This window comes from Oncorhynchus mykiss, chromosome 5, assembly GCF_013265735.2.
Source record: "Oncorhynchus mykiss isolate Arlee chromosome 5, USDA_OmykA_1.1, whole genome shotgun sequence".
Taxonomy (NCBI): Eukaryota; Metazoa; Chordata; class Actinopteri; order Salmoniformes; family Salmonidae; genus Oncorhynchus; species Oncorhynchus mykiss.
The window spans coordinates 31,348,536-31,420,624 of NC_048569.1; positions in this window are offsets into that span (position 1 = coordinate 31,348,536).

A 72,089-nucleotide genomic window follows, 5' to 3' on the forward strand; every position below is an offset into this window, starting at 1 on the left:
AGTATCCACAATGAAAAGCACCAAACACATTTGGACTGACAACAATGTGAGGAGATAATTACCTGAGTGCCCATAGCAGATCATTCTGAGAAGATAGCTGCTTAATAAGATGGTTAATGATGGTAATGAGTATTGGGTGAAGTTCATCATTGTTTTTTGGAGGGGAACTCTGCTGATGAGACACCTGTTTCTTCTCTAATAGTGACGGCGGGTCGAACTCCTCGGGGATAGGGTTCTTATTAACACCATGACCATGGACCATGCACCGTCGAATAAGGGCCTATCGAGAGGCTGTACCACTAATATCCCACTGGACCTGTCCCAAAGCAGCTCCCAAATTCAATTATATTTTTTCCCCCCAGAACTTCACAATATGTAGAGGATTTGTAGAGGTTTTCCTACGCTGCTTTGGACGTTAGGAGGAGATTCCCCGTCAACAAAAGAAGGGTATGTTAGCCATCGATTGGATGTTTTCCATTGACCTGCATGGTTTTGGAGATTTCCTTCAGATTAGAGAGCTGGATGATGGGGTACTAGAGAAAATCAAGGGTTAGAGGGAAGCTATTGAGGAGTGGTTTTGGAGTAATTCCAGGAGAATAGATTGAATAGTGATAGATTGAATAGTGATGGTGAAGGCCTTCAGTGTTACTATAAAACACCAAATAAGGTAGGAAGGAATGAACACGCTTGATGTAGTAGACCTTAGTGCAGCAGGTAGCCTAGCGGTTAAGAGCATTGGGCCAGTAACTTAAAGGTTGCTTGTCAAATCCCCGAGCTGACCAGATGACGAATATGTCGGTGCCCTTGAGCAAGCCACTTAACCCTACATGTAAGTCTTTCTGGACAAGAGCATCTGCTAAATGACTAAAATGTAAATGTAGACCTTGGATGTTTTCATGATTTATTCCAATTTAGCTTTGACAGATTTTTCTGAAGATATTTATATACAATACAGTGTACTACAAATAGGTACAATCAAAATGAGGTCTTAGACATAATGCTGCAAACATATTGCACAACCATCTGGGTCAGACCATTGTATGGTTGTATATAATCACCATAGGAAAGGTGACCTTAAGACCCTTGCATTGTGAATAGTGAAAGCTACAAAAATATCAAATAGAAAGGAACCACACTACATGGAGAAATAATATAGACAACATTGTACTATAACATAGAAGGCAATTGCTTTTACAGGGGTGACCCAATTTCTATGTGTGTCTGTAAGGTACTGCTGATGCACCTAGACATCCCCGGCAGTGGCATAACGGTAGCATGTTGCATGTGTATTGAGCCATCTGATCACGTCTGTAAGTCAATTAGATAGTCATGTCCACAGTGCCTGAAGGTCATTAATGCCTGAATGTCCTTAGGTACTTAATGAGTCTTGGTGCTGCATACCTAATAATGTCCTTATTCCACAACAACCCATAATAAACAAGCCCCTGACTGCTCTGATCAATGTAATATTGTGTTCGGAAAGGAGAATGCTTCGGAAAGGAGAATGCTTGGGCACTGCTTTGCTTTATCTCGGCCAGGTCGCAGTTGTAAATGAGAACTTGTTCTCAACTGGCCTACCTGGTTAAATAAAGGTCAAATAAAACATTTAAAAAATGTGAAATCACTTCTTACAAGGCAGTACAGTCGGGTTTGTATCCTTCAGTTAGGGTCTGGTCACTGCCATACTCTCTTCTGTGCTGTCTCTGCCCCTCTCTCTTTGCATCTGAGGGACAATTTTCTTGATGTCAGGCAAGTCCAGAACTGACTGGTGTTGGCAACGCAGCAATTGATCAGAGCACCCATGCAAGGAAAAGGAAAATCTCCACATGCTGTAACAGGGCAAGGTTTTTTGCAGTAGTGAAGTAGTATGAATGCTGATATGAATGCTGATATGTTGTTTGTATTTGCTAAATCGTTTGCTATGCAATAGATCCTGTGGGACAGCTTGTCATAAGCACAGCATGTAGTAAGCATTTGTACGTACACTGTCCGTTTCGGTTGCATAGCATTCTACAGTATAAAGAAAGGTCAAAGAGCAAAACTAGTATGTTCAATCCAATAATAGTACTTACAAGGATATGATACTTTGTTTCAGTTTGTTTCAAGTGGAAGTATTTCCATTTGATGAATGTGTGAGGAGTGCAGATCCATGTCATATTTATATGTTATACTGAATGCCATAGATAAGACTATTTAGATTTGAGGGGCATATTACCTCCATCTACTGGATAATATAAATAATTCAGAATTCGTTTTTTTTACTTTGTCAAACCCAAATATCCCACTGGGCACAGACGTCAATTAAACGTCTATTCCATGTTGGTTCAATGTAATTTCATTGAAATGACGTGGAAACAACGTTGGTTCAAACAATGCGTGCCCAGTGGGATGTCTGGTTCCCCAAATGTCTTGCTTATACATTTGACTTATCGCTATAGACTGCATATTTACTGAAGGCATAACGACAGTCCTTCAGGGTCTTTTACTATACAATGTGGGCCTATACTCATTATAGGCTATCCTGAAAGGTTTCCTTTACAAAGGTATTTTTAATTGCATTATTTTAACTCCGCAGCAGTGGCTGAAAAGAGAGACTGACAAGAACCTTGACATACCTCCGATCAGCTACATTGAAAGGGACCTGTGAACAGAAACATTTACAGAGCAGGGTGATTGCAGCCGATTCATGAGTTGTTGAGGAAATTCCTGAAATATCATGAATAGAGAAAAGTCCTATGTCAGGTTGCTCTTACAGATGCAGGGAAGGCTACTGGATAGTTTCACATCTTCCCCAGTAACTCTTTATGTATGTGAATCTGATTAAAAAGGCCCATGTAAGACATAGACCTAATGTATTACATAGCTCAATATTATTCTAGTTTCTAGTTTGTATTCCTTATGCAGCGTTACAATGGATCTTCAGTTCAAGTACAAGTATGTGTATTTCATCATAAAAGCACTATAGCAGTCAGCAAGGCGGGATGGAGTGAGCCGATAGAACCGAATAGTCTGGGTGACGGTAAATGTTAAATGCAGCCAGAAAAGACTTGAGGCCAATGTGTTGTCCACACTTGAGGGATTAAGAAAACTAAGCAGACGTGACCCAAAGTGAAGTGAAATCTCCCAATAGGTCAATGGCTATTTACTGTGCCACTGGAGAAGGTATCGATTTGAAATCTGTCCGACTGAGATTTGTGATGGCCGTTGCCTCTTATGTGTCTGAATGAATAAAAGTTATCCAATCAGATCTGTACAGCTACTGGGTGACTGAGCATTGGTAGAACCGATCCGGGTCACGTGAGGTTGTTTAATGTAGTCAGGTGAAGAGGCAGTGTATTAATAGTGAAGGAGTAGCCTAATTAGGTGGCTATGCATTTTCGTACTGTGTATGAATTAGCCCCATTCATAAAAGTCTGTCAGAATGTTAATTGGTTGAATACTCTGATTTGTTTGTGTGGAGTCATCAATCTGCTGTTTTCCTTCTAGGCTTTTCCTACAATGTTGATATTGCTCATCAATCAATTAATGTGGTACAGGTAGAGTGAAGTCATGGTCATGCTCACCGGTTGCCTGTGAGGATTCCAATCACATACTTTTACTACAAAAAGCTCATCTGTGTTTACCTAATAGTCAAACTAATTGATGAGGATGATCTGAATAAATTAATATGTCTGAAATGCTATCAGCCATGTTTCCTCTTGAGGAATAAGCAAGTGCTTCAGTGTTTCAGTCAACGTAATCATATAGCTGTATAGCTGTGCAGTCTGTATGCAAGCTAACAGCTGTTTGTCAAAATAACAATTTCCTTTGAAATAGGACAGCCATTGAGAGCGTCCTGTCAGGCTGTTTCACCGCCTGGTATGGAAACTGCACCATCCGCAACCACAAGGCTCTCCAGAGGGTGGTGCGCTCAACCCAACGCATCACTGGGGGCACACTGCCTGCCCTTCAGGACATCTACAGCACCCAGTGTCACAGGAAGGCCAAGAAGATCATCAAGACCTCAGTCAACAAAGCCACGGCCTATTCACTGCACTATCATCTAGAAGGCAGAGACAGTACAGGTGCATCAAAGCTGAGACTGAGAGACTGATAAACAGCTTCTCTCTCCAGGCCATCAGACTGTTAAATAGTCACCATTAGCCGGCCTCCGCCCAGTACCCTGCCCTGAACTTCACAAGCCGGCCACTGTTACTAGCCGGCTACCACCCAGTACTTAACCCTGCACCTTAGAGACTGCTGCACTATGTACATAGTCATTGAGCACTGGTCACTTTAATAATGTTTACGTACAGTTTTACCCACTTCATATTTACATACAGCACCAGTCAAAAGTTTGGACAAAACTACTCATTCAAAGGTTTTTCTTTAGTGTGACTATTTTCTACATTGTAGAATATTAGTGAAGACATCAAAACTATGAAATAACACATATAGAATCATGTAGTAACCAAAAAAGTGTGTAAAGCTGTCATCAAGGCAAAGGGTGGCTACTTTGAAGAATCTAAAATATATTGGGATTTACATGATTCCATATGTGTTATTTCATAGTGTTGATGTCTTCACTATTATTCTACAATGTATAAAATAGTAAAAATAAAGAAAAACCATTGAATGAGTATGTGTGTCCAAACTTTTGACTGGTACTGTACTGTATTCTAGTCAAGGCTCATCCTATATAACTACCGCTGTACACACCTTTTCTATTCACATACTGTCCATACTGTCAATACACACCATTATATACTTATACACGTATATTCCGGACTCTGACGTTGCTCATTCTAATATTGACATATTTCTTAATTCCTTTATTTTGTGGATTTGCATGCATTGTTAAGTATTACTGCACTGTTCGAGCTAGGATCATAAGCATTTAGGTACACCTGCGATAACAGAAAAATATGTGTACGAGACCAATACAATTTGATTTGATTTCAGCTTTTACTCATAACATGATAAAATGGCATCTATCCGTATAGTCAGTGTGGACTGAGAGGAAATATTTGTTGTCACCTACAGGGGACAGTGTGGTTCCATGTTTAAACTTCTCAGCACCATGCTGTTTCCCCTGTAGTGTGGTGTTACTGCACACACAGTGAGAGGGTTAACAACAGGACAAAGTACTAAAACAAAATGAATGAAACTGCAGAAGAGAGAAATCTCTGTTCTACAGCTGGAACCAACCAAAATGCTTTATGGCAGCTTCATTTGAACCATTAAATCAGGTTTCATGCTGAAACTGTTCAATAATTGGGGAATAAGGTGAGGCTAGCACAAAATGTCAGAGTACATATATCAGCACAGGGCATTAGATGCAGGTATACTGTAGCATGACAAAATACAGAGCCAGCCATTCTCATTCCCATCTGCCCTTTATTATGTTTGGCTTGACCCTGCGGATGTAGAAGCTCCAACCAAAGTAAATCTGTTTACTGGGTTCCAATGTTCTCTGTGCTTTGCTTTTGAGAACATCAACCCAGTCGAAGGCTGCCACTTACAAAATCTTTTGATTCTCGTTATTGAGAGATTTCATTAAAAAAATATATTAAAAAATGTAAGTGGTATGTTGGTGTCTCTCACACAAAGACATGCATTTACACTCTTAAGATCAAAGAATAAGGCTTTTAGTGAACACTGACGGTGAAAGCTATTTATAAAATATCGCTGCCAAGTGTAGGAAGTTTGTTCTGGTGGCATGCATTGAAACGCGTGGCTTTCTTTTGCAAAATAACTATGAATTAACAGACTTAGTTTCTAATAATTGTCAACATATAACACATCACATTAAGGTGTGGGACATTCACTGTATCACAAGGAACAGAAGAAAGTATTTCGCTCCAGCAGCTGGCATATTATGTCTGTTCACAAGTCATCTGTGGGAACATGGCGGCTCTCAACACCCGACATCAGAAAGAGTTGGCCACAACCATCCGAGAGATTGTTCGTGAGGAAATTACCTGAAGTGGATACCTACTCGACTAAAGTTGAATGTTTGGAGACCGTGGCAAATGTGACAGAGGGGCGACTCTATGACCTGGAAACAGTGCAAATTAAGCTAGAAGGAGAAATTAATCTCCTTAAAAAAAGAAAACAGAATCATACAAGTCATTCCTCTAAATTCAACGTTTGGGTCCCAGGACTTGAAACTAGTGTGGAAGTGGGCAACCCAACTTCTTTCAAGAGCAATCTTTTCTATGAACCGCTTGGGAAGAAGAAGCTTGATCCCATGCTGCTGATAAACATTGCACACAGCATGGGTCTTCTTCGAAATGGATCTCGGTGTATAAATGTACAAATCCACAGTTTTTAAGTCAGGGGCTCTGACCTATGCGGTGAAGAGGATCAGCATCTACCCAGATCTGAGTGCCGAACTGCTGAAACAGAAGGTGATCTACAACGAGGTGAGATCACAGCTATGCAAGCTAAACCTGAGATTCGGCTTCATCCACAAAAGCGAATCTTGACCTTCCAGAATACAACACATTTTCCACTGCCGAGGCTAAAGACTTATTCGAGAAGCACATCAAGCCAAACATACAAGGGGAAAAGCCGACAGATCTAGGCTAACCCCAATTTGACTGGCTCAATAGACAGCATTTCATGCACATACCTTTTTATTGAAAAAAACATTGAGGGTACTATGATTTTAGCGTAACTTAGACCATATTGCTACAAAATAATGGATCAGGAGCTATTGCTCATACAGCCATCCTGTTTAACTGTTAAGGCTTGCATTTCTGTTACATTTTTTCCTTTTCTCTTATTTTTTCTTCATTACCCACCCTAATCCATCAAGTCTGCAAACATAAAGACCTCCCAAAAACATTATTCTTGAGAGATAAGTATGGCTGCCACTTGTCATTATGCTGCCACCCTTTAATGATAGTGCAGGACGGGGGAACCGGGGAGGGGCCAGCGAGGGGGGACTAGGGAAGGGGGTGGTGGCTGGGGGGGCTAGGGTAGAGGGGTCGGGGAGAGGGAGGGAAGTGGGGAATGGTTCACAGGGGAAGGGGGTGGGGAGTGTTTCTGCGTGGGGAACGACCAATGAGTGGGTTTCCCTGTGGTCTTGCTTTTTGTTTCACATCCATGGGTTTATTAAAACCAAAGATAACAATGACATAATTCATAATACATTATTTTAAACAATGGCAATGCTAGCTATTATCTTGGAATTTGAAAGGGCTAAACTGTCCTAGTAAATGTTCCAGCTGTCTGGATATGCTAGCAAGAAACCATGCTGATATAGCAATCTTCCAAGAACCACACCTGCTTCAAAATGACACACATAGAAAATATAACCATTTGCACCAACTGGCTGCTTTTTCATCAACCCCAAACAAAACTAAATGTGTATTTTTTTAAAATGTTTTTTTTGTTTGTTGTTCACCTTTATTTAACCAGGTAGGCTAGTTGAGAACACCTTCTCATTTACAACTGCGACCTGGCCAATATAAAGCAAAGCAGTGCGACACAAACAACAACACAGAGTTACACATGGAATAAACAAGCGTACAGCCAATAACACAATAGAAAAAAAAGAAAATCTATATACAGTGTGTGCAAATGACGTGAGGAAGTAAGGCAATAAATAGGCCATAGTAGCGAAGTAATTACAATTTAGCAAATTAACACTGGAGTGATAGATGTGCAGATGATCATGTGCAAGCAGAAATACTGGTGTGCAAAAGAGCAAAAAAGTAAATCAAAACAATATGGGGATTGAATAAGGTAGATTGAATGGGCTATTTACAGATGGGCTATGTACAGCTGCAGCGAAAATGTTAGCTGCTTAGATAGTTGATGTTTAAAGTCAGTAAGGAAAATATAGGTCTCCAGCTTCAGCGATCTTTGCAATTTGTTCCAGTCATTGGCAGCAGAGAACTGGAAGGAAAGGCGGTAAAAGGAGGTGTTGGCTTTGGGGATGACCAGTGAGATAAGGTGGAGCTTTACCTAGCAAAGACTTCTAGATGACCTGGAGCCTGGTGACAAATATGTAGCGAGGGCCAGCTGACAAGAGCATACAGGTCGCATTGGTGGGTGGTGTACGGGGCTTTGGTGACAAAACAGATGGCACTGTGATAGACTGCATCCAGTTTGCTGAGTAGAGTGTTGGAGGTTATTTTGTAAATGACATCGCCGAAGTCGAGGATCGGTAGGATAGTCAGTTTTACGAGGGTATGTTTGTCGGCCTGAGTGAAGGAGGCTTTGTTGCAAAATAGAAAGCCGATTCTAGATTTAATTTTGGATTGGAGATGTTTAATATGAGTCTGAGTAGTGATGCTAGTTGGGCAGGCGGGTGCGGGCAGCGAACGGTTGAAAAGCATGCATTTAGTTTTACTAGCGTTTAAGAGCAGTTGGAGGCCACAGAAGGAGTGTTGTATGGCATTGAAGCTGGTTTGGAGGTTTTTTAACACAGTGTCCAAAGAAGGGCCAGATGTATAAAGAATGGTATCGTCTGCATAGAGGTGGATCAGGGAATCACCCGCAGCAAAAGCGACATCGTTGATATATACAGAGAAAAGAGTCGGCCCGAGGATTGAACCCTGTGGTACCCCCATAGAGACTGCCAGAGGTTCAGACAACAGGCCCTTTGATTTGACACACTGAATTCTGTCTGAGAAGTAGTTGGTGAACCAGGCGAGGCAGTAATTTGAGAAGGCGAGGCAGTCATTTGAGAAACCAAGGCTGTTGAGTCTGCCAATAAGAATACGGTGATTGACAGAGTCGAAAGCCTTGGCCAGGTCGATGAAGATGGCTGCACAGTACTGTCTTTTATCAATGGCGGTAATGATGTCGTTTAGTACCTTAAGTGTGTCCGAGGTGCACCCGTGACCAGCTCGGAAACCGGATTGCACAGCGGAGAAGGTATGGTGGGATTCGAAATGGTCAGTGATCTGTTTGTTAACTTGGCTTTTGAAGATAATAGGGGTTGCAACAATGGTGGTGGATCATTTTAGAAAGAGAGGGTTCAGATTGTCTAGTCCAGCTGATTTGTACGGGTCCAGGTTTTGCAGCTCTTTCAGAACAACTGCTATCTGGATTTGGGTGAAGGAGAAGCTGAGGAGGCTTGGGCAAGTAGCTGCGGGGGGTTCGGAGCTGTTGGCCGGGGTTGGGGTAGCCTAGCCAGGAGGAAAGCATGGCCAGCCGTAGAGAAATGCTTATTGAAATTCTAGGGTATTGTGGATTCATCTTTGGTGACAGTGTTACCTAGCCTCAGTGCAGTGGGCAGCTGGGAGGAGGTGATCTTATTCTCCATGGACTTTACAGTGTCCCCAAACCTTTTGGAGTTAGAGCTACAGGATGCAAAATTCTGTTTGAAAAATCTTGCCTTTGCTTTCCTGTCTGCCTGCGTGTATTGGTTCCTGACTTCCCTGAAAAGTTGCGTATCTCGGGAACTATTCGATGCTTGTGCAGTCCGCCACAGGATGTTTTTGTGCTGGTCGAGGGCAGTCAGGTCTGGAGAGAACCAAGGGCTATATCTGTTCTTAGTTCTACATTTTTTGAAAGGGGTATGCTTATTTAAGATGGTGATGAAATTACGTTTAAAGAACAATCAGGCATCCTCGACTGAAGGGATGAGGTCAATATCCTTCCAGGATACCCGGGCCAGGTCGATTAGAAAGACCTGCTCGCAGAAGTATTTTAGGGAGCGTTTGACAGTGATGAGGGGTTGTGGTTTGACCGCAGACCCATAGCAGATGCAGGCAATGAGGCAGTGATCGCTGAGATCCTGATTGAAAACAGCAGAGTAATCATAAGGATAAGAAACTCAAAATTACCAAAACTCAAAATCTTAGGTAAAGTTGAAGACCAAGAAGGCAGAATCCCCCCCCCCCCCCCCCCCCCCCGTCTCTGTGTTTTCATAATTGTCCTTCAATTCACAAGTTGTTGAGTGTATCTCCCCGGAAAAAGCATCTGAGTAAGCGAAACAGAGCTCATCTGTTTCTGTACATCATCCATTCCTGCCATTATTGAAAGAAATTGTGATACCTCACATCTCAAAATAGGGCTACTTAATGTTAGATCTCTGATTATGATCTCATTGATCATAATCTTGATGTGATTGGCCTGACTGAAACATGGCTTAAGCCACAATCAGCTCCTTTGTCTTGCTCACATTGAGGGAGAGGTTGTTGTCCTGGCACCGCACTGCCAGATCTCTGACCTCCTCCCTATAGGTTGTCTCATCATTGTCGGTGATCAGGCCTACCTACCACTGTTGTGTCAATGGTCTAAGACACTGCATAGCAGTGCAAGGTGTGTTGCTACAGATGCTGGTTCAATAACTGTGGCAGCCTCGCCTGAGATGACTGTAGGTTTTTGGTTTCACTCCCTCTAAAAACAGAAATAAAGCATTCCAAATAACAAACTGGTTTTATTTACAAATTAGTAACAATGTCTCACCCCATGTTCAAGAATGGCCTTTTTCTCGCTCATTTTACGTTATTTGAAAACAAAATCATTTCCCAAATATTATTTTTTAAACAAAGCAATTATTATAATAATAATTATTAATTTAATTTAAAAGCCCATTGGATATTCTCACATTTATATTATTAACCCTGTTATTAGCAGGACAATATACTATATTGGTCATGGCTCCAGAGTGGCACACAATGGGACTGCTTTGCAGTTCTCCAGCTGTATCCACAGAAACTGCTCGAGGTTCAATACACAAGGGCAGCATGGGATGGGCCGCAGAGCCGCACACAGAAGACCAACCTAGCCAATGGGGAAGGGAGAAGGAAAAAGGGGGACGGGGTGGATCTCCGCTGACTAGGGAAATGTTCTGTTCTTAGTGCCAGTCTGCAGGTTCAAACTAAAACAATGTAATGGCATCTTTATGCTTTCATTAATAAAATAATTTGTATTTTCACTGAATCACCGTTTGGGTATTAGTTAGACTAGAATTAGAAAATTAGGGTGTAGAAATGTTATGCAGTTAAGAACAAATTCTTGTTTACAAGGACAGCCTACTCCTTCCTCCCAGGAATTAAACCCCGGTCTCCGCGTGCCTGCAGGACACTGCACTCTTTAGTTAATTAGTCCAGTACTGTGCTCTGTCACGTTGTACAGCTAACATAAACCCAGAGTTTTTGTTTTGTTTGTTTTTTTGGAATAGAAACACCATAATATTAATCAAATGAATCCCAAACTCTAAAAGTAATTGGAAAGGTAGATACAAATTATTTGTGACATTGTGGTTACAATTAAAGAATGTAAACAAGATGTAAACAAGATGCTGTGTTTATATTTACAGTAGTGATGGACAGCTGGTGGTGTTTTGAAAACAGATTTTCAATCACTTGTAGCCCGATTAGCAGGACAATAGACTATTTTTAGCCCGGCTACTGTAGGTGTGAACATCCCCCTACCTGCAATGTATTTGATGCTTAAGTACTCTGAAGTGTTACATTTCTAACTCAAAACAGCAGTACAGTATTTCTTCATCAGCATTCTTTATGCTTTTGTTCATAAAATAATGATACAAATACTATTTCAAAATGCTGATGTTTATTTAGTTATGGCTCCATAATGAATTACTATGGAAATACATATCACTGAATTACAGAAATATTGGAACAAAGTTGTCTACTGAAGGTAAACAAATGATTGCTTCCTGGAAAATACTCTTTCAAACACACGGTCATGTTGTGCAGTGCCATTATGGCTATTAGCAGGGCTATATTTTGGCCTTTATTGGCGGTGCACAATTGGCCCAGCATATCTCTCCTTCTAAAAACATAAATAAATGTTTTGGCCGTTACAAATATTATTTTGGCCTTTATTCAGATTACAATCGCTCTCTTGTTTTTTTGAAAACAAAATAACCTCCAAAATATCTTTATATATTGTCAAGTTGATTACACAGTCATATTGCGGCACCTACATAAAGCTGAGTGACTCACTTATTCATGGCTTTGGATCAAAATAAATAAGTACCAACATTATTTCTGATGGTCTTTAATGAATAAATGTTTTGGTTATCCTGACCTGGACACCATGTACCGTATTATAATAGCTCATAATTGGATATTAGCATGACAATATACCTTTACCAAAACCTCTCTATATTTTGATACTTTGTGGATGGGGGCTCCGGAGTGGATGGGGGCTCCCGCAGTGCAAAATGCTTTACACTTGCCGGCCGCCACCTGGAAACCCATGAGGTGGCTTTTGGTTTTAATTTAGAATCCTCCAATCCTGGCAGAGAGTCACGTCATGTTTTTCGATATACTGTAGGCCTACCATAGGCGACATGAGTCTTACTAGTGTTGAGTAATGTGCTGATAAAAGTGGTGTAGGTCTTATTTATTTAACTTCTTAGGGCTAGGCCCCTTTTTTCTCCACTTCCTGCCTGAATGACGTGCCCATAGTAAACTGCCTGTAGCTCAGGCCCTGAAGCTAGGATATGAATACAATTGGTTTCATTGGGAAAAAAACACGTTGAAGTTTGTAGAATGTTAAAATAATGTAGGAGAATATATTACAATAGATATGGTAGGAGAAAATCCAAAGAAAACCAACCTGACATTTTTTTTGGAGAGACCATCCTCTTAGAAAGGCAAGAGAAAGGTCATATTGAAAATTTGCTCCATGGATGCAATTCCTATGACTTCCCCAGCGTGTAAGCAGTCTAACTTCAAAAACCAATAAGAAATAAAAGTTTTAGTCGAGGGACACAGTCTTGGAAATTCATGTTTGCGTGCGCCATGAAGACATTACACACCTGCTAAAATCGGTTTCATATTGAACATACTTCTTTCCGAAATACATATTATAGTTTGATTACATTTTAGGGTATCTGAGGAGTAAATAGAAATGTATTTTGGCTTGTTGAAACAAAGTTTAGGGGTAGATTTTCAGATTACGAATTCCTTCCTCTGCAAGTTGAACGAGTGGAATACTAAAATCGATGGCGCCAACTAAACAGACTTTTTGGGATATAAAGAAGGATTTTATCTAACAAAACAACACTACATGTTATAGCTGGGACCCTTTGGATGACAAATCAGAGGAAGATTTTCAAAAAGTAAGTGAATATTTTATCGTTATATGTAATTGTATGAAACCTGTGCCGGTGGAAAAATATTTTGATGTGGGGCGTCGTCCTCAAACAATCGCATGGCATGTATTCGCTGTAAAAGCTACTGTAAATCAGACAGTGCAGTTAAATTTCAGCCGATATAAGACACTTACTGTTTGAGTCGGAAGTTTACCTACACCTCAGCCAAATACATTTAAACTCAGTTTTTCACAATTCCTGACATTTAATCCAAGTAAAAATGCCCTCTCTTAGGTCAGTTAGGATCACCACTTTATTTTAAGAATGTGAAATGTCAGAATAATAGTAGAGAGAATGATTTATTTCAAGTTCAAGTTGGGTGAATTTTGGTCCATTCCTCCTGACAGAGCTGGTGTAACTGAGTCAGGTTTGTAGGCCTCCTTGCTCGCACACGCTTTTTCAGTTGTGTCCACACATTTTTTATAGGATGAGGTCAGGGCTTTGTGATGGCCACTCCAATAAATGGACTTTGTTATCCTTAAGCTATTTTGCCAAAACTTTGGAAGTATACATGGGGTCATTGTCCATTTGGAAGACCCATTTGCGACCAAGCTTTAACTTCCTGACTGATGTCTTGAGATGCTGCTTCAATATATCCACCTAATTTATCTTCCTCATGATGATATTTCTTTTGTGAAGTGCACCAGTCCCTCCTGCAGCAAAGCACCCCCACAACATGATGCTGACATCCCCGTGCTTCACTGTTGGGATGGTGTTCTTTGACTTGCAAGCCTCCCCCTTTTTCCTCCAAACATAAAGATGATCATTATTGCCAAAAGGTTCTATTTTTGTTTCATCAGACCAGAGGACATTTCTCCAAAAAGTATGATCTTTGTCCCCATGTGGATTTGCAAACCATAGTCTGTCTTTTTTTATGGCGGTTTTGGAGCAGTGGCATCTTCCTTGCTTTGCGGCCATTCAGGTTATGTCGATATAGGACTCGTTTTAATGTGGATATAGATAATTTTGAACCCGTTTCCTCCAGAATCTTCACACGGTCCTTTGCTGTTGTTCTGGGATAGATTTACACTTTTAGCACCAAAGTTTGTTCATCTCTAGGAGACGGAACGTGTCTACTTCATGAGCGGTATGCGTGGTCCCATGGTGTTTATACTTGTGTACTATTGTTTGTACAGATGAACGTGGTACCTTCAGGTGTTTGGAAATTGCTGGATGAACCAGACTTCTACAATTTTTTTTCTGAGGTCTTGGCTAATTTCTTTTGCTTTTCCCATGATGTCAAGCAAAGAGGCACTGAGTTTGAAGGTAGGCCCTGAGATACATGCACAGGTACACCTCCAATTGACTCAAATGATGTCAATTAGTCTATCAGAAACTTCTAAAGCCATGACATCATTTTCTGGAATTTTCCAAGCTGTTTAAAGGCACAGTCAATTTAGTGTATGTAAACATCTGACCCACTGCAATTGTGATACAATGAATTTAACGTGAAATCATCTGTCTGTAAACAAAAATGACTTATGTTATTGCCAAAGTAGATGTCCTAACCAATATGCCAAAACTATAGTTTGTTAACAAGAAATTTGTGGAGTGGTTAAAAAAATAGTTTTAATGACTTCAACTGTATATGTACATAAATGTTTAAAATCCATAATATTTATGATTATTTATTTGACTTGCGCGCCCTCCAGTTTCACCGCAAGTTGTCCCGCAAAAGGGACTCCCCAAGACGTTTATTTAAAGAGCATATTGAAGTTAGAAGCAATAGGATTTGAAGCAATAGCCTACAACTATTTTAGCACCATTTTGCTCTGCTCTGAGACAAGCATGGGGACTGGTCTTGATAAATCAATGAGTTTTTATTTTCACTAAATCTCCGTTTGGCTATTAGTTAGACTAAAATAAAAAAATTGTAATTAATGGTACTAGTGGTTCATACTTAAATGACGTGCCATAGAATTCTGCTGCACCATGCAAGCTGCACCACAGTACGCTGCAACTTTTAAAGGAGGAACCACTGATGGGGCCCCAGTGTTGATGATCTGCATGGCAGACATGTTGTTGCCTACCCTTACCATCTGGGGGCGGCCCATCAGGAAGTCCAGGATTCAGTTGCAGAGCGAGGTGTTTAGTCCCAGGGTCCTTAGCTTAGTGATGAGCTTCGTGGGCACTATGGTGTTGAACTATGGTGTTGAGCTGTAGTCAATGAACAGCATTCTCACGTAGGTGTTTCCTTTTGTCCAGGTGGGAAAGGGCAGTGTGGAGTGTGATTAGGTCATCTGTGGATCTGTTGGGCGGTTTGCGAATTGGAGTGGGTCTAGGGTATCCGGGAGGATGCTGTTGATGTGAGCCAAAACCAGCCTTTCAAAGTACTTCATGGTTACCGACGTGAGTGTTATGGGACGGTAATCATTTAGGCAGGTTACCTTCACTTCCTTGGTCACAGGGACTATGGTGGTCTGCTTGAAACATGTCGGTATTACAGACTCAGTCAGGGAGAGGTTGAAAATGTCAGTGAAGACATTTGCCAGTTGGTCCGCGCTTGCTTTAACTACACGTCCTGGCAATCCATCTGGCCCACGGCTTTGGGAATGTTGACCTGTTTAACCTCTCTAGGGGGTGTGGGACGGTATCGTCCCACCTGGCCAACATCCAGTGAAACTGTAGAGCGCAAAATTAAAAGACAGAAATACTAATTATACAAATGTATTAAACATACAAGTGTTGTACATCGGTTTAAAGATGAACTTCTTGTTAATCCAACCACGGTGTCAGATTTCAAAAAGGCTTTACGACGAAAGCATACCATGCGATTTATCTGAGAACAGCGCCCAGCAGACAAATCATTACAAACAGTTAACAGGCAGAATCTGGAGAAAGAAGGGAGAATTATTTAGCAGAAGGTAGAGATGATGGGATAGAAGAGGAGAGAATTGTGGGAGAGAGAGAGAGCGAAGATTGCGATGGCACATGACCATCTGGAGGGGGTTAGCAGTGAGATTAGTAGGCGAGCGACCTCTAGTAAAGATGAGGTACTGCCTGCCTTGTGTACTGCCTGCCTTGTGAGTTGGAGGGGATTGGGAAAGAGTGAGATCAAAAGAGGCAAGGAGGGGAAAGAGAGAGTTGGAAATAAATTCATTGAAGGCAGATATAGGGAGGTGGAAGTCGCCAAGTACGAAGAGCGGTGAGCCATCATCAGGAAATTAGCTTATCAAGGTGTCAAGCTTATTAAGAAACTCTTCAAGGGCACCTGGAGGGCGATCTATGACAACAATGTTTAGCTTGAGTAGACAAGTGACAGTGACAGCATGGAATTCAAGTGAGGAGGTGGACAGGTGAGAGAGGGAGAAAAGAGAACATCTCCACTTAAGAGAAATGAGTAGACCTGTGCCACCACTGCGACGACCAGATGCTCTCTGACTGTTAGAGAAAACCTAGTCAGATGAAGAAAGAACAGCTGGACTAATGTTCTCTGGGGTTATCCATGTCTCTGTCAGGGCCAAAAAGGGTAGCATAGGCTGAGATAAACTCAGCGTGTCTCTGCCAGAGACACAGACTTCCACATGGGTTGTGCGTGCAGGATACACTAAATTAGAAGGGTTGCAGCCAAGAGGTGGGTAGCGTCTGTAAAGCCTACAGGGACAGGTGCTAACAGGTATAAATAACACACACATAGTTGACAAAGCTACAAAAAAGCAAAATGAGAATCTTTAAATAACTAGGTACGGTACTCAAGTGAGAGAGTGGTGTGAAGCCCTCCTCTTTCCTTGAATAACTTGGCAGAACAACTCTGCAGAAACATCTTTGTTTCAGCGATGGTATTAGTTTTGTGACAAAACCGCTACTGACACGACCGCCGCTTACAGCTGCCACTGAGAAACCAGGGAAAACTGAAGAACTAGGGCCTTGGTCAGGGAGGTGATGAACTCACAGGTTATAGAGCAAAATATGCATCGTCTTTCCGGAGATGTTTGATCAGGTTCAAGTCCGGGCTCTGGCTGGGCCACTCAAGACTTGTCCCAAAACCACTCCTGCGTTGTCTTGGTTGTGTGCTTCCATCTGGCCACTCCACCATAAAGGCCTGATTGGTGGAGTGCTGCAGATATGGTTGTCGTTCTTGAAGGTTCTCCCATCTCCACAGAGGAACTCTGGCGCTCTGTCAGAGTGAAGATTGGGTTCTTGGTCACCTCCCTGACCAAGGCCCTTCTACCCCGATTGCTCAGTTTGGCCAGGCGCCCTGCTCTAGTAAGAGTCTTGGTGTTTCAAAACTTCTTCCATGTAAGAATGATGGAGGCCACTGTGTTCCTGGGGACCTTCGATGCTGTAGAAATGTTTTGGTACCCTTCCCCAGAGCTGTGTCTCGACACAATCCTGTCTTGGAATTCTACTGACAATTCCTTCGACTTCATGGATTGGTTTTTACTCTGACAGGCACTGTCAACTGTGGGACCTTATATAGGCGTGCGCGCCTTTCCAAATCATGTTCAATCAATTGAATTTACCACAGGTAAAGTTATCAAGTTGTAGAGACATCTCAAGGATGATCAATGGAAACAGGATGCATCTGAGCTCAATTTCGAGTCTCATTCACAGGGTCTGAATACGTTTGTTTTTGTTTTTGCTAAAATGTCTAAAATGCTTTTTCAGTTTGGGGTATTGTGTGTAGATTGATGAGGGAAAAAAATATTGTATCTATTTTAGAATAATGCTGTAACGTAACAAAATGTGAAAAAAGTGATGGGGTCTGAATACTTTCCTAATGCACTGCACATGCACTTTTCATTTGGGAAACTATCATTTTCTAATTTATTCTATTTTATTCCATGATATTGTTGTTACAAAATAAATTAGTGTTGACTGTGATTAGGGCATGGGAATATAGGAGCATCTGCTAGGCTAAATTAGCATGCAGAGCTCACCGCATGATCCTCAAACCAAAGACGGGCCAAACTGTTGATTCTTAAAGTGAATTCAAAGGCACTGTGGAATGACTACATAGCTTAATAAGGCATTTTTCATTTCATTATTAATTAATTCTGAGTCATCATTTTTTTAAATGTATACAGCCTAAATGCAGAATGCATAGGCATGTTGTTGAAGTGCGGTTATTGTGTTGTTGAAATGCTGACCACCTCTGCCAGCCTCTAGGGTGTCACAAATGCTTCACAATTGATTTCTTAAATGGCAGGCCATAGCCTTGTAATAATAGTAATACAGCCTAAATAATTCAGTTTCATTCTTTGTTAGGCTACCTGGCTTGCGCCTGACTGATTTAAAGTTAGTATGTTGTTTAATAGCTTGTTGAAATGTTATTGATAATGACAAAATCATAAATTACTTCTATCACTATCAAACGTCATTGATAGGGACAAAATCACACATTACTTCTCAAGCAAAGTACATTTTTGGTCTCCACGGCTACAGAAGGTTGTTAAGCAGTCTCTGAATTGCTGTATATAATCAAGTTAAATCTTAAACTAACAAGGGGTAGGCCTATGCTTGTAGCCACCTTCACATACCCCTCAATTCAAGCCCTGGTTTTAACTTTTTTAAATTTTTTATTTAACCTTTATTTATCTAGGCAAGTCAGTTATGAACAAATTCTTATTTACAATGCCGGCCTACCCCGACCAAACCCGGACAATGCTAGGCCAATTGTGCGCTGCATTGTGGGACTCCCGATCACGGCCGGATGTGATGCATCCCTTCACTGATATATATTGAAGTAGTGCATGGTGACTGAAGTAATTGGCTGACAAAATGGATAGTGGACTATAATTTAGTCTGTCAAACAGGTAGGTCTACCTCTTATTTCTTGAATAGTAGGAAATTAGCTCCAACACAAAGCCTACTTACTATGAAGACTGTTTAAATGAATTAGGCCTTCTCAAAGTAGCCTACTTTCAACACCCATGCGCTGTCCGTCTCTGTGGCTTCAGCTTCATAGTAATGTAAGTTATGTAAATTACTTAAATATGGCTTATTGTGAGGGCAATAACTCTGATTAATAGCTTCATTATTGGCAACGAAACATCCTGTTTTTATTCAAATAATTTATAGCAGTAACAAGCTTACCTCTGGTCCTCTTAATCTTCACGCTCTCCTTCTCAACTGAACTGGACACCAGTAGGCCTAGTCTGCGTGCATAGATAAGCCTTTGACTTGCCTCCTGAAGTGCCACTGTAAACAGAACAGCTGTGGTTAGGCAGCACAAAAGGGTTTACATCAGCAAGAGCAGGTCAGGCCAGGGCTCATGATTGTGAACGCCTATCCATTGCAGTGTACAATGCAGTGTAGCTTAGTTTTATAAACACCATCCCAGCAGTGAAAACACTCAGGAAGAAATATAAATATAACTTTGCCTTGTGCTTCTCCCAGCATGCTCTTCATATAGGCTGGTCCTGTAGCCTATAGTATAGGTTATGCATCATTTGATTGAGACCACACTAAGCGCACTTGATATTGCACGCCCAGCAGAGAATCAAGGGCAGCATCGTACACACATCGAGATATAATATGCAACTAATTCCACAACACTAAGCAATATGATATTTAATCGATTACAAATTACATTAACCTCCTCTGGACTAAATAAAAAAAATACTAACCCCCCTCTGACTGAAATGGAAAAAGCATGACCCTCCCCCGTTTTCCCCCGGGTAACCATTGTTAATATCTTGACCGCTCCATAAGTCCTTTCTAAAAGAATTAGGAACTCAACTTCTCTCAACAGGGGAAGCCACCTCGCTGGGATCCTAAATCTCTCTCAATGAACTCAAAAGGGCATTGGATAGCATGAATAAAAGTAAATCACCTGGATGTGAAAGTATTCCTTCTGAGGTCTATTTAAAAAAAAAAAATTAGCTGCACCATTGCTCGAAATGATTAATACACCCGTTCGTTCACAAAGGTTAATTTAGCAGAGATGTGAATACAGCACTATTAATAAAAAAAAAAAAATCTAAGATAGGCGGGGGACAGTGAGAACTATTTTTGATAAACACAGATATTAAACTGTTTTTCTCCCGTCTTGAGATTTACTTAGTCAAATTGCTCCACTGGACCAAAGCGTGTTTGTTAAAAAGCGTTTATCCTCTGATAACGTCTGTCGACTATTACATATCCTAGATGCATCATCAGAAACAACAGCTCCTTGGGCTGTATTGTCTCTCGATGCAGAAAGACTAGAATGGTCATATCTCTGGTCTTGGAACATATGGGAATTGGCTCCAATTTCATTAATATGATTAAAATACTATATGCCAATCCCTCAGCCAATATCTGCTCTGCTGAGTTCAGATTCGCTAGAGGCAGCAGACAAGGCGATCCAATATCCAATATCCCTGGCCCAAGCAATTCGTCAATCTAAGGAAAAAATCTAAAATCTACTGATCACTTCATCTCATTATACGCAGACAATATTTTACTATATCTAGACAATATATCAGCTCTACTGCCTCTCAAGACTCCGATGGAGGACTCCATCTCTACCTATGGAATCCCAATAATTTCCCATTTTAAATATTTGGGAGTAGATATATTTCCTTACTTACATGAAACATTGCCAGAAACTTTAACAGAACGCTCCAAACAATTTAATCTGACCTCCGTAGATCGAATAATATCCCAGTTGCTTTAATATCTATTGTCAAAATTAATACATGGCCACGGCTGAATTTCTGCACTTCAATACTTGCCCTTCTGGCTATTGTGATAAAATTCATAGTGCGGTTTCAAAAAGTGTATGGCAAGGTTAACAATTTTCAACACTTTTTCTGCCCTCTGGCTGAGTATAGAGAGAAATATGGTGTCTCCAATTGCCCTGGAAGAGGCGGTCTTCACTGATATATCCCTTAAACAATATAAACTACGCTTTGGACCTATAATTGCTCACACAATTTCTATTCAGCGTTAAATTTAAAAACATTTGTAACTGGGAATCAAAATGGCATGCCGATACTCCAATATTTCACAATAATGCCTTGTAATCTGGAGGGTGTCCTTTTGCATCCCGCAATGTTCCAAATGTGGAATCGGTACACTTACCAATATCATGGACAGTAATGGTTTGAAAATATTCCATACACATCAGCAGGCAACTACATTTTAGTCGACGGATCTAATTGAATCTGAACAACCCTTTAACTGGTACAGCATGTGGAAAAATATGACCTTGGCATCCCGTAATCCCAACCATCAATTTATACATTTTAAGTTTATTCACAGACTGTATTTAACACCAAGGAAACAATTTAGGATGAATTGGCCCCAACTCCCAACTGTTCACTGTGTCCCCTAAATCAGGTAGGCACATTCCTTCATATGATGTGGGATTGCCCTGCAGTTAAATGCTTCTGGGGCAAAGTTACAAAATAACTTTTGAAGTGCATGAATTTAAATATTTAATGCTTTGCATATATTATGTTACTTAACTGTGACAGCCCCTTGAATATCTCAATCAATCAGAGAAGATTACTGCTGGCAGGCAGCACTGCTGCGAAAGATACAGTATGTTGGCTCTAAGATGATTACCTCACTCTCTCATATTTAACCAGTGGATACAGTTACTATTAGAAGTTATAACATTAGAATTATCGACAGAGAGAATGAATGGTGCTAGGCAAGGAACAATTGAGGTCTGGACAAATATACTTGACCCTGCAAAGAACAATCTCAGCTAAAGCCCCACACATACAAACCAATTATGGTGCCTTCAGAAATTATTCACACCCCTTGACCTTTTCCATATTTTGTTGTGTTACAGCCTGCATTTAAAATGTATTAAATTGAGATTTTGTGTCACTGGCCTACACACAATACCCCATCATGTCAAAGGGGAATTATGTTTTTAGACATTTTTACAAATGAATAAAAAATACAAAAGCTGAAATGTCATTAGTCAATAAGTATTCAACCTTTTTATGGAAAGCCTAAATAAGTTCAAGAGTAAAAATGTCACATAATATGTTGCATGGACCCTGTGTGCAATTTTTTTATGACTACCTCATCTCTGTACCCCACACATTCAGAACAATTATCTGTAAGGTCCATCAGTCGAACAGTGAATTCCAAACAGATATTCAACCACAAAGACCAGGAGAGTTTCCCAATGGCTCACAAAGAATGGCACCTATTGGTAGATAGGTAAAAATAAAAGAGAATCCCTTTGAGCATGGTGAAGATATGAATTACTCTTTGGATGGTGAATCAATACACCCAGTTACTACAAAGATACAGGCATCCTTAACTCAGTTGCAGGAGAGGAAGGACATTTCTCAGGGATTTCACCATGAGGCCAATGGTGACTAAAACAGTTACAGAGTTTAAAGGTTGTGATAGGGGAAAACTGGATGGATAAACAACATTTTAGTTACTCCACAATACTAACCTAAATGACAGAGTGCAAAGAAAGCCTGTACAGAATAAAAATATTCCAACACATACATCCTATTTGCAATAAAGTACAACAGCAACAAATGTGTCAAAGAAATTAACTTCATGTCCTGAATACAAAGTGTTATGTTTGGGGCAAATACAACACATCACTGAGTACCACTCTTCATATTTTCAAGCATGGTGGTGGCTGCATCATGTTATGGTTATGCTTGTCGGCAAGTACTAGGGAGTTTTCTTTAGGATAAAAATAAACGGAATAGAGCTAAGCACAGGCAAAATCCTTGAGAAAAACCTGGTTCAGTCTGCTTTCCAACAGACACTGGGAGACAAATTCACCTTTCAGCAGGACAATAACCTAAAACACAAGGCCAAATATACACTGGAGTTGCATACACTGGAGACACTGAATGTTGACCTAGTTACAGTTTTGACTTAAGTCGACTTAAATCCAGGGCAAGACTTGAAAATGGCTGTCTAGCAATGATCAACAACTAACTTGACAGATCTTGAAGAATTAAAAAAATAATAAGGTGCAAATATTGTACAATCCATGTGTGCAAAGCTCTTTTTTTAACATTTATTTTTGTACCTGTAACCCCCACCTCAAATAAATTATAATGACAAAACAAAATAAAAACTACCTCCACCAACTTTTGCCGGGCACAATAACAATGACACCCCTTATCTATGAAAGTAAGTGCCGACTATGAATAAAACATTGAGCGATGTTAACAGTGACTCTTGCTTTGGTTTGTACTTTAGGCTTTGTAGCTACCTCTCAGGACCTGGCATGAAAAACTAACATCCAAGAGAGTCAGGAGAGCAGTTCAGTGGAGAGTGGCTGTTCTTTTGAAGCCAAGTCTCCCTGGCCCATTGTAAAACACTTTGAAAGGAATAAGGGACATATTGGACCATAACATCTTAGTCCCTCGATGGAAGCTCTCTCCAAATTCATCCGCGTTATATATTTATTTAGCAATTTATTTAATAGAAAGCAGACTCCCAATGCATTCAAGCAAAGGGAAGTTGGAAGGGATGATTTGCACATCAATGCCCGCTGAGTGACTATGGCACAACACTCTCCTTCTTCTGTGAAAGCCTGTCTATGCAGATGATTAAATGGACTTTTGTTCCAAACTGCCTTGTTCCATAGATGTAACAGTGGTACTGAAACATATTTGACTGTGTTTAACAGACATATGATGTGTCCCAGGAGAGTTAAATTGCCTTTCCTCATCTTTTTTCCTCCATAATAACAGATCGTAAGGTACTTGACAGATGAATGTGCAAAGGCTATTATGGAGCAGGATCAAGATCTTCAAGTTTCTTTGTGTCCACATCAATAAGGATCTATCATGGTCCAGACACACCAACACAGTCGTGTAAAGAGGGAACGACAATGCCTCTTGCCCCTGCTGTTATTGTGATGTGGAAACATCTACGAGCAACAACGGCTCAGGCGTAAAGTGGTAGGCCACACATGCTCACAGAACAGGACCACAGAGTGCTGTAGAGCATAACCCGTAACAATCATCTGTCCTCGGTTGTAACATTCACTACCAAGTTCCAAACTGCCTCTGGAAGCAACGTCAGCAGAATAATTGTTAGTCCGGAGCTTCATGAAATGGGTTTCCATGGCCGAGGAGCTGCACACAAGCCTAAGATCACCATATGCAATGCCAAGCGTCAGCTGGAGTGGTGTAAAGCTCGCCGCCATTGGACTCTGAAGCAGTGGAAACGCGTTCTCTGGAGTGATGAATCACGCTTCACCATCTGGCAGTCCAACGGACAAATCTGGAGTTGGCAGATGCCAGGACAATGCTACCTGCCCCAATGCATAGTGCCAACTGCTTAGTTTGGTGGAGGAATACTGGTCTGGGGCTGTTTTCATGGTTAAGGCTAGGCCCCTTAGTTCCAGTGAAGGGAAATCTTAATGCTACGGCCAGGCGGTCTTTGAAAACAAAGACTCTGCAGTCCTAATAGTTTAGTGTCAGGGGCATGCAGAAATATTGTTGCCCCTGTTTTTTGGGGGGCTTAAAATGCACCACCACGTGCTAACTTTGTTACTAAACCTAGGAGCTCTGGATTAGCCACTCAATTTGCAATTCAAATGTAATTATGCCCTATTCCTTTCTCTATGGCGACTCCATCAGCAACTTTATATTTTATTGGTTTGGCTTGAAAAGAGGAGAGGAATGGTCATAGTTTTCACCGATTGACCTTGTAATTTCCACGTTATAACCAGTCATTAAGTACACAAAAGTGTAATTTTGCAATAGAGCTCTGTTTAGGAAAAAAACACGGTGTGAGGCCCTTTAATAATACCTGACGCATTAAGCTTTCAGATCCAAGTTAGCGCGTAAATACTGTACATCTCAGTAGTGACCACTCTTCTACCTTTCTGCCATATTAACACAGCCATAAAGTATGATGTGCTACCTCCTGTCTGTGTTGACCGCAACAGCTCACCACATATCTCTGTATGTACAGTGGGGCAAAAAAGTATTTAGTCAGCCACCAATTGTGCAAGTTCTCCCACTTAAAAAGATGAGAGAGGCCTGTAACTTTCATCATAGGTACACTTCAACTATGACAGACAAAATGAGAAAAAAAATCCAGAAAATCACATTGTAGGATGTTTAATGCATTTATTTGCAAATTATGGTGGAAAATAAGTATTTGGTCACCTACAAACAAGCAAGATTTCTGCCTCTCACAGACCTGTAACTTCTTCTTTAAGAGGCTCCTCTGTCCTCCACTCGTTACCTGTATTAATGACACCTGTTTGAACTTGTTATCAGTATAAAAGACACCTGTCCACAACCTCAAACAGTCACACTCCAAACTACACTATGGCCAAGACCAAAGAGCTGACACCAGAAACAAAATTGTAGACCTGCACCAGGCTGGGAAGACTGAATCTGCAATAGGTAAGCAGCTTGGTTTGAAGAAATCAACTGTGGGAGCAATTATTAGGAAATGGAAGACATACAAGACCACTGATAATCTCCCTCGATCTGGGGCTCCACGCAAGATCTCACCCCGTGGGGTCAAAATGATCACAAGAACGGTGAGCAAAAATCCCAGAACCACACGGGGGGACCTAGTGAATGACTTGCAGAGAGCTGGGACCAAAGTAACAAAGCCTACCATCAGTAACCCCATAGAAAATCTTTGGAGGGAGTTGAAAGTCCGTGTTGCCCAGCAACAGCCCCAAAACATCACTGCTCTAGAGAGGATCTGCATGGAGGAATGGGCCAAAATACCAGCAACAGTGTGTGAAAACCTTCTGAAGACTTACAGAAAACGTTTGACCTCTGTCATTGCCAACAAAGGGCATATAACAAAGTATTGAGATAAACTTTTGTTATTGACCAAATACTTATTTTCCACCATAATTTGCAAATAAATTCATTAAAAATCCTACAATGTGATTTTCTGGATATTTTTTCTCATTTTGTCTTGTTTTGTTTTGTATCTCTGATGAAAATTACAGGCCTCTCTCACCTTTTTAAGTGGTGGAACTTGCACAATTGGTGGTTGATTAAATACTTTTTTGCCCCACTGTATATCGATTCCAGCACACTTTTCTCTTCCAACCACTTCCAACCACTGTCAAAACGTTTGATGACTTAACCATGCTGAGCTGGGACTACTGCCTGGATTTGCACCAGTAACTGTGTAGCGAGGGGCCAGTATCAGAGAACAAGTTCCTAGTCAACCTATGGCTAACACTCTAGGGTTCATCACGGCCCCTGGGGATCATGGATCCGTCCCTGGTCTCCACTCACTGATCATCGTCACAATAGGAGCCAATGATGGGGACCTGGGCCCACCACTTTATTAAGCACCTTTATAGATAGGGTGGATAAGATAAGAATCCATACTGGGGTTAGCTAGCATACTGGTACTGGTAACCACTACTGCTGTCTACCCCATGATAGGAGGAAGATTTTCTGAGCGTAAGTGTTTTCCTTTTGTGGTTCAGTAACTAAGTTGAGATTGAGACAACACAAGATTTCTCAACCATACATGATAGCTAATTGTAATGGGAATTACCCAACCACTCTCTGCAACAACCTCTAGCTGTCTCACTATTGTACGAGAGGATGTTGTCCTATTAGCAGGGATGCATAGGTGTAGATAGCTGGATTAGTTGCTTCAACCTCCATATCAGCGGTATTCAACACCCTAGGACAAGGGGGTCAAACTCATTCCATGGAGGGCCTAGTGTCTCTGGGTTTTTGTTTTTTTCTTTTCAATTAAGACCTAGAAAACGAGGTGAGGGTTCTTTACTAATTAGTTACCTTAATTAATCAAGTACAAGGGAGGAGCGACACATGTGCCCTAGGAGGTCCACATTTGGCTGGTTTTCTGTTCTACCTGATAATGATTTGCATACACCGGCTGTCCCAGGGCTAAATCAGTCCCTGATTAGAGGGGAACAGTGGAAAAAAGCAGTGGAACTGGCTTCGAGGTCCAGAGTTGAGATTGAGGCCTCTACAGCAACTCTGTTAGATGTTAACATATTATCTCAAACAACCATTGTCCCTCCCATAGATAAATGGCAGTGTATTTATGGAGACATCACAAAATACTGTGGGCCAATGTACTGGATTGTAATATACTGTATTGTATGTTACAATCCCCTCACATCCAACTAGAAAGTAGGCTGTATGAATACAGTAATAGACTGCATCGCTAGGGGCCTATTCTAATTTTCTTTGGATCGTCTCTTTATTGTACCTGTGGTCAGGTTTTACAACACCATTTAATATAACATTAACTGTAGTAAATACTGGAGTGTCCTTTGTCTCCAAGAGCTATGCGAGCGCTTCAGTGCCATCATAAATTGTGGCTACTTTTATGAAGCAATCTTACTTTATTCATTGCGGATAACTGTAGAGATCCATTAACTTGTCAGGTTATCCATCTTCCTTATAACCTGCCCCTGCGTTCCATACAAAGTACCTCTTCTCTCACTCAACACCACTCCCTCCTCTCTTGGCTGCTCTCTCTCCCACCCACATACAGTAATTGGAAATACATTGCAGCTACCTTATTGGGCCTGTAACATTGGACAATCTAATTCACACCATTGTGTGTATGTGTGTGTGCGCGCGCACGCGAGAGAGAGAGCATGTGAAATTGTTCAAATCAACGTATTGACAATTTCTCAGGAGTCATTTCCAGCACAGGTGTCAGTGCCTATAATCCTCCCAAACCTGCATGAAAACCGTCCACTGTGCCTATAATCTTACATTTGCTTTAATGAGACATGTTGTGTACCATGCTGTTGGTGGTCATTACTACACTCCTCATAAATCTTCAGTGATCCAAAAATGGACAACCATACTCCCATTCTCCAATATTTGAGAGTGCTGACATCCCTTTAATATAACCCCTAACCAGTCAGGTCATAAAATATACAGTATGTGAATTATTGCATATGAACGTGCGCCAAGAACTATCCTGGGAAAGCATGTTTTATGAATGCTGGGTTTTAGTATTTTATGAACTGGTGGGTCATTGTATGATATTGGCAAAGACTGGACCCAAGAAAAAAAAGTGCCATAGAGCAGGGTTTCTCAAACTTGGTCCTGAGGACCCCCCCCGAGTACACATTTTGGTTTTTGCCCAAGCACTACACAGCTGATTCAAATTACCAACTCATCAAGCTTTGATCATTTGAGTCAGCTGTATAGTGCTTGGTCAAAAGCCAAAACGTGCACCCAAGAGTGGGCCACAGAACAGAGTTTGGGAAACCCTGCCCTAGAGGGCTTCCCCCTATTAAACTTCATTTTCATTAGACTTTTTACTGTGTGTTATTATAGAAAGTTGAATGAAGCACTGATTTCACTTCATCCTGGTCATGGACTCTAGTCTGGTGAGGAGGTATAGTGTAGACCAGTGTTTCTCAACTCCAATCCTCAAGTACACCGAACAGCACACACTTTTGTTGTAACCCAGGACAAACTCACTTGATTCAACTAACCATCAAGCCCTGGATGCGTTGAATGAGGTGAGTTTGTCCTGGGGCTACAAAACAAAAACATGTTCACTTAAATAGTTGGAGTGAGTTCAATGGTGAAGTATCCCAATACAAGCTAGTGCTAAAGTGCTAGCAATTTTTTTATGTACAGTCACATCTGAAATGACTGAATAAAATAAATAATACAAATACTGAGCTATATTGTATGCTATTTTTTGTTGAAAATTGTTATTTTATACTAATACAATTGTTCAGAGAAAGAGATTTTGTTTAACAAGTAAAAAAATAAATAAAATGAGAAGTTATGTTCCAAAATGATTGGCATCCCTAACCAATCTTACAAATAAAATCAAACTAAATGTAATCTGCATTAATATTTTTTATTTTAAGCTAAAGGAAATGTATTGCTGCCTTTAATAGCTCCTTTTTTCATTGGATTATAAAAAAAACGAGATAACACACATGTGAAAACTATTTGTAATCCATCACCATGGACAAAGGCAAATAAATCACAAATGAAAAGAGACAAATGGTTGTTTGAATTTCATAAATCAGTCCAAAAAAAATAAAAAAATAAATTGGGTACAGAAAACAACTGAAACCAAATACCACTTAACACTATTCGGGCAACAATTAAAACATTTAAAACCACTGGAACAGTGGTAAACTTGCCTGGTAGAGGACCCAAGTGTATCTTGTCCCCATGCACAGTGAGGAAGGTGGTTTAGGGAGGCAAAGATAATTACAAAACCTTACAGGTTGCATCTTGGGGTCACCAAAGCCTTGTTCACACTGCAGGCCTTTTAGGCAGTGTAGCACTTATTTTTCAATGCCAGAAATTCATATAGTAGTATCTTAGAGCCTCCCAAGAAATCATTACCAAATTGCAAACTCTTTAATCAGTTGTTATAAAATGATGTTCTCCAAATCAGTTCTAACTTCGAAAAAAACCCACAACGCCCCGATGTCAGCTTCATACGATGAATGAAAAAGTTCTTAAAAAGTGTGATACATTTGTGAGAATGAGGTGGGCAAATTGGGCATCTACTCGTCAATCTGTGGGGCACATTTCACCCTTGAGAACTTCCACGGCTGTCAACAATGGAAAGAGAGCTTCAGAGAAAAGTTGCTTCTTAAAGTGGATTCTGTCCCTACCATCATTGTAGCTTCTAAAGCATCTCAAACAGCCAGCAGCACCAGCAGAGACCGGGAGAATAGAAGTGAACTTGGTAAGTGAAAGAGCTCGCTAGCTACCTCCATGCTAACGTTAGCTAGCTTTTGTGCATTTAGCTGACGTGTTCAATCTAAATAACACTAATAAATATAAGCAAATGTAAACATATCTGCCAGCTGTTGGTAACTACTGCTGATGCTGTCATAATATAGATAGTACAAGCCTATGGGGAATAGTAGTTTTGGCTGTGATGAAGGCCACTGTTACTGTATGTTTGTGGTGGCTGCGGATTGTGGTAATTTGGCCATTCTGTGGCTCCAGGAGCGTTTTCTATACAGCCTGCCGAGTGTGGAACTGAGGGCATTTCGGAGAAATGTCTTTGGAAAGGTGGATTATGGATTTTGCTCAATGCAAAAAGTTGATTTTGTGATCTTAAGATAAGTGTTGCCACAGTTGGTTCTTGTTGAAGAGCCAGTTGCTAACATTAGCTTGCTATAGCTAGCTATCCTCTTCTTCCGTTTTTTAATTAATTTGTGGCTATTTCTTTCTAGCTGGCAAAATATGTGAGCTCGATTTTGTTTGTGTATTTCCATATGTCTAACATAGCTAGTTAAGTTTGTCACTGGTATGAGCTAGTAAGTATCCTAAACCTAGCCAGCTAGACTGATAGCTGCAAGTTAAATCCGGGAAGAGAGGGAGGAGAGAATTAACGTTAACTGTCTTTTTCATCTGCTGCTGGCTTGCTAATGTTCAGTCAAATACGTATGTAATTGATAAAACATGTTTTAAACAAAGATTGTAAACTAACCCCCCAAAAATTCTCCATGTATATTATAGCACCAACAACATAAATACCTCCATGCTAATTGGAATGGTGTCCATAAGAAAGCAACTAACTAATGTAAACACTTAAGAGTATGCTCAACGGCATTGGCACTTGGATTGGAACCGGGTGCTGTGGTCAGATGAGATGAAAAAAGAGCTCTTTGGTCACGCACACCAGTAGTGGGTATGGCCTCGGAAAAAAGGAAGCATTTGCACACAAAGAAATTGTTAATTGACCTCAAAATCAACATTTTACAATGGCAATGTCTGTCTCCAAACTTGAACCCCATTGAAAACCTGTGGTTTGAATTGAGAAGGTGTATCCAAAAGCACATACCAAAGGATATCAAGGATCTGGAAAGATTCTTTATGAAGGAATGGTCTAAGATCCTTCCCAATGTGTTCCTCAATCTCATGAAACAAAGTAGAAAAAGGCTGTTATCCTCACAAGGGGAATACAGGGGTACCGATAATTTTGACGCCTATCTTTTAGAATATAGATTTTTTTTTATTTTTAAACAATCTTTTTCTTGGAGTAATTGTATTAATATAAAATAATATAATTTCCCAATTTTTTGAGCACACAATATAGTTAAATATTTTTAGATCAGCTTTATCAAGGGTGCCAATCATTTCGTATGTGACTGTATGTCGCTCTCCTCTAAATAAAAAAATCTAATCAAATTAGAGTTCAAATGCACAGGATACAGCGGGTTGTAAATGGTACAATTTTAAAATGATTACTTGCAAGCTCTTCTCTCAACATTCCAGTAACAATATTTATACAGTACCAGTCAAAAGTTTGGATACATCTAATCATTCAAAGGTTTTTCTTTATTTTTACTATTTTCTACATTGTAGAATAATAGTGAAGACATCAAAACAATTAAATATCACATATGAAATCATGTAGTAACCAAAAAAGTGTTCTCACAAAAACATGGTGCTTAAAACCTGTTAAGGATATGGCAGACATACGCCCCCTTTGGAGAGATTGGGTACCCCTAGTAAACTGGAAAAAAAATCTGTCAAAAATTGCTAATATATGCAAATAAAAATTATTATTGGATAGAAAACACTCTAAAGATTCTAAAACCGTTGGAATTATGTCTGTAAGTATAGCAGAACTCACAGGGCAGGCATTCTTCCAAACTAGTTTTTGTGGCCATGAAAGTTGGAGCAACTTTGACGTAATGGCCCCCACCCTTCCCAACCAGCTATGATTCTGGGGACACTTTCTATCTCTTCCGCTAGATGTCCTCTTTCATTAGAGCTTCAAATCGTTCAAATCCCGCGAGAATTGACCCTATGGGAGTGAAATTAGTGCGTGCCACGAGAGAATAGGCTGTGCGTATGGGCGCGAATTGGTCCCAGCCATTCCTTTGTTTCCAGCACTCAAGAGAAGGGCAGACGATGGCCGATTGAATTGAAGTTTGTTTTGCACGTCTAAAACATCATAAAGCTTGCTTCTGCACTTAGTTTGACCTGTTTAGTCGACATATAATGTGTCATTTTGAAGTTTTGATGCGCAACTTATCCGGACCAGAGGACGTTTTGGGTGCATTTCAGCTGATGTTATTAGCAGTAGCTAATACAAAGACGCAAGACTTGAAACCAAACGATGTATTGGGTAAGTATGAAGCCTTCCAGAACATTCTGAACGAAGACCATCGAAGGTAAGGGAATATTTATGCTTAAATCTGTGTTTCTGTTGACTCCAACATTACGTGGAAATGTAGCTTGGAACTGAGCGCTGTCTCAGCATATGGAATAGTGTGCGATTTCTGTAACGTTAAAAATAAATCTAACACAGCGGTTGCATAAAGAAGCAGTGTATCTTTCTAACTATATGTAGAACATGTATATTTAGTCAAAGTTTATGATGTCTATTTACGTTATCTTGCCGCGCTACATAGATTTCCTGCGGGCATTTTTGAGTAATTTCTGAAGGTGAACTCACTGTAAATGGACATTTATGGATATAAATGGCATATTATTGAGAAAAAAAAAATATGTACTGTGTAATATGTCATATTACTGTCATCTGATGAAGATTTTCAAAAGGTTAGTGAGCGATTAATTTTTTAATCCTGCGTTTGTTGATTGCATGTTTTGGCTATTGAAATGAGCTGTGTCTGGTGGTGGTTTTACATATATATGTGCTATGTTTTCGCCGTAAAACATTTTAGAAATCTGACTTGCTGGCTAGATGAACAAGATGTTTATCTTTCATTTGAGCTATTGGACTTGTTAATGTGTGGAGGTTAAATATTTTTAAGAATATTTTTGCGTTCCATGCGCCACCGTTTCAGCTGCACGTGGGAGGGTTGATCCCCAATTGGGAACCAATATCGTAGACAGGTTAAAAATCTCAAATTTGGGATCATCAGACCAAAGGACAGATTTCCACCGGTCTAATGTCAAATGCTCGTGTTTCTTGGCAAGTCTCTTCTTATTGGTGTCCTCTAGTAGTGGTTTCTTTGCATCAATTTGACCATGAAGGCCTGATTCATACAGTCTCCTCTGAACAGTTAATGTTGAGATGTCTAATACTTGAACTCTCTGAAGCTTTATTTGGGCTGCAATTTCTGAGGCTGGTAATTAATAAATGTATCTTCTGCAGCAGAGGTAACTCTGGGTCTTCCTTTCCTGTGGCGGTCCTCATGAGAGCCAATTTCATCATGGTACTTGATGGTTTTTGCAACTGTACTTTACATTTTAAAAGTTCTGGAAATGTTTCGTATTGACTGACCTTCATATCTTAAAGTAATGATTGACCAGTGTTTTTCTTTGCTTATTTGAGCTGTTCTTGCCATAATATAGACTTGATCTTTTACCAAATAGTGCTATCTTCTGTATACCACCCCTAAGAAGGAAAGAAATTCCACAAATTAACTTTTAACAAGGCACACCTGTTAATTGAAATGCTTTCCAGGTGACTACCACATGAAGCTGGTTGAGAGAATGCCATGAGTGTGCAAAGCTGTCATCAAGGCAAAGGATGGCTACTTTGAAGAATATCAAATATTTTGATTTATTTAATACTTTTTGGGTTACTACATGATTCCTTATGTGTTATTTAATGGTTTTGATATATTCACTATAATTCTACAATGTAGAAAATAGTAATAAATTACGAAAAAACCCATACTGTATAAAAATCATAAATAATGCTAACTTAAAGTAAATTAGACAAGATGGAAAAATATGTTAATTGAATGCTCTTCAGATGTTAATTAACTAATTGTTCATTGGTAACTATTAAATACATTTAAAAAATCCCTATACAACTGTAATTCACATAATGTGCTAACTTGTCTGGAGGGTCAGAATGAGGGTAGAATAAAAGAAGGAAAGACCATGTTTATTATCTTACACTTGTACTGTGTGGACCTTTTCACCTCTCCCTGGTCAACAGTCAGTGTAACAGGAAGACATTGTCTGGTTATGGTGGGGTCAACGTGGCTCAGGGACAAATAATTGTGTTTCAGTTGCTTGCTCCTGTTCTCCCCTGATCTGTTTCTGCATGGCTCTGTTTTCTGATCTGGTTCTGCTTTCTATTTCATTCAGACAAGATTATGTGAATTGTAAACCACTCTACGCTCTTCAGTTTCCGGCAAGATGCTTTAGGGCTAATATTCAGAGAGAGTCATTTTTGAGGTGATTGTTGTTTGGATGTGATTTGATGGCATTGGGCACACAACATAATTTCATTGTGGAAATGTGGGTAATATTTGGTTGAGACGTTGATCAATGAAATGTCAACCTTTATCACCCACTCAAAGACATCTAGAAGTGTGTTGAATTCCCAATGTGTTGTCACCATGCTTTCAACCATCTAAAAGCACAACCAAATTCCAATGGAAAAACAATGACTGATTTTTGGTTTAGTTGTCATCTAAATTAATGCTTATGAGGCTGCTGGTGCCTACCATCGCTCAGTCAGACTGCTCTATAAAATCATAGACTTAATTATAACATAATAACACACACAAATTTCAGCCTTAGATCATTAATATGGTCGAATCCGGAAACTATCATCTCGAAAACAAAATGTTTATTCATTCAGTGAAATACGGAAGCGTTATGTATTTTATCTAGCTAGTGGCATCCATCAGTCTAAATATTCCTGTTACATTGCACAACCTTCAATGTTATGTCATAATTACGTAAAATTCTGGCAAATTAGTTCGCAATGAGCCAGGTGGCCCAAACTGTTGCATATACCCTTACTCTGCGTGCAATGAACGCAAGAGAAGTGACACAATTTCACCTGGTTAATATTGCCTGCTAACCTGGATTTCTTTTAGCTAAATATGCATGTTTAAAAATATATACTTCTGTGTATTGATTTTAAGAAAGGCACTGGTGTTTATGGTTAGGTACACGTTAGAGCAATGACAGTCCTTTTTCGCGATTGGGCACTGCATCGATTAATTGCAACGCAGGACACGCTAGATAAACTAGTAATATCATCAACCATGTAGTTATACCTAGTGATTATGATTGATTAAATTTAGTGCTAGCTAGCTCTTACCATGGCATTCTTACTGGTGGCTAGAGCGTTGGACTAGTTAACGGTAAGGTTGCAAGATTGAATCCCTGAGCTGACAAGGTCAAAATTTGTAGTTCTGCTCTTGAACAAGGCAGTTAACCCACCGTTTCTAAGCAGTCTTTGAAAATAAGAATGTGTTCTTAAGTTCATGGTGGCAGGGGGCAGTATTTTCATGTCTGGATGAAATGCATGCCCAAATTCACCTGCCTGCTACTCATCCCCAGAAGATAAGATATGCATATTATTAATAGATTTGGATAGAAAACACTCATGTCTGTGACTATAACAGAACTTATTTAGCAGGTGAAACCCCGAGGACAAAACATTCAGAATTGTTTTTGTGGTCAGTCTCTTTTTTATTGGGAATCCAGATTTCTAAGTGATTTTATCGATTATTTACGTTAAAAAATACCTAAAGTTGTATTACAAAAGTAGTTTGAAATGTTTTGGAAAAGTTTACAGGTAACTTTTGCGATATTTTGTAGTCACGTTGCGCAAGTTGGAACCAGTATTTTTCTGGATCAAACGCGCCAAATAAATGGACATTTGGATATATATCGACGGAATTAATCGAACAAAAGGACCATTTGTGATGTTTATGGGACATATAGGAGTGTCAATAAAAGAAGCTTGTCAAAGGTAAGGCATTAATTATATTTTTATTTCTGCGTTTTGTGTCGCGCCTGCAGGGTTGAAATATGGTTTCTCTCTTTGTTTACGGAGGTGCTATCCTCAGATATAAGCATTGTTTGCTTTCGCCGAAAAGCCTTTTTGAAATCTGACATGTTGGCTGGATTCACAACAAGTGTAGCTTTAATTTGCTATCTTGCATGTGTGATTTAATGAAAGTATTATTTTTATAGTAATTTATTTGAATTTGGCAATTTGTATTTTCCCTGGCTTTTGGACAGGTGGGACGCTAGCATCCCACATAACCTCTCTGGAATAACTGACTTGCCTAGTAAAATAAAGATGAAATAAAAGTGTAAAAAAAAAATCGGCAAAACTAATCAGCAAAATCGGCATCCAAAATTACCGAATTCCTAATTAATCGGCCATTCCGATTAATTGGTCGACCTCTAGTATGTAGGCAGCAGCCTCTCTATGTTAGTGATGTCTGTTTAACAGTCTGATGGCCTTGAGATTGAAAAACTCATATCTCTCGGTCCTAGCTTTGATGCACCTGTACTGACCTCGCCTTCTGGATGGTAACGGGGTGAACAGACAGTGGCTCGGGTGGTTGTTGTCTTTGATCTTTTTGGCCTTCCTGTGACATCGGATGCTGTAGGTGTCCTAGAGCACAGGTAGTTTGCCCCTGGTTATACGTTGTGCAGACCACACTACCCTCTGGAGAGCCTTGCGGTTGTGGGCGGTGCAGTTGCCGTACCAGGCGGTGATACAGCCCGACAGGATGCTCTCAATTGTGCATCTGTAAACATTTGTGAGGGTTTTAGGTGACACGACACATTTCTTCAGCCTCTAGAAGCTGAAGAGGCGCTCAAGTCCACTACTGTTGTGTCGTCTGCAAACTTGATGATTGAGTTTGAGGCGTGCATGGCCACACAGTCATGGGTGATCAGGGAGTACAGGAGAGGGCTGAGCATGCTCCCTTGTTGGGGCCCTAGTGTTGAGGATCAGCGAAGTGTAGGTGTTGTTTCCGACTACATGGGGGTGGCCCGTCAGGAAGTCCAGGACCCATTTGCACAGGGCGGGGTTGGGGCCTCAAGCTTAATGATGAGCTTGGAGGGTACTATGGTGTTGAATGCTGAGCTATAGTCAATGAACAGCATTCGTACATGCAATTGTTATTTAATCAGTTTGTGTCCAGTGGATAGGCACTGTATCTCATTTCTTGTCTCTCTTGAAATCTAACTATTGTGCAACATCTGACAAAGCAATATATACATTCTATGAATATTCAAATGTTCTGCTTACACTCTGAAAGCCAATTTACACTTTACCGCGAGGTGCGTGCTGACTCTTAATCCAGGTGTTCCTCCTATTATAACCCTTGTCCCCAAGGGAGCCACATCAGCTTGCTAAAGGAGCCTCATCGACACCAATTCAGAGCTGATGCTTTTCCGCTCTCATCAACCATTTAGACATCGAGTGACTTTTAGATTGAGTTCTCATATGTGTGTTATGATGCCCGGGGGGACACATACCAATAATGTCTGTCAGTTTGAAGAGGGGGCCAGGAGCAATACAGGGAGCTCTTGAGTGAGATTATCATCCCTGCTCCCCGTGTCAACATCTCCAGCTTTAGGCAATCCTATTACCTAGCTACCTGACTTCAGAAGTTTTATCTCCCCACGCAGCTGTTCCAGAGAACCATGCCATGGCTTTTTTGAAGCAGAGAACACCGGCCTCCTTCCTTGCTGATAAAACCTTCCCACTGTTTGTATGGTCCCTTGTACATACAGTGGGGCAAAAAGTATTTAGTCAGCCACCAATTGTGCAAGTTCTCCCACCTCTTGAGAGAGGCCTGTAATTTTCATCATCGGTACACTTCAACTATGACAGACAAAATGAGAAGAAAAAATACAGAAAATCACATTGTAGGATTTTTAATGAATTTATTTGCAAATTATGGTGGAAAATAAGTATTTGGTCAATAACAAAAGTTTATCTCAATACTTTGTTATATACCCTTTGTTGGCAATGACAGAGGTCAAACGTTTTCTGTAAGTCTTCACAAGGTTTTCACACACTGTTGCTGGTATTTTGGCCCATTCCTCCATGCAGATCTCCTCTAGAGCAGTGATGTTTTGGGGCTGTTGCTGTTCAACACGGACTCAACTCCCTCCAAAGATTTTCTATGGGGTTGAGATCTGGAGACTGGCTAGGCCACTCCAGGACCTGGAAATGCTTCTTACGCAGCCACTCCTTCGTGTGTTTGGGATCATTGTCATGCTGAAAGACCCAGCGATGTTTCATCTTTAATGCCCTTGCTGATGGCCCTTGCTGATTTTCACTCAAAATCTCACGATACATGGCCCCATTCATTCTTTCCTTTACACGGATCAGTCGTCCTGGTCCCTTTGCAGAAAAACAGCCCCAAAGAATGATGTTTCCACCCCCATGCTTCACAGTAGGTATGGCGTTCTTTGGATGCAACTCAGCATTCTTTGTCCTCCAAACACGACGAGTTGAGTTTTTACCAAAAAGTTATATTTTGGTTTCATCTGACCATATGACATTCTCCCAATCTTCTTCTGGATCATCCAAATGCTCTCTAGCAAACTTCAGATGGGCCTGGACATGTACTGGCTTAAGCAGGGGGACACGTCTGGCACTGCAGGATTTGAGTCCCTGGCGGCGTAGTGTGTTACTGATGGTAGGCTTTGTTACTTTGGTCCCAGCTCTCTGCAGGTCATTCACTAGGTCCCCCCGTGTGGTTCTGGGATTTTTGCTCACCGTTCTTGTGATCATTTTGACCCCACGGGGTGAGATCTTGCGTGGAGCCCCAGATCGAGGGAGATTATCAGTGGTCTTGTATGTCTTCCATTTCCTAATAATTGCTCCCACAGTTGATTTCTTCAAACCAAGCTGCTTACCTATTGCAGATTCAGTCTTCCCAGTCTACAATGTTGTTTCTGGTGTCCTTTGACAGCTCTTTGGTCTTGGCCATAGTGGAGTTTGGAGTGTGACTGTTTGAGGTTGTGGACAGGTGTCTTTTATACTGATAACAAGTTCAAACAGGTGCCATTAATACAGGTAACGAGTGGAGGACAGAGGAGCCTTTTAAAGAAGAAGTTAACAGGTCTGTGAGAGCCAGAAATCTTGCTTGTTTGTAGGTTACCAAATACTTATTTTCCTCCATAATTTGCAAATAAATTCATTAAAAATCCTTCAATGATTTTTTCTGGATTTTTTTTTCACAATTGGTGGCTGACTAAATACTTTTTTTGCCCCACTGTGTACCTTTTAGTAGGTGAGAGGAGAAAATAGCAACAGACATTTTGTACAGAAAACAGTTGAAAAAGCGCAATTTGGGCTCTGGAATCTTTGCACTCGTGTGATTATGGAAGCTTTCCATGAATAAGATGCCTGACAACAGCCATTTTCACCACCAGTGACGCAAAGAACCTAAGCTTTACACCCCTGACAGGGTATCCTTCACTGTTTTGTAGTGTACATGGGTGTGTGCATCTACATGCTTATGTGTGCGGAAGACAAAATGTCGCCTCACTTCAGGTCCTTAGTCATTTGTTTTTATTTACTGTATGTATAATTTCTTACATTGTTAGCCCAGACAATCTCATGTGTTTTTACATACAGCCGGGAAGACCTATTGGATATGAAAGCGACATCAACTTAAGACCTTGAATACGACTTTCCCGAAGCGGATCCCTTGGTCGGAACTCCACCCTGGACATGGGATCTTATCCCAGAGACCGACCCAAAACAACACGGTCGCCGCAGGAGAGGCAGACAGAGCGTCTTACTGGTCAGACTTAGAAGGCGAGCAAACCATCCACCACTTCCGAGCATATTACTCGCCAATGTCCAATCTCTAGACAACAAGGTGGATGAAATTAGGGTACGAGTTGCCTTCCAGTGAGACATCAGAGATTGTAACATTATCTGTTTCACGGAAACATGGCTCACTCGGGACTTGCTGTCAGAGTTGGTACAGCCACCCGGTTTCTTCCGACAGAAACAAACATCTCTCTGGTAAGAAGAAGGGTGGGGTTGTATGCCTTATGATTAACGACTCCTGGTGTAATCATAACATACAGGACCTCAGGTACTTTTATTCACATTACCTAGAATTCCTTACAATCAAATGCCGACCGCATAATCTACCAAGAGAATTCTCTTAGATTATAGTCACAGCCGTGTATACCCGCAGACAATAACATTGACGTATATGCTGACTCGGCGAGTGAGTTTATTAGCAAGTGCATCAGTGATGTTGTACCCACTGTGACTATTAAAACCTTCCCTAACCAGAAACTGTGGTTTTATTGGCTGCATTTGTGCAAAACTGAAAGCGTGAACCACCGTTTTTAATCATTGCATGGTGACTAGAAACATGACCGAATATAAACAGTCTAGCTATTCCCTCCGCAAGACAATCAAACAAGCAAAGCGTCAGTATAGAGACAAAGTAGAGTCGCAATTTAATGGCTCAAACACAAGACGTGGCAGGGTCATGGATTACAAAAAGAAAACCAGCCGGTCGCATACATTGACATCTTGCTCCCAGACAAATTAAACAATTTCTTTGCTTGCTTTGAGGACAATACAGTGCCTCTGACACAGCCCGCTACCAAAGCCCGTGGGCTCTCCGTGACCATCGTGAGTAAAACATTTAAACGTGTTAACCCTCGCAAGGCTGCCGGCCCAGACGGAGCATGCGCAGACCATTTGGGCAGACCTCAGAGCTTGCGCAGACCAGTTGGCTGGTGTGTTTATGGATATATTCAATCAATCCCAAACCCAGTCTGCTGTGCCCACATGCTTCAAGATGGTCACCATTGTTCCTGATCCCAATAAAGCTAAGGTAACTGAACTAATTGACTATCGCCCAATGGCACTCACTTCTGTTATCATGAAGTGCTTTGCAAGACTAGTCAAGGATCATATCACCTACACCCTACCTGATACCCTAAACCCACTCCGATTTGCTTACCGCCCCCATATGTCCACAAACGACACAATCACCATCACCATCACACTGCACACTGCCCTATCCCATCTGGGCAAGAGGAATATATATGTAAGAAGGCTGTTCATTGAATACAACTCATCATTTAACACCATAGTACCCTTCAAACTCGTCATTAAGCTCGAGACTCTGGGTCTAGACCCGCCCTGTGCAACTGGGTCCTAGACTTTCTGTCGGGACCCCATGTGGTGAGGGCAGGCAACATCATCTCTACCCTGCTGATCCTCAACACAATGGTGCGTTCACTGCCCTCTCCTGTACTCCTTGTTCACCCATGACTGCGTTGCCATGCACGCCTCCAACTCAATAATCAAGATTGCAGACGACACTACAGTGGTAGGCTTGATTACCAACAACAATGAGACAGCCTACAGGGAGGAGGTGAGGGCCCTCGGAGAATGGTGTCATGAAAATAATCTCTCACTCAATGTCAACAAAACAAAGGAGATGATCGTGGACTTCAGGAAACGGCAGAGGGAGCATCCGCCATACACATCAACGGGACAGTTGCGGAGAAGGTGGAACTTTTAAGTTCCCCGGTTTACACAGCCTGGTGAAGAAGGTGCAACAGCGCTTCTTCAACCTCAGGAGGCTGAAGAAATTTGGCTTGTCACCTAAAACACTCACAAACTTTTACAGATGCACAATCGAGAGCATCCTGTTGGGCTGTATTACCATCTGGTACGGCAACTTCTCCGCCCACAAACGCAAGGCTCTCCAGAGGGTAGTGCGGTCTGCACAATGCATCACTGGGGACAAACTACCCGCCCTCCATTACACCTACAGCACCCGATGTCACAGGAAGGCCAAAAAGATCATCAAGGACAACAACCACCTGAGCCTCTGCATGTTTACCCTGCTATCATCCAGGAGCCGAGGTCAGTACGGTGCATCAAAGCTAGGACCGAGAGACGGAAGCTGTTTTTCATCTCAATGCCATCAGACTGTTAAACAACCATCACCAAAATAGAGTGGCTGCTGCCTACATACAGACTCAAATCTCTGGCAACTTTAATACATTTAATAAATTGATTCAATAAAGGTATCACTAGTCACTTTAAATAACGCTACTTTAATAATGTCTACATATCCTACATTACTCATCTCATATGTGTATATACAGTATTCTATACCATCTACTGCATCTTGCCACACGACCATCGCTCATCCATATATTTAAATGTGCATATTCTTAGTCATCCCTTTACATTTGTGTGTATAAGGTAGTCTTTATGAATTTGTTAGATTACTTGTTAGATGTTACTGCACTGTCGGAACTAGAAGCACAAGCACTTCGCTATTCTCGCATTAACATCTGATCACCATGTGTATGTGACCAATAAAATTTGATTTGAATTGAGTATACCGACTGGACAAAAACTTGTTGAATCAACGTTGTTCTGATGTCATTTCACCCCCAAAAATATAAGTGATGACGTTGAATCAATGTGGAAAACTATTGGGAGTCATCAACGTAAGGAAATGTTGTCATTTTTTCACCCAACTCGTATCCTCAAACAATGACAAGGTGACATTTGTTGATTTCGCTTTTAATTCACATTAGCTCAACCAAATGTAAACCAAAAATAGATGTTGAAATAACATCTGTGCCCAATTGTTACCTTGTGTATGCACACTAATGTGTTTGCATTTGTTTTTGTGTGTGTGTGTCTATGTGCTAGCAACTCAGTGCACTTAAGACCTCTGGTCCAAATGGTCACCTCTAAATTCCTGGCTGTAGTGTTAAAAGGCTGTGGCGTCTCCATAATTGTTTGGGGCAGCATTTATCTGACATGGCTTCAGTCCACAACTTCCATTAGAATGGAGTTGATGCTGCATGAAATGCCTCCATATTGAGCAATGGTCTGTATCCCTTTAATATAGGTCCACCAGCTGGACAGGGCATACTGGAGGAAAACAATGCTCCAGGACATTCTGGCATTAAATAGAGAAAGTTCTGCTTGAACAAAGGTTCCAGACTCCTGCATAAAATTACATTTCCATTTTACCTAGGTTTTTATACAGTGTTGACTCTGTAGTTAGGAACATTATGTTGTTATTTACATTTTTGAAGCACCTGCCCTGTAATAACGTTCAACTGCTTACAAGTAAATACGCTATATATACAAAAGTATGTGGACACCCTTTAAAATTAGTAGATTTGGCTATTTTAGCCACAACCATTGCAAACAGGTCCTCTGTTGCAACACACACTACTGAGTTCCAAACTGCTTCTGGAAGCAACGTCAGCACAAGCCTGGTGTAAAGCTCGCCGCCATTGGACTCTGGAGCAGTGGAAACGCATTCTCAAGAGTGATGAATCACGCTTTACCATCTGGCAGTCCGACGGCCAAATCTGGGTTTGGCGATGACAGGAGAACACTACCTGCCCCAATGCGTAGTGCCAACTGTAAAGTTTGGTGGATGAGGAATAATGGGGCTGTTTTTCATGTTTTGGGCTAGGCCTCTTAGTTCTAGTGAAGGGAAATCTTAACGCTACAGCATACATTCTAGACGATTCTGTGCTTCCAACTTTGTGGTAACAGTTTGGGGAAAGCCCTTTCCTGTTTCAGAATGACAATGCCCCCCTGTACAAAGGTTTGTCGAGATCGGTGTGGAAGAACTTGACTGGCCTTCACAGAGCCCTGACATCCACCACATCAAACACCTTTGTGATGAATTGGAATGCCGACTGCGAGCCAGGCCTAATCATCTAAACATCTGTTACCGACCTCACTAATGCTCTTGTGGTTGAATGGAAGCAAGTCCCCGCAGCAATGTTCCAACATCTAGTGGAAACCCTTCTCAGATGAGTGGAGGCTGTTATAGCAGCAAAGGACCAACTCCGTATTAATGCCCATGATTTTGTAATGAGATTTTCGACAAGCAGGTGTCCACATACTTTTGGTTATGTAGTGTACGTTTTCTCAATTGAACCAAATATATAATTCAATGCCAACTGTTATATTTAATTATTAATACATTTATATTTCAAGTTGCAACTTATTTATTTCAACACTCAACTTAATTTCCACTTTTAGTTAAAACTAATAAATAACATAAATACAAACTACACTGAAGAAAAATATAGATTTTTACTGAGTTATAGTTCATTTAAGAAAATCAGTCAATTGAAATAAATAAATTTGGCCCAAACATACGGATTTCACATGACTGGGAATACAGGTAAGCATCTTTTGGTCACAGCTACCTTTAAAAAAAGGTAGGGGCATGGATTCGAAAACCAGTCAGTATCTGGTGTGACCACCATTTGCCTCATGCAACTCGACACATCTCCTTCGCATAGAGTTGATCAGGCTTATGATTGTGGCCTGTGGAATGTTGTCCCACTCGTCTTCAATGGCTCTGCGAACTTGCTGGATATTTGCGATAACTGGAACACACTGTCACATACATTGGTTCAGAGCATCCCAAACATGATCAATGGGTGACATATCTGGTGAGTATACAGGCCATGGGAGATCTGGGACATTTTCAGCTTGCAGAAATTGTGTACACATTATTGTGACATGGAGCAGTGCATTATCATGCTGAAACATGAGGTGATGGCGGTGGATGAATGGCACGACAATGGGCCTCAGGATCTCGTCAAGTTATTTCTGTGCATTCAAAATGCCATCGATAAAATTGTGTTCCTTGTCTGTAGCTTATGCCTGCTCATACCTTAACCCCACCGTCACCATGGGGCACTCTGTTCACAGAGCCCACTTCTCCAGCATGCCAGTGGTGATCGAAGGTGAGCATTTTCCCACTGAAGTCGGTTACGACGCCGAACTGCAGTCAGGTCAAAACCCTGGTGAGGACGACGAGCACGCAGATGAGCTTCCCTGAGACGGTTTCTGACAGTTTGTGCAGAAATTCATCACTTGTGCAAACCCACAGTTTCATCAGCTGTCCAGGTGGTTGGTCTTAGAAGATCCTGCAGCTGAAAAAGACAGATGTGGTGTTCCTGGGCTGGCGTGGTTACACGTGGTCTGCCGCTGTGAGGCCGGTTGGACGTACTGCCAAATTCTCTAAAACTAGTTTGGATGTGGCTTATGGTAGAAAAATGAACAACAGCTCTGGTGGACATTCCTGCAGTCAGCATGCCAATTGCACTCTCCCTTAAAATTTGAGACATCTGGCATTATGTTGTGTGACAAAACTGCACATATAACAGTGGCCTTTTATTGTCCTCAGCACAAGGGGCATCTGTGTAATGATCATGCTGTTTAATCAGCTTCTTGATATGCCCAACCAAAAGCCATGTATTACAGGCAACATCTGCATCGAGCTAAAGGCTAGAGCTGCCGCTTTCAATGAGCGGGAGACTAATCTGGACTCTTAAGAAATCCTGCTATGCCCTCAGACAAACCATCAAACAAGCAAAGCGTCAGTACAGATTGAATCCTACTACACCGGCTCTGACGCTCGTCGGATGTGGCAGGGCTTGGTAACTATTACGGACTACAAAGGGAAACCCAGACGCGAACTGCCCACCAGACGAGCTAAATGCCTTTTATGCTTGCTTCACTGTAGCATGCACAAGAGCACCAGCTGTTCTGGATGACTGTGTGATAACGCTCTCGGTTGTCGATGTGAACACAACCTTTAAACAGGTCAACATTCACAAAGCCGCTGGGCCAGATGAATTTCCAGGACGAGTACTCAAAGCATGCGCGGACCAACTGTCAAGTGTCTTCACTAACATTTTCAACCTCTCCTGAGTCTGTAATACCTACATGTTTCAAGCAGACCACCATAGTCCCTGTGCCCAATGAAGCGAAGGTAACCTGCCTAAATGATTACTGCCCCGTGGCACTCATGTCGGTAGTACCGTGCTACCCTTGACCCACTCCAATTTGCAAACCGCACAAACAGATCCACAGATGACGCAATCTCAATCATACTCCACACCTCCCTTTCTCACCTGGACATAAGGAACACCTATATGAGAATGCTGTTCATCGACTACCGCTCAGCGTTCAACACCATAGTGCCCACTAAGCTCATCACTAAGGTAAGGACTCTGGGACTAAACACCTCCCTCTGCAACTAGATCCTGGACTTCCTGACGGGCCGACCCCAGTTAGTTAGAGTTGGCAACAACATGTCTGCCACGCTGATCCTCAGGGGTGTGTACTTAGTCCCCTCTGTATTCCCTGTTCACCCACGACTGTGTGGCCAAATACAACTCCAACACCATCAAGTTTCCTGACGACACACCTCAACTAGCCTGTACCCCTGCACACTGACTCAGTACCGGTGCCACCTGTAGATAGCCTCATTATTATTACGTTACTTTTCATTATTACTTTTTATTTTAGCCTAGTTGGTAAATATTTTCTTCTTCTTGAACTGCACTGTTGGTTAAGGGCTTGTAAGCATTTCACAGTCTACACTTGTTGCATTCGGCGCATGTGGCAAATCAAGTTTGATTAGATTTTTCAGGTGGATGGGTTATCTTGGCCACTAACAGGGATGTAAACACATTTTTGCACCAAATTTGAGAGAAATATGCCTTTTGTGCGTTTGCAAAACTTCTGGGATTTTATACTTCAGCTCATGAAACATGGGACCAACACTTTGCATGTTGCATTCATATTTTTGTTCAGTGTAGTATTTCATGTTAGTGTAATATTTTATTCATCTTGTTCCAAGTAGATTTTTCACTTTGGAGAAAATCTTCAATTGGGTCACAAGCAATAAGAACAATGTCATGTTAATCAAAATATTAAGTTGGTTGCATAAAATGTAATAATGATTCAAAATACTCTCTTTAAGAAAGACTTTCACATTTATTGGTTACAATATTGTAACCAAATCATGACCATCTCAACCCTGGAAATCACATGTGTATGTGACCAATACAATCTGATTTGAACCATACCAGGCTCTTAAGTATCATTTAGAATTCAGTGCTAGTAGTGTACATATAATCATGAAGAACAAAAAAACTGAACATATTAACCGGTATGACATTCAATCTTACGGGTGGCCAAAAACAACAAACTGAAAGCCATTCCCCGAATAAGCCTAACCTCGATCTCTTCTGACAGGCTGCTGCAGCTACGTTGCCCCCACAGCTATGTAATACGTAGAAGTGTGAGGTGTTGAAAGCAATTTGGAAGATTTCATTCAATAAAAAAAATCACATGGATTTGTCAGATTCATTATTTGATTTCAGACAAACAGAATAGGTTGAACGAACCAAAGCGTACATTTTCGATCATACCAATCAGTTGAATGACAGAGCCGTTCCACGTTTTACAGCATGTGACAAGCAGGTATCATTCTGCAATAAACAATATATTTCTTATCAGTCTCTGCGTATTAAAGAAAGTTTGCACAGATTCAAATATTACTTCATTTACATGTTATTTTTTGCAACAGTGAACAGGGGAAGAGGGTTTGTGAGAAGACACAACTAACCCTCTGTCGATAAGACACTGGACTGATAAGGGAACACAGTGACCTGTAGGGGGTAGCAGAGGTCTATGCAGATGAAGCAGGATAACTCCCAGCCAGACAATGGCAGATGTGCTTCACCACAATGAGGAGGTCAGTAAGGAACATTCCAAGGCCAAATACAGCACCAACACACTGTGAGATGTGCTGTGGGGGAGAAGGACTTTGATGCAGCCAAACACAGACACAGTACAACATAATCTCTCTCATTTTACAACAGCAATTGTTGCAAAGTGCTATACAGATACTAGCCTAAAACCACAAAGAGCAAGCAATGCAGCCCTCTGGCCTGTGTTTGTTTCTGGGTTACCATTGGTGTTGGTTTTGCTGCGAAGAGGAGTGTGAAAGTGTAACAGAATGAATCGAGAGAACTATATACAGTTCCTGTCCAAAGTTTGGACACCTACACATTCAAGGGTTTTTCTTTATTTTGACTATTTTCTACATTGTAGAATAATATTGAAGACATCAGAACTATGAAATAACACATATGGAATCATTTAGTAACCAAAAAACGTATTAAACAAATCAAAATATATTTTATATTTGGCATTTTTCAATGTGCCTTGATGACAGCTTTGCACTCTCTTGGTATTCTCTCAACCAGCTGTATATAAATTGATTAATGCGCTATTCATGAACAATGGCTTGGCAGGAGAAATTAATGTGGGGAATCAATGTTTATAATCCAGGAACTGAGAACATCCTATATTCCCTGGAATAAACAATACCTATGATAACCTAACGGCATGCTAATTCACACACAGAGTAACATACTCTGACATTTTACCAAGTTTTACTGACTTCAAGCATCTGAAATACACAGAGTATTCTAAACATTAGGACACCTTTGCCCCCAGAACAGCCTCAATTTGTTGGGGCATGGACTCTACAAGGTGTCAAAGCATTCCACAGGGATGCTGGCCCATGTTGACTCTAATGCTTCTCACAGTTGTCAAGTTGGCTGTATCTCCTTTGGGTGGTGGACCATTCTTGATACACACGGGAAACTGTTGAGTGTGAAAAACCCTGCAGTCTTGTGTTTCTTGACACAAACCACCGGCTACCCTGCTCCAATCAAAAACGCTTAAATATTTTGTCTTGCCCATTCACCCTCTGAATGGCGCACACACACAATCCATCTTGCAATTGTCTCAGGCATAAAAATCCTTCTTTAACCTGTCTCCTCCCCTTCATCTACAATGAATGAAGTGGATTTAACAGGTGACAACAATAAGGGATCATAGCTTTCACCTGGATTCACCCAGTCAGTCTGTCATGGAAAAACCAAGTGTTCTTAATGTTTTGTGTACTCAGTGTATGTTCACTGATCATTAATTTGGGATCAGGGAAATATTATGAATGTCCACATTTATTTTAATAACCCCAAAATTGTTTGCAAGAAGGCAGCTCTTATGCAAAAAAAAAAAAAAAAATCTGAAACATAATGTTGCACTGCTTGTCAAGACAATTCTTTCATTTTCCAAATATCATTATATCCAAACAATAAGTCAATGAAAGAACAACAGTATTTACTTATTTATGTACATATCAAATACTTTACCGTGGCAGTAGACATTTTAGGCTGTCATAAAAGTTTGGTATTAACGTCAGGCAAAATTAGCACATTGGCTCTACTCTTTTTTTTTTTTATGAAGAAATAAACAAACAACAGCATACCTCTTTTATTTCCTCTAATTTGCAAGCATAATATTACAGGTGTAATGTAAACTAACAATTACGAACATGCCTCAGACATTTTAACCTACCCCAAACTCAGTGCTAAAAATGTAATTATCTAATATCTTACTAGCACCTTTACCAGAGCCATTATGCATGACTACCTAGGGCGGCAGCAGCATTCATCTTTCTGCCTGCTCTTTCTGCTGAGAGGTTGGGAATGAACCAGCGTTGCAGGAGAGAGCACCTCTGTTCCCCCTGGCAGACCAATCAATGGCTAGGATATAGAAAATGGATTCCGTCACAGAATGGATGGAGAAGGCTGGGTCAGAAAAAAATAAATATATCCAAGCAAGGTACCAGTTCAGTGAAAGACAAAACTAATGAGTTGCTACTCATATCTGGTGTGACTTACAGAAGTGAATCATGGGTGCCCTTTCCCTCTCTCATACCCACCCTACCACTATTCTTACTGCTGAGTGGAACGCTTTCTCTATGTTCCTGTGCCAGCAGAATTATGTGCAAGACCAAGGTGATAATGCTCACTTCACATGCCCTACAGCTCTTCCATTATGCTGCAGGTTCAAAAAAGTTCAGCCCGGTATAATGCAACCGCAAATTGTGGGGGAAAAGCATGACGGAACGGAGTGGAATCAATTACAGGCAGCATGAAACACATCAAAAGAGAAGGGGGAATCTACCTTGATAAAAAAAAAAAGTTGTATAGGATGACAGCCCTTATTCTTCAAACTCAAGCTGCAGGATTTTTATAACTTTTAACACTGTTTTTTTTCTTCTTTTCTTCAAGCTAATCTATTTGGCAGGTAATTGTATTCTAGGGTAAGAAGTACAAGACCTCACACACAAAATAACAAGCGGAAATAGAATAGTGATGAAGCAATGGGAGCGAAGTAAGTTAATTAAGCATTGAATACTGATTGGGAAAGACCCTTTGGTTTGTCCTGGTGGGACAAGACCTCTTAAATAAATGACTAAATACTCCCCTGGCAGTGCTCCTTACAATTGCCATCTACTGTAGGACTGTGTCCAACACAATAGCCAGCACTGTCCTGAGAGTAAGGATGAGAGAGAATGCATTTGTCTGCACCTTGTAGAATATTAGTTATAATCAGAAGAAGAGGAGACATGTTGCAAATCATAAAGTTTAAATGCCCCTGTTCTCTCAACCCTGAAGCTATGACTAAAGGTTGGATTTTGAATCCTCTCGTCCATCAATGCATTTACGCATGGTGCTTTACTCGGTTTTGCAGAAAGTGTCAGATTAGGCAGGGCCAATAGGGTACAAGAGTAGACATTCTCTGACCACAACCCCTTAAATGACTTGAAATCTGCTGCAGCTGTAATGTGGGGTTGAACTTGCCCTTGCTCACCCATTGTTATTACTGTAAGGCATCTCCACAGAAACATTAGGATGTGTTGTCCTGCTCGTCTTTGAGGGTGGTAAGACAACAGTGCTCTCTGGGCCTTGACGTTTAATGAGCATACCATGTCGCCCCCATCTCTCCACATGATGAAGTGGAGAGGAGACATGGGCTTTTGATTCATAGCAGACAGGGGAATATTGACAACTGGCTCCGGGGACAGAGGTTCTGTCACTGTCCCTTTACCCCGCGCACTGTCTCCGCTGGCTGGTAGGACGAGATGTGAAGTGACAGCTCGGTGGCATCTACAGACGGCTGTTAATATAATCCATGGCCGGCCCTGTCACATCATTCAGTGGCTGCCCTGTATTGTCTGGGAGTTAAGATAGTAATTGAAAGAATAAGGAGAAACAAATAAATGCCTGTATTATTACAAATAGCCTTGTTGGTAAAATGTGATTATAAGACAAGTTCTGGTACATGTCAATCATGAGCAGAATTGAAAATGGACTACAGAGGGCCACACATTAAATCTACAGGATGCAATTATTTTGGCTATAACAATATCAGAACATTAACATAATTCCATCCTCTCCCCCAATCTGTCTCCTTCATTATATTCTCAGGGATAACTTTGGCACAATAAGAGTATAGAAAAATAATGTAGTCACTGATAGATTCAGTCACAGCTGTTATTTGTTGAACATATTTGATATAGTGTTTCTTTACTACTAGTGGTACATGTTTTATGTATCAGATCCACAGTTATTGAAAAGCAAATGGTGATTTGATTATAAACCTTTCCTTATATAACAGAGAATACTGGATATACTTCTCAAAAAACAATAGTCACTGAGATGGAAGTGGGAAAGAAGTACATGCAGTGCATTTGGAAAGTATTTAGACCTCTTGACTTTTTCCACATTCTGTTACGTTACAGCCTTATTCTAAAAATGATCAAATATTTGTTTCCCTCATCAATCTACACACAATAAACCACAATGACAAAGCGAAAACAGGTTCTTAGAAGTTTTTGCAAATGTATCACAAATAAAAAACATGAAATACCTTATTTACATAAGTATTCAGACCCTTTGCTTTGAGACTCGATATTGAGCTCAGGTGCATCCTGTTTCCATTGACCATCCTTGAGATGTTTCTACAACTTGATTGGAGTCCACCTGTAGTAAATTAAATTGATTGGACATGATTTGGAAAGGCACACACCTGTCTATGTAAGGTCCCACAGTTGACAGTGCATGTCAGAGCAAAAAGCAAGCCATGAGGTCGATGGAATTATCCCTAGAGTTCCGAAACAGGATTGTGTCGAGGCACAGATCTGGGGAAGGGTACCAAAAAATATCTGTAGCATTGAAGGTCCCCAAGAACACAGTGGCCTCCAATCATTCTTAAATTGAAGAAGTTTGGAACCACCAAGACTCTTCCTAGAGCTGGCTGCACGGCCAAACTGATCAATTGGGGTAGAAGGGCCTTGGTCAGGGAAGGCAGAGCCTGGACTTGAACACGATCTAACATCTCTGGAGATACCTGAAAATATCTGAGCAGTGGTGCTCCCCATCCATCCTGACAGAGCTTGAGCTGATCTGCAGAGAAGACTGGGAGAAACTCCCCAAATTCAGGTGTGCCAAGCTTGTAGCGTCATACCCAAGAAGATTCGAGGCTGTAATCGCATCCACAGGTGCTTCAACAAAGTGCTATGTCATTATGGGATATTGTGTGTAGATTGATGAGGGAAAAACAGCAATTTAATACATTTTAGAATATGGCTGTAACGTAACAAAATGTGTAAAAGTTGATGGTCTGAATACTTTCTGATTGTACTGTAGATATTGCTCACATGTTTTGAATGAGTTTTTATTAAGGTGTTTTTTAAGAAGTGCACATTATACAATACTTAATACTTTTCATTACTTTTTGCGGATGGGAGATTATGAGGACAGTGTTTTGTTTAGCAAAACCAATGTCATCATTGAAATGCAATATCGTCAACAGAGTGTGGGGATAAACATCCACAATGATTTCCTGCCTTGTAATCTATAAAACAAGTTATTTAAAGGTTATGCCTAGTCAATAGTCATGGGTGTTTTGTGGTTCAAGTCCTCTTCCTTATGAATGCTCAAAGCCATCTGAGCCGTGCTCTCTCCCGGAAATGGGCTCCTATTGTTATACAAGGTCTTCGATTAGTCAGACACAAACAACTCTTTGACACCGAGAATAGGGTCAGGCCTACCACATATTACAGGACCATACATATATATTTTGTATTCCATAATGTAGTTGTACATTTCATAATGTAGTTGTACATTTCATAATGTAGTTGTACATTTAAAAAATGATGTGCATTTGACTGTACCAATATGTGCAAGTGAAAATGGACAATGTGAAATAGTCAAATTGGAAGATCACACTGAAAAGAAAATAACATTTGTTTTGTGAACTTTTTTTCATTTCCTGTTCAACTTCAGATTGCAGTTTGAGATGGTTAAGTGGACGAGTCTTGCAACCTCATGTTCTATTTGACATTTAGGGAGTACTTCCTAAAGCTCAAGTCTCACAGCACCAAGTCTCCAGCACTATGTCCTTTCCTCCATATTACCATGGAGACTCAGGATTCATTCAAATATTTTCCATTCAAAACGCAGAAAGAGAAACACCTGACCACTGTAACATGCCTCCTCTTTCGCTTGTACGATGCTAATTGAAAGGCGTGAATTGACTTTCTCATCACAACACCCCAAGCTGCCAATTGGGTTTACAAGTGAGAATCCTTGCAGCTGTTCAGTAGCAAGTGGGGGACTGTTTCTGCACAGTGGTAGTTCAATAAGTCAGTGTAGGTACCCTGACAAATGAAGCACTCTAATATTTTCAACACTGGGTTTATATTGACCAGTATACACATGTTGAAGCATCTTGACTCAGTCAGTACTGTGATTATGTAGCGCTATACCAATCCATACACCAAACACACTTGCAATGAACATGGAAACATAATCTTCAGATGAACCAGGTCTTTTTCAAATCTTTCTTTCTGTGATTCCCACGCAGGGAATTGTATTGTTAGAGGTTTACCTGTACAGTAAATTGGCTTCCACTTCCTTTTGATTTAATTTCATTTGGTTTGAGATTAATTTAAGTCAGGTCTGAGTTGGTGGTATACTTTGTTGGATCTATGAGTAAATCTGAAGCAAAATCGAGGTAATGGTTGACTCCTATGGAGAAGAGTGCAATATATGAATGGCTAATATTTCCTGGTGCGAGCCAGAGAGCAGGGACAGCTGTTTCATCTGTAGTAGCAGCCTGACTGCCTTCCCAATTCCCTCTGCACTGGTGAAGAAAACAGAATTAGGACCCCCAACATCTGCTCTGTGATACTTTGCCTGTTATTGCTCACATTGAACCAGGCATTATGAGTGGAACACAAAGGAAGCAGTGTTTCTCTCGAACAGAAACCATCGTCTTCTTTAGACTCTGAAATTAGTTTGTAAAGAGTGAAGAAACAAATGTAAGAAACAAATGTCTTTGGCAAAGTGATAATGAAATGAACAACATTGATTTTGATGGTAAACTTAAAATGTACGAGTCACAGTCAATTGTACTTACTGACTGCACCTTCCCTGTCAGTGAGTCAGTCACTCATCTACAGGGTTAATGGCCTTTAATACTGTACTTTACAAAAACACCTCCCTCATCCTTTGTTCTTTTGTTATAAATAGAGAGAGAACATGTTGCTGGTATCTTCAAGGCCACACATCCATATTTCAGTGGCTGATTTAGAATGCTCTTGTACTTGGTTGGCAAGAGGACACGCCCCTGTGGCCCCTTGTGTTTAGCTGCTATGAAGGTCATAGAAATTAGAACTGCAGCAGTCAGCATGTCAGCTGCATCTAACACTCATTTCTGACACCTTTCTCATCTGAACCTGTGTTTATAAAATGTTGTGTGAGCTAGGCTAAACCCATGAGCTACAGCCATGCAAATGACAACGGTTCCTCTGCTTTTATGATAGACTACAGGGATCTCCTTTAAGATGTGTTCAACCCGACATACTGCTTCCAGTTTTCCTGTACACACACCATTAGATGGCAGAGCCTGTCATATATCAGTTACCTGCCTAAAATAGCCAGCAAAGAAAAATACTCTGGATTTACAGTAGCACAATTACACCCAATTGCCTGATTTGGAAATGGTTGTTTCCTTAAATGGAAATCAGGCATATGGTTTGATGTCTCCTTTCAGGATTTGGTTCAGCCTCACAATGTGTTGTAATAAATTGTTATTTTGCTACCCCCGCCTTTCCTTTGCATTAATAATGCTGAGCTCTTCTCACTCCAGCCCATCTGCCAGGGTGCAAGTCGAGTGACCCTCTCAATATGGAACAGGTCTGTGTTTTCATGATTGCTGTCATTGGTGTTTACTGTTTATCACTGGAAGACATTTATCTTCAGTGGCATACAGAAATGAAGGGTGAGAGAGAGGCAGCAAATTCTGAAAAATCACAAAAACAGAGAGGGGCAAAAAAAGTAATTTAATTCTGAGCATTTTTCCTGCCTTTGAGTGCAGGGTGACGAAGCTAATTATAGCCTGCAGGATGTTCTAGTGTTCACAGGTATGGTTACGCAGTGAAGGAGACAAAGCAGAGCTGAGGGAGAAGCTGCTCAGCAGGTGGAGGCAGCTGTGTGCTGTATCCTCGGGGGATCGCGGTGCATCCTTAAGCACGTGTGACATGTATTATTAGCCGCATCTTTGCAGTAAGACTGTGTTCTTAGCAATATATGGTTCAGCGAGTTTGATGATTTGCGTCCTTTTCCGTCCCTGTTGCTTCTCTCCTGTCGACTTGTTCTTGATAAGCTAGCCGTTCCTCCTTTCCCCTTTCCCCTCCTCTTCTCTCATATTGAATTATACACATCAATATCGTTCTGCAGCTGCTAGCTTATTTTCACTATCCATGCTGCAATGCTTTGCAGAAACTGCTAATAACATGCTACCAGTTCGCGGCAGTTCAGGCGAATGCCAGGTATACACTGCTAAACATTCCAATTATTCCATCAGTATGTGATGTTTTTACATCACCTGGCTAATGGAGCATGAAGGGAATGCTCAAGGGAACTGGAAGGAACTCCAACAGTCTTCAGGAAGCAGATAGCATGCCATTTCTTTCACTAGTGAAATAAATAATGGATAGATTAACCGTAATGCACACGCTCTGCAGACAAGAATGACCATCTCACAACATTCCAAACCCAATGCTTCAATTAGAAATATAATACAGCAACACATTCCTCTCCTCAGAATCTGGGTGCGCTGTGCGGTGAGTGCAGCTGTTGTCGGATGATTGCCAAATCAGCGCTGAGATTTTTATGCACAGCTTGAGAATGGACTAATGTGCGTTTTGAGGAGGATAGCACTGGCGGTGATGTTGGAGAGGGGCGAGAGTAGCACTCCTCAGAATATGAGATCAATCGGAATGGGGGTGAGTTGAAAATGTCGGCCAACAAGACTGACATGACATCCTCCCAGGTGTTTGGGCCTTTTTCCTTATTCAGCGGAGACTGGAAAATGCTTTTATACAATAGGCTCTGTCGGGGGCTGAATTGGGAATGTTCAGATTTATGGAAAAAGACATGTCGACTAGCCGGTATGACCCAAGTCAGAGCAGCCTTCATTTAACTTGTACATAATCTGTCTCCTCCAAGGTCTGTATGGTTCTGGTGGCAGGGAAGTATTTCTGTCCTGTATAATGTCTCTGTGAAGGGAGTGATATCCTTCTGTTTCTTTATAGGCCCGTCCTGTCATACATTCTGTTAGGACAGTGAGTCATGTACAATATACTGTATGTAAAAGTATGTGGTGAAATAAAAATAACAAATATGGACACCCCTTCCAATTAGAGGATTCGGCTATTTCAGCCACACCTGTTGCTGGCAGGTGTATAAAATCGAGCACACATTCATGCAATATCCATAGACAAACATTGGCAGTAGAATGGTCTTACTGAGAGCTCAGGGACTTTCAATGTGGCACCGTCATGGGATGCCACCTTTCCACATGTGTCAAATTTGCCAGCTTTCCAACAAATTTGTCAAATTCCTGCCCTGCTAGAGCTGCCCCGGTCAACTGTAAATGTTGTTATTGTGAAGGGGAAACAGCTAGGAGCAAAAAGCTCATAGAACGGGACCGTTGAGTGCTGAAGAGCGTAGCACGTAAAAATAGTCTGTTATCGGTTGCAACACTCACCACCGAGTTCCAAACTGCCTATGAATTGCCATATCAGCACAAGAACGGTTTGCCGGGAGCTTCATGAAATGCGTTTCCATGGCCAAGCTTGCTCACTCAAGCCTAAGATCACCACGCGCAATGCCAAGCATCGGTTGGAGTGGTGTAAAGCTCGCGGTGAAATGTTAACTCGTTATCTGGAGTGAGGAATCATGCTTCACCTGGCTGTCGGACGAATCTGGGTTTGGTGGATGCCAGAAAAACGCTACCTGCGCCAATGCATAGTGCCAACTGTAAAGTTTGGTGGAGGAATAATGGTCTAAGGCTGTTTGTCATGGTTCGGGCTAGGCCCATTAGTTCCAGTGAAGGGAAATATAAAGGCTATAGCATACAGTGACATTGTAGACAATTCTGTGCTTCCAACTTTCTGGCAACAGTTTGGGGAAGGCCCTTTCCTGTTTCAGCATGACAATGCCCACGTGCACAAAGTGAGGTAACTACAGAAATGGTTTGTTGTGATAGGTGTAGAAGAACTTGTCAGGGCTCTGTGCAGGCCAGTCCTCATCCACATCTTTGGGATGAATTGGAACGCAGCCTGCGAGCAAAGGGGGGACCAACTGCACATTAATGTCCATGATTTTGGAATGAGATTTTCGACGAGCAGGTGTTCATATACTTTGTCATGTAGTGTACTTTTAGATGCTTCTGGAATCTCCAAAGAATGAGTAAATAATGTTGTCCACTCTTTTATGGAATGCAACAAAATTGTACACACTAAACTGTGTTTACTGTGAAAAAGCTAACCAATCATAAGTCAACAAACACTGCAGCTGCCCATTTCATGCATCTTTACCTTTCTTTATCTAACATGAGCAGTGCTGTTCATCTATTATTAAAGAGACATATCAAGAGTAGGAGGACCAGGCTCGAGTGTGGATTGTGCCTTGCCAATATATCGCCAAGAGAAATAGGACGCACACTGTACATGTGCCAAACAGACACACATTTTCCAAGCAAAAGTGCATTTTTACTCCCCAACAGGGGATAGAAAACGGAAGACTGACTACCCAGGCAGCCAGCGGAGGAGGAGGACAGGACACTCGAGCTGTTGGCAAAGGTAGCTGGCAAAGGCAGCTGGCACAGGAGCCCTGCCAGAGGATGGATGCCCATTGCCTGGAGTTGTTAGGACAGGAACACTGGACAGCCCAAGAGGCCCATTCACACCGGACGAAGAGGTGGCGGAGCCAGGAAAATATTGACTTTCTCACTGCTATAAATAATTCAACTTCATAAGAGTTGATAAACGACGCATGAAAGGAGTACACCTGTACATTTTGCCAGTGTAAAGCACTGAAGACGCCAAAGGGAAAATAAGTTGAGGCCCTATTTGTTTTGGAAAAGTGGTATAAATTGTACAGGTAAATTGTAATTACCATTTTTTTCTCTCTCATAGTAGGCCACTGCTGATACTGTAACAGTCCAATGTGTGATTCTGAAGGGGTAAAATTAGCCATTTATTGAAGACATGCTCTACAATACAGAACAAAATTATATTTTCTTAGTCAGGTGGTTGGATAATCAAAACAACTCTTTGTGGTAATCCTGTAACACCACCAAGCTTCAAAAGAGCAATATTAATAAGGACATGGATTACTTGGCATTGGTGCCACCAGGATCTTCCATCAGCACCAATAAGTGTATGGCCTGACCATATGTGGATTAATTAAGGTTATTCTACACCACAAAGACAGTTTCCTCATGTACTACATCCTTTATCAGTGGATACCAAGATGAAAATAGATCCTAGAATAGACCTAGAAAATAGATCCTCAAATTCTATATGGAGACACATATTTCCAAAGGTACAGTTGATGTCAGAAGTTTACATACACTTAGGTTGGAATCATAAACTAGTTTTTCAACCACTCCACAAATTTCTTGTTAACAAACTATAGTATGGGCAAGTTGGTTAGGACATCAACCTTGTTCATGACACAAGTATTTTTTCCAAGAATTGTTTAGAGACAGATGATTTCACTTATAATTCACTATCACAATTCCAGTGGGTCAGAAGTTTACATACACTGTGCCTTTTGAACAGCTTGGAAAATTCCAGAAAATTATGTCATGGCTTTAGCAGCTTCTGATAGGCTAATTGACATAATTTGAGTCAATTGCAGGTGTACCTGTGGGATGTATTTCAAGGCCTACCTTCAAACTCAGTGCCTCTTTGATTGACATCATGGGGAAATCAAAGGAAATCAGCCAAGACCTCAGAAAAAAAAATTGTAAACCGCCACAGGTCTGGTTCATCCTTGGGAGCAATTTCCAAACACCTAAAAGGTACCACGTTCATCTGGTCAAACAAAAGTACGCAAGTATAAACACCATCGGACCACGCAGCTGTCAACCCGCTCAGGAAGGAGATGCATTCTGTATCTTAGAGATGAACGTACTTTGGTGCTAAAAATGCAAATCAATCCCAGAACAATAGCAAAGGATCTTGTGCAGATGCTGGAGGAAACAGGTACAAAAGTATCTATATCCACAGTAAAACAAGTCCTATATCGACCTGAATCGCTGCTCAGACAGACTACGGTTTGCAACTGCACATGGGGACAAAAATTGTGCTTTTTGGAGAAATGTCCTCTGGACCGATGAAACAATAGAACTGATTGGCCATAATAACCATCATATGTTTGGAGGAAAAATATGGAGGTGTCACGTTCTGACCTTTATTTTCCTTTGTTTTGTCTTTATTTAGTATGGTCAGGGCGTTAGTTGGGGTGGGCAGTCGATGTTTAGGTTTCTGTTTCGGCCTGGTATGGTTCTCAATCAGAGGCAGGTGTCGTTAGTTGTCTCTGATTGAGAATCATACTTAGGTAGCCTGGGTTTCACTGTTGGTTTGTGGGTGTTTGTTTCCGTGTCTGTCACCACACGGTACTGTTTCGGTTTTGTTATTTCACGTGGTCGTTTATTGATTTTGTATTTCATAGTGTTCAGTGCTTTTGTTATTAAATTCGTTATGAACACTTACCACACCGCATCTTGGTCTGATCCTTACTCCTCTTCGGATGAAGAGGACATCTGCCATTACAGGAGGCTTGAAAGCTGAAGATGTAAGGGATTTCCGCCTTCTTCCGAAGAGGAGAGGCGAGAAGGATCGGAGGACCAATATGTGGCGTGGTAAGTGTCCATGGTTCTTTTAATAAGAAATACTACACATGAACTGTGCTGCAGTAGTTTGTGTCGGGGGGCTAGGGTCAGTTTGTTATATCTGGAGTACTTCTCCTGTCCTATTCGGTGTCCTGTGTGAATCTAAGTGTGCGTTCTCTAATTCTCTCCTTCTCTCTTTCTTTCTCTCTCTCGGAGGACCTGAGCCCTAGGACCATGCCCCAGGACTACCTGACATGATGACTCCTTGCTGTCCCCAGTCCACCTGGCCATGCTGCTGCTCCAGTTTCAACTGACCTAAGCCCTAGGACCATGCCCCAGGACTACCTGACATGATGACTCCTTGCTGTCCCCAGTCCACCTGACCGTGCTGCTGCTCCAGTTTCAACTGTTCTGCCTTATTATTATTCGACCATGCTGGTAATTTATGAACATTTGAACATCTTGGCCACGTTCTGTTATAATCTCCACCCGGCACAGCCAGAAGAGGACTGGCCGCCCCACATAGCCTGGTTTCTTCCTAGGTTTTGGCCTTTCTAGGGAGTTTTTCCTAGCCACCGTGCTTCTACACCTGCATTGCTTGCTGTTTGGGGTTTTAGGCTGGGTTTCTGTACAGCACTTTGAGATATCAGCTGATGTACGAAGGGCTATATAAATACATTTGATTTGACATGAACACGACTGGAAATATTAACAATAAATGTGGAACGAACAAAACCCAAAACAGTACCGTGTGGTGAAAAACACGGAAATGAACACCCACAAACAAACAGTGAAACCCAGGCTACCTAAGTATGATTCTCAATCAGAGACAACTAATGACACCTGCATCTGATTGAGAACCATACTAGGCCGAAACATAGAAATCCCCAAATAATAGAAAAACAAACAGACTGCCCACCCCAACTCATGCCCTGACCATACTAAATAATGACAAAAACAAAGGAAATAAAGGTCAGAACGTGACAGAAGAACACCATCCCAACTGTGAAACACGGGGGTGCCAGCATCATGTTGTGGGGGTGCTTTACTGTAGGAGGGACTGGTGCACTTAACAAAATAGATGGCATCATGAGGCACGGAAATTATGTGGCTATATTGAAGCAACATCTCAAGACATCAGTCAGGAAGTTAAAGCTTGGTCGCAAATGGGTCTTCCAAATGGACAATGACCCCAAGCATACTTCCAAAGTTGTGGCAAAATAGCTTAAGGATAACAAAGTCAAGGTATTGGAGTGGCCATCACAAAGCCCTGACCTCAATCCCATAGAAAATGTGTGGGCTGAACTGAAAAAACGTGTGCAAGCAAGGAGGCCTACAAACCTGACTCAGTTACACCAGCTCTGTCAGGAGGAATGGGCCAAAATTCACCCAACTTATTGTGGGAAGCTTGTGGAAGGCTACCCAAAATGTTTGACCCAAGTTAAACAATTTAAAGGCAATGCTACCAAATACTAATTGAGTGTATGTAAGCTTCTGACCCACTGGGAATGTGATGAAATAAATAAGAGCTGAAGTAAATAATTCTCTCTTCTATTATTCTGACACTTCACATTCTTAAAATAAAGTGGTGATCCTAACTGTCCTAAAACAGGGATTTTTTACTAGGATTAAATGTCAGGAATTGTGAACCACTGAGTTTAAATGTATTTGGCTAAGGTGTGTGTAATCTTCCGACTTCAACTGTAGTTATAGTTGATTCAAGTTTAAAAACATTTGAAGTTAGGATAGCCTGAATATGTGAATGTTGGTTTGGTGTCTCTAGCTTGAGCGGTTCAAGAGTAATTGTTGGTGGGTTATATTGTGATAATTTATGCAAAATTATATTGCTATATTTGATCAAAAAAAATAAGATTTGGAAGTTGGGATAGCCTGAACATGTTGAAGTTGGTTTGGTGTCTCTAGCTTGAATTGTTAAACAGTTACTGTTGTTTTCCTAAAGAAAATATGTTGTGCTTGCTAGCTTGTTTAAATGAATTTATGATTGTGAAATCAGTTATAGTGGTGCTTGTGACTGCAGGAGTAATGGTAGTGAGTTGTTATATTTTAAAAAGTAGGTAGATGTAGAAATGGATTGTATTGATTGATTGGATAGCATAGCCTGAACATGAGATAGTTTTTTGATTGATATCTCTAGCTTAAACCGTGAAAGAGTTACTGTTGGTGAGTTATATTATGCTAATTTATGTTGATTTATAGAGTTATAGTTTATAACAGTTTTTAAGAAATGGAAGTTAGGATAGCCTGACAATGAGAAAGTTGGTTTGGTGTCTCTGACTTGATTTGTTAAAGAGCTACTCTGGTGAGTTATTTTATGCAAATTGATTTAGTTGTAGTTTATAAATATTTTTAAGAATTATACAGTTAAATATCCTGAACAAGAGAAAGTTGGTTTGGTGTCTCTAGCTTGAACAGTCCTGTTGGTGAGATATTAAATACTAACTTGTGCACATTTTGTATAGTTAATGATATTAAATGTGTTTGAATTTGAAGTTAGGATGGACTGGTTTTTCTAGACTGAATGGTTAGAGAGTTACTTTTGTATATATAATGTATATAACAGCATTATGTGGACACCACTTCAAATGAGTGGATTCTGCTATTTCAACCGCACCCGTTGCTGACAGGTGTATAAAATCGAGCACAGAGCCATGCGATCTCCATAGACATACATTGGTAGTAGAATGGCCTTACTGAAGCGCTCAGTGACTTTCAATATGGCACCATCATGGGATGCCACCTCGCCAACAAGTCAGTTTGTCAAATTTCTGCCATTCTAGAGCTGTACCGGTCAACTGTAAGTGTTGTTATTGTGAAGTTGAAATGTCTAGGAGCAAGGCCACACAAAATCACAGAACAGGACTGAGTGCTGAAGCGCGTAGTGCATAAAAATTGTCTGTCCTCAGTTGCAACACTCCCTAAATAGCAGAAAGTTATACTGTAGCAGGAAAGGGGTGACCAACTCCACAATGCCTATGATTTTGGAATGAGATGTTCGACGAGCAGGTGTCCACATACTTTTTGGTCATGCAGTGTATATGCACATTAAAATACAGAAGCACAAATAAAACATCACATATATTATGTGTCATGATGTGGCTACCATTAATGTGATGGCAACGATTTTATCAAATTAATTATGTTTAATTATTACGTGATTACATTAATCAGCGATACACAAATTGGCTTGATTATTTATTTACAAACTAAATAATCACATATAAATACATAATCACAGACATTATAGGTTGAATTGATTACTAACATAATGCAATGAAAAGTCCCGAGTGGACTTACCCGATATGACGGCTTGTTACACAATGGAAAGGGGTATATACAGTTGAAAAACTATGTTCATTGGAATATGAATATTTTACACATGAACGACTGCTCATTCGAAAATAATAGCAATGTATATATTTACATTAATATGTCTTTTGTAGTTGTAGGCTTCTTTGTCTCTGAGTGTTCGTTAGACGGATCCTTCTGATGTACCATATAGTCGTGAGAGGGAAATGTTCTTCCCCTCTTGTCTTCATTAGACTGGATCCTTCAAATGTTACACACGCGGTGGTCTTTGGTTATGCATGGAATTATAGATCCACTTCTCCTTAAAACTTCTTATGGCTGGGGGGCAGTGTTGAGTAGCTTGGATGAATAAGTTGCCCAAAGTAAACAGCCTGCTCCTCAGTCTCAGTTGCTAATATATGCATATTATTATTATTCTTAGTATTAGATAGAAAACACTCTAAAGTTTCTAAAACTGTTTGAATGATGTCTGTGAGTATAACAGAACTCATATGGCAGGCAAAATCCTGAGGAGAAATCAAAACAGGAAGTGGGAAATCTGTTTTATATGTATTCACCACAGTTCCCAATGAAATCCCCTTGAGATATGAATGATGTTGCCCTGCCTAGGGGTTCCACTAGATGTCAACCATCTATAGACATTTGAATGAGACTTTTACTGTGTTGTGGGACTGAATGAGAGCAGAATCTATCAGGTGACTGACAGTCAGCCATTTTCTGATCACGCGCATTCCTCATGGTATCCACTTGCGTTCCATTGCTCATCAAGACACAATAATGTTTCAACCAGAGAATTCCTTTGTCTTTAGAAATGCAATGGAACGCAGCTAACTTTCAAAAGGGTGTGTGCGAGACTGAGCTCATGGCACTCTGCCAGACCTCTGGTTGAAACAGCTCTCATTCTCTCCCCCTTCACAGTAGAAGCCTCAAACAAGGTTCTAAAGACTGTTTACATCTAGTGGAAGCCTTAGGAAGTGCAATCGGACAAAATGTACACCATCTTGGATAGGCAAAGAGTTGAAAAACTACAAGCCTCAGATTTCCCACTTCCTGGTTGGATTTTTTCTCAGGGTTTTGCCTGCCATATGAGTTCTGTTATACTCACAGACATCATTCAAACAGTTTTAGAAACTTCAGTGTTTTCTATCCAAATCTACTATCTTAGCTTCTGGGCCTGAGTAGCAGGCAGTTTGCTCTGGACACCTTATTCATCCAAGCTACTCAATACTGCCCCCTAGCCATAAGACGTTAAAACACTCGCCTTGGAGGGCGGTTCCATCACGTTGCCACAATGTATGTGCTCACATGGGCATGTTCACTGACTTGGCAAAAGTTTATATGAAAAACAATTACCTAATTTAGAAGGTTAATTTAAAATCACATTTCATCTACTCACAAATAGTGTCATACTAATCATAAGTTTTATAACATTTAGATGTAAATCTAATAACTGGGACGTATACATTTGTAGAGTTATTTATACCATCCTTAATGATATCACAAAACAAAACACTTTTGACAGGATTTATTTTTTGGATCCCCACCAAACATTCCAGATATTTGGATTTGAAAACTGATGTTCCGATGTCCAATCTTTTGATGTTTGAAGATTTTGCAAGAGTCTCTCTCTCTACACACAGGATTTTTGACTTCTCCATACAGTGCACAGGGGGGGGGGCTCTCTTTGATCCTCACCCAGGAGGGAAAGTCATGACATATGCTAATTTATGAAGATGAATATAGTTGATCAATGTTTAAGATTTTGAAGTTAGAATAACCTGAACTTGAGAAAGTTGGTTTGGTGTCTCCAGCTTGAGCTGTTCATGAGTTACTGTTGCTGGGTTACATTATGCTCATTTATGCTAATTTAAAATGGTTATAGTTCCAAAAGTTTACATAGTATCACATATCCTTTGACAAGCAATCGAAGTTGGGCCAGTCTGAACTTATCAATGTTGGTTTGGTGTTGAAAGCTTAAATGGAGTAGGAGGAGATAGGTCTATGGGCCTTTTTTGACATTTAAATGCATTGGGAGCTCATTTAAATATTATTATAATTCAAAAAGTATAAAAGCTATCAAATATTTTCTCAAGCAACACGAGTTGGGGCAGTTTGGACATTTGGATGTTTCTTTTGTGTTATTAGCTGAAATTGTATAAGCTCTAGAGTGGGCTAAAGAAATAAAATAGTCATATTATCTGGAGTTGTGCTTTGCTTTGCATTGCAAGCACACCTAATAATAAGAGTATGTAAGAAATCTAAAGTTGTGCTTTGCCTTCAGCAAGCACACCTAATGAGAGCACACTAGACATCCCCTGCCACGTATTTGGCAGAGACAGCTAACCGTGGGGGATTGGTGTAATACTGTAAAACACACCTAGACATAATGTTATGATCACTGGACCACATCGAAAGAGCGAGAGGACAAGTATTTTATAAATCTCAAGACACCTTGGCTGAAGAAATTTTATTCATTTCTTTGGTGAAGGATGTTACTCATCGACTACAATGGCCTGAGCTGGGCTGAAACCCTCTGAAATTGTCTTGAGCCCCCCAGAGTCCCAGGAAAAGAGCACAACATTGATTCTTAGAACATTTCTTTCTCTCTCTCTCTCTCTCTCTCCCGATCTCTCTCACTCACTCTCTATGTTATTAAAGCGAACCGGATCAGAGTTGTTTCCATCAGATGACATGATGTAGATACTGTAGATACTCTCCTCATCTCTAATACAGAGGTAAAATGTCAAACAGACTGTAATATAAAACTAAAAGGAAAATATTGATGATTAAAATAGCAAGTCTGGAAAGGGGATTGAGGCAACACTCAATAATGACACTCAGGGATAAAAGAGCTAGACAGTGTGATATAGTCTATTTCCTTGCTCTGCAGTCTGCAGCACTGGAGTTACCAATTTCCTGAACAAGCTGAATGCAAGCAGCACACAGACCAGGAAAATAATGATCCACGCTTGGCTCGCAAGTCAATCTAATCAATTTGTAATCAACATAAAGCACTTACTTCTGGTGGACCTGTCTTCTTTAGAGCAATATTGGACTGTTTGGAATGCCACCAGTGTGATTTGATAACAATCTCTCAAATTGCGATTTGCATGCCTTTCACCACACTTCTTCAATGGTGTCATAGTGTTTTTCACACAGCGTGGAAGAGTGCCATCAGATGGAGAAAGTATTCCACATACTGAGTTGATACTAACTTAACAAGCTCATTTAATAAACAAAGACACTTTGTGAAGTGGGTTATGTGTGCTTGATGGATCACAGTGTATGCCTTTAGTTCAGAATGTAAACAAAGACATGTACCATACAAAGAAGTAGTGGAAGAGACCAAGAGATTCCCTGATTGGGCCAAGAGTGTTTCCTGGTCAAGAAAAAATCCTGGCCCTATCATAGTCGTTTTGTCAGCCGTTGAGTTGTGGCAATTGTGTCAAGTGAAAGCAATTGCAGTTGTGAGGTCAAATCTCGGGAGAGACTAACTCAGATTGTTATACTGCCTTGCATGTCCAGATTAGGCCAGAGAAAATGCATGTCCTTATTTGGCCACAGTGAGTGTTGATCGTTCTAACACCAGATAAGGTGAATTTAGTTGTTCATATAACATTGAGTTATTAAGCAAATTATACACAACTGAAAAATAATACATTTTTACTAGCTAATTAGCATAGAGAATAATTGGTGGCAAACCTGCCTAAGAGGTTTTTGTTTTAAATACATCTGACCCTTGGGGCTTCAAAAACCTTAACAGTTAAAATTACATTTAGGCAAATGGCCACGAACATTTTACTTGGTAACACCCACTCCAAAGCGCATCAGCGCGCGCACACACACACACAGTCTTGTACATCTAACCTTGTGGGGAGGGACAATTTCTGTCCCTTTCCAAATTATATTTACCCTTACCCTTACTCTAACCCTATCCTTAACCGTAATCCCAACCTTAACCCTAAATCTAACCCTAGCTCCTAACGCTAAAACTAACCCTAGCTCATAACTCTAAACCTAATTCTAACCTTAAACCTAAACCCCCTAGAAATAGCATTTGACCTTGAAAGGACAAACAAAATGTCCCCAGTTGGTCAAATTTTTGTTACTTTACTATTCTGGTCCCCACAAGTATAGTTACACACACACACACACACACACCACAGCGTACACTCATTGTCTTCTCAGGTGGCGTTGAGATTGCTATCTTTGGATGTCCCCACTTCTGGTGACCTCATTCATTGAAGTGTCTCTCTAAGCTGGCGAGGCAAGTATGCATCGATGAAAACACCACAGCTCCGTATGGTGTGAACTGCTGTCATCAATACAGCCAAGTATATGTACTTTCTCTAATCACCATTACTATGCATTGTTATGATAAAAAAAATTTTTTAAAATTATTGTTATTGTCGATGTCATTATCTCACTTGGCTTTAGCAACAGTGGCCTTGCCATTCATTAAGCTTCTCTGAATCTTAGAGAGAGAGTGAGAGAGAGCATGAGTGCAAGTGGGTGTGTGGGAGAGAGAGGAAGAGAGAGACTCCTGTAAAGTAAACTGCTCATAATTAGCATTCAAAGAACTAGGAAATGTTTTTTTTAAAATGTTGTAATAGTGGTTAAATACTGTCTGTAAAAGTATATTGGGCTTGATGCTCACCACTACTACAATGTCCTTGAAATCATGGCAATAGAACAGATACTATACCATTTCCTACTACAGTGTGCCAGGTAATTACACTGCACTAGAGGGACGTTTCAGCACCATTCCCCACTGCCTATCAATTGACTTGTTCCCTCTCACAAAACAGATGCCAGCTATCTAAATTGACAGGTGGTAGGATCCATTTACAAGTTCTTCTCAGGTAATGGGGATATCCAAATGAGGAAAATTAGGTCCTCCAAAGACAAATTAGCTGCCCTGAATGTCCCCCGGCAGTCAAAGCAGGGCGGCGGCCGCCAGTGGGGGCGAAGAGGTCCGGAGTAGGGATGTTACTATATAAATGGCCCCGGCTTTGATTAATAATACATGTTTGTGGGTCCGGCTGATCTGCATGAGAGACACCTTTGATCTCCATCTCTGGGGGCGTCGAGCTGAGATCCCGCTCACCCTCTCTCGCTGCTCCGTGCCTGCCCCTCCGTGCCAGGCATTCTGAGCGACTTTCCGAATATGTCAATTATTCATTTCATATCTGCACACACAGTGCCCCACAGTTCCAAATCACTCAACGACTCAGTCTTTCTCTTCTCCAAAAGCTTCAGTAGGGAAATGACTTCCTGTGTAATTATGTTTAATCTTGTCATTTGAGGGTGTGCTGGCACTGATCAGCATGAGCTGTCTGTGTGGTCTTTAGGATAATCTGAAGAAACTGCGATACCGACAGTTGTTGACTGAGGTTGCCAATCAGCTGATACCAAAGTTATATAATCGTTGTTAATGAATCAGGGATGGTATTCTGTCATTGTGAGGTAATAGGAAGAGTTTCTCAAGGCTGGAGGACATTGGCTGTTCATGTTCATTTCACTCTAATCAGAAACCTATAGTTATTTCTTGTGGTCATACAGATTTTGTTAATCACTTTGGTACGATTTTCACAAGTATGTGATGATTTTTAAAAACTCTTCGTACAAACTGGTGCATTCATTTAGTTTATGGACATCTTTCACCACACAACCATTGATCCAAAATATAAGTATAATGATATGTGAAATATAATTAGTACATTGCTTTAATCACCAAAACACAACATAATTATATCTTTAATTTAGTTCTGTTAAAAAGCAATTAACTCATTACCAAAAAATGTAAGATACGTTTCAAAATTTCCCTTTGAATGTAGTATGCTGTTACAGTACATTATGCTGAATGTCAAAAGTACATAATTTCTATCCCATGTGTGATCAAAGGTGTGATCATTGAAGACATCTTTCACAATTGAATTACATTTAAGAAATTAAAGAAACAATGTTTAGCAGCCACTAGTTTGAATCAAGCCTGTCTTCAGCATAGGTTCTCATCGAAATCGCAGTAAACATCCTCATTGATCATGCACCTGTGGAAAAACCCTTTGGCATGGCGAATCAAAGCCTGACATAGGTCTGGATTGAAATCATTTCATGCCTCATCCATGGCCTGAAGGAGGGTGGTACAATCATGGGGATGGCAATCATACATTTTCTACCTGTATTATAATCATGTATTTTATTTTACAGTATTGTATTATAGTGGTTCAGTACGTGGCTTTTCATGACAGCGTGGTACTAGCAGCACCAGAGTTGTGTGTTCGATTCCTTCTGGGGTCACATAGTAAAATGTGTGGACGGTTGTCACTTCGGATAAAAGTGTCTGCTATGTAAATGGCATATATTATGGTATTACAGTACCGTATTGGCCAATGCAATATTAGTAAAGCAGTTTGACCCCCCCCCCCCCCCATTAAAAAGACCCCAGAAACTTCATTTTGGATACATGTTTACTGTACAGGGGATGCATTTATTTCTTGTTTCGGACATACTGCATTATTTGCGTACTAGTATTGATATTGTATTACTTCACTGAAGGAGCTAGAAACACAAGGTTTTCACTGCACCTTCTGTAACATCTGCTAATTTGTTTACACGACCAATAAACCTTGATTTTATTTGTTACATACAGTTACATATGACCTTGTCAATAGCAGGTTTTAGTCAAATAGTATCGTAGTAGAACATTCAAGTATATATCATACTTTTTATGTTTCTACTTTCGATATATACGTTTTCAATATGTAGTTCTCAGAATCTGTAGTAGACAAACCAGTAACATGTCAAATCAAATGCATTTTTACCAAATGCTTAAGTGATCATCAATTAACAACAGTCAGATTAAGTAATAATACAATGTATTTTAACAAAAGAAGATAACCATACAGATGTAGGATCTTATACTGAACAAAAAATATAAACGCAAAGTAAAGTAATGGTTTCATGTTTCATTAGCTGAAATAAAAGGTCCCAGAAATGTTCCATACGCATGCTTATTTCTCTCAGATTTGGTGTACACATTTGTTTACATCCCTGTTAGTGAGCATTTCTCCTTTGCCAAGATAATCCATTCACTTGACAGGCGTGGCATATCAAGAAGCTGATTAAACAGCATGATCATTACACAGGTTCACCTTGAGCTGGGGACAATAAAAGGCCACTCTAAAATGTGCAGTTTTGTCACACAACACAAAGCCACAGATGTATCAAGTTTTGAGGGAGCATGCAATTGGCATGCTATCTGCAGGAATGTCCACCAGAGCGGTTGCCAGAGAATTTAATGTTAAGTTCTTTACCATAATCCGCTTCCAAAGTCGTTTTAGAGAATTTGGCAGTATGTCCAACCAGCCTCACAACTGCAGACCACGTGTGACCACGCCAGCCCAGAACCTCCACATCCGGCTTCTTCACTTGCGGGATCATCTGAGACCAGCCACCCGGACAGCTGATGAAACTGAGGAGTATTTGTGTCTGTAATAAAGCCTTTTTGTGGTGAAAAATGTATTCTGATTGGCTGGGCCTGGCGCCCCTGCACAGTCATGTGAAATCCATAGATATGGGGCCAATTAATTTATTTCAATTGGCTGATTATCTTATATGAACTGTTACTCAATAAAAGTGTTGCAATTATTGCATGTTGCGTTTATATTTTTGTTCAGTATAATTTGAGCCTGTCTCCCTACAGCAGGAAAATAATCATGAAGGAAATGTGAATTATTATGTGGATTATCTAATGGACATAAGGAAAATCCAGTCTGAAATTTAAAAGTGGAAATTACAAACTTTAGAAGCCTTTTTAAACCTCAAACACACTACAAGTTTTACATTTCCTGTGTTGCAGGAAAGTTCTCCAGGGTGATGACATTAAGATCCTATATCTGTATCAACATTTCTATGAACATTGCATTGTGAAAGGCAGTTACTTTATATGAACATGTATTGGAATGTGAAACATGTATTTCTAGATGAAACACGGATTAATTTATGTCTAGTGAAAAAGTGACTGCATGATTCTGTGTTAATTTCAAATTAGTTTTGAAACAGCTTTTTTTTTTACTCTATTTTGAGTTTTGTATTAAGAGTGAAATTTCCACCAAAGAGAGAAAAAAACAACGTTATGAGATTTTCCTTTGAAAATAATGAGGCATACATTTATTGCAAGTGTCATTTACTTAGATTAGAAGTTTAATAGTCACATGTACAGGGTTGCAGATGTAATTACAGGGTACAGTGACACTCTTAAGCTCCGAGCTCCAACAATGCAGGATAAAGTGAAATAAAAACAAAAGTAATGATAAAAAATAGAAATTAAAAAATATAGATATATTAACAACTGTAGCAATGATAAATGTCCATTGGGGTGGGGGTAGGGTAAATGTCTGAGGTGGGGGAAAGAAAATGTCCATAGGTTGAGCTGTAGGGGGGAGGGTCGGGGGTTCAGGTAGCTTACTAGTGGTAGTTATTCAGCAGCCTGATGGTCTGAGGGTAGAAGCTATTAGCCAGTCTTCCAGTTTTTGCTATGATGCTCCTGTATTGCCCACGTCTGAGTGATGGAAGCAGGGAAAACAGTCTATCGTTCGGGTGGCGAGGTCCCTGATGATCTTCTTGGCCTTCTTGCGACAGGTGTTGTAGGTGTCCTGGAGGGCAGGCAGTGTGCACCCAATGGTGCACTTGGCTGAGCTTACCGTCCTCTGTATCGCCTTGCGGCAGTGGAGGTGCCGTGTCAGACTGTGATGTAGCCCAACAGTATGCTATTGATGGTGGTCCTGTAGAACAATGTGAGGACCTTCGGGGACAGACTGAATTTGTTCAGCATCCTGAGGTTAAAGAGTCGTTTTTGTGCCTTCTTTACCACAGTCCATGTGGTTTGACCCTCTCCACTCCTCGGAAATGTGTACAACGAGGAACTTGAAGTTTTTGATCGTCCCCACGGCGGCCCCATTGATGAGGATGGGGGAGTGCCCAGCCTGGTTCCTCCTGAAGTCCACAATAAGCTCCTTTGTTTTGCTGAGGTAGAGGGAGAGGTTGTTTAACTGCCTACCTCCTCCCTGTGCCTACCTCCTCCCTGTAGGCCGTCTCGTCGTTGTTGTTAATCAGGTTTACTGTCGTGTCATCAGCGAACTTGATTGAGTTGGAATTGTGTGAGGCCACACAGTCGTGGGTATACATGGAGTAC